The following is a 72089-nucleotide window of genomic DNA, read 5'->3' as shown; positions in this document are numbered from 1 at the left end:
GAGATTCTGAGATCCGCATGTAGGAGGTTTGTTAGGGGGCAGGAGGATACTCTTTGGAACAAGTTGTGTGAGAGGTAAGAGAAGTAGGATTGGATAGAGGGAGAAGTTGAACTGTGGTGTAGTCGGAACAGAGGCCTCAGTGACCCATGGGAGCTCTGAAGCCCCTTCAGAGAAGCTCTGAATTAAGGCAAGGGTGCCAAACCTTTGTATCCCAACATCGACACAAGGGGTGTAAATTTGAAGGTGGTAGCTTCTTTAAGTCAAGATAATTTCCAGAGAAGAATGTAGCTATGAGCAGTCAGCAGCCCACACTCTAGGCAGATGTGGGCACAAATGTCTCAGTCCTTAAGAGGCTGGAATCTGGGTGTCACTGCACAGCATCCCCTACAGATTCTCATTTATATCTTTATATGGGTGTGTGTGTGTGTGCGTGTGTGTGTGTGTGTGTGTGTGTATTTGGTGATTCTCTGGTTTGTCAGTAGCCTATTATAAAAAAATGATTACTGATGACAGAGGTATTCTGGTGATAGAACAAATATATTGGTAAACTTACTGACTGCACCTGCTGTTGTTGCTGAAGCTGCTAGTAAGAACAATTTTCCAACTCATATCCTAGAGGCAGAGAGCATAAACTTGGGTGGGAAAAACAAAGTTGCGGGAGCTCGTCTCTTCCCTGAGAGAAACAGTCAATAAAAATGTGTCTCATATGCTTCTGATCTTTACAGTTTCCTCATATTGCAGCACTAGAACAGGAACTACACCATATTATTTAGAGCTAAATAATGACAAATACAATTTTTGCCAGAAATTTTAAAAGCGTATCAAAGTTCTTGCTAAGAATAATTTTAACAGACATATAGATGTCTCTATAATGTGCTGTAAGTAATATTTTTTTTTTGTGAGGAAGATCAGCTCTGAGCTAACATCCATGCCAATCCTCCTCTTTTTTTTTGCTGAGGAAGACTGGCCTTGGGCTAACATCCGTGCCCATCTCCCTCCACCTTATATGGGACGCCACCACAGCATGGCCTGACAAGCTGTGCGTCGGTGCGCGCCCGGGATCCGAACCTGGGCCGCCAGCAGCAGAGCACACGCACTTAACTGCTATGCCACGGGGCCGGCCCCTGTAAGTAATTATTTTTATAGGTCATCCAAACTTAATACTATCGTACAAGGCAAACCTAAGAGTTTTATGCTTATATATTTCTGGGTTGTCTCAAATCCTCTTTGTAAAGAATTCAGATGTATATAAATATTAACATATTAATAGAAAAATAGTTAATTAAAACTAGGTAATGGAATCAGGAGAATGTATCAGATTTATTTGTGAATAAATGTAAATTAATGATTTTTGAATTGTTTTTGTATTAAGTAATTCTGAGGGGGTAAACCTGACCTTATTCAAGCCTAAATTTCTTCAGATCTCTTCTGAATCCACTACAAAGTTTATAACATGTCCATTTCACAGATATATTAAAGAAATGGTTGGTTGGGGTGGGGTGGCGGGGCTAAGGACAAAATTAAACAGACTCTGCCATCAAGTGGCTAGGTAATCTTGGATACATCATGTAAGCTCTTCAGGTTTTCATTTTCTTATCTGTAAAATGAGGAGGTTAGACAATTACTAAGGACCCCTCACGCTCTCAGGGACATATCAGAGGGATAAACAGTTCGTCAGCAATGAGTTCAAACAGCATGTAGCACATGTTACTGAAGGAAGTGTTTTTAAAGTAGAATTATAGGATTTTGCCTGTGAAATATATATAAGCTATAGAATTCCTGAAAGTAGTCTATGACTGCCCTCTCCTGTTAATTATATGGTGAGGAGAAGGAATAAACCAAATACAAAGGGTTTTTATTTTAAACTAACTTATAAGATTCCTACCACCCCGTCCAACAAATATCCATTTACTCAGAAAGGAGGAAATATGTTAAAATAACACATTCATGTGAGTTTGATCAAACATTGCACATTTTTACAGTTATGAGAAAGACCATGGCTATCACTGCATTAAGAAATTGACCCAAGGAAATATTATGCAACATATGAGGCATCATCAATTCATGTCATTAAACCTAAGTGTGATGCTTAAAAGAATAAAAACATTTTTAAATGCCATAAAGCAGCAGAGCTAATCTAGTTATTATTTTGCCTCCAAAAAAGCAGCAAGAAAATTTCTATTATCTGCTTGCCCAAATCTCAAAGTTCAATGACGTATCCCAAATATCTTTAATGTCTCTTGACAACTAATGGTGCTATTAGGTATTTGATTTAAATTGCCTTTGTTTTTATTCTATATGTTTGGTTGTTGTTGTTGTTTTATTCTGAGCATCAGAAATCAGCATTTTAAAATTGCAACATGAATTCCCATACTTCTACATTCAAAATACAACTATTTCATTCATTCAACAACTGTTTTTTAATTGACATATAACTCACTTACCATAAACTTCACTCTTTTAAAGTATATAATTCAGTGTTTTTCATCATAGTCACAAGGGACAACTATTTATTGAACGCCTACTGTGTGCCAGGTTTCTGTTCAACTTGATTTTCATGTAGTAGAAGTCAGAGTTTTCAAATTATAACGTGAACATTCCTTACCTTTGCCAGAAAAGCCAGGTACTGTTGGAATAATTCTTGGTTCCTGAGCAGAGACAAATTTAGACACTGAGGAAAATGGAATATGCTCCCAGAGCTAAAGACAACGCGGAGTCAAGAACTGTTTCCCTTTTGGCGCAGCCTGGCTCGCTTGTGAACTTAGATAAAATCTTGGGTATTGGCTGGACAGATGTGTGATGGCTTGTCACCAGGTGGAACTGGAGAGCACAGAATTTTAGAGCCGGGAGGTGCCTTAGAGGTCATCTATATCTTATCCCTCCACTGTACAGATCAGGAAACCCAAGAGAGAGAGTGACCAGCTCACAGTCACAAACTCAGAGCAAAGCTTTCACACTCTTACCCAGTGCTCGTTCCTCTCTGACAGTTTCCAAACGGTATTTCTCAGGGACCCAGGATTCTTTGCGGAGCCTACAGGACTGCTAGGATGATTAGGGGTGGCTGAGCGGAAGATCCTCTGTGTCCCTCCCTAACATCAATTCCAGCATCTCTACTTTTACTTCTTTGACTTCATAAGATTCTAAACAAGCTTTTGTTTAAAGATAGCTTCACTGCTAAAAAATAAATACATTAAAAAATTTTGGAACTTGCTAAACTACTCCATATTGTCCAGAGGAGGTATGTACCTATCATTGCACACACAGTTTAAATAGTCTGCCTAGAAAACTTCTCAACACTACCTAAACACTTAACAGGTTTCTTAGTAAATGGTATGTGTTTTAAGAATTGCTCCTTTTTCATGCTAGCAAAATTTTAAAAATATATTGTGCATGTTTGAAAGCCCCCAAAGAAAGCATTTTTCATTTAATAACCCCAAATTCAGGTACTGAAATTATAGAAAAAAATACATGTGGGTAGATGATTGTATTTATTAACTGACTGCAAATCTATCTACATTCAAAAACATACTTCTGACTACAGTTTCTGTGATATTAATCTGAATTGAAAATAGAGAGCATCTTTCCTAGAATACTTCATTTTTCAAAATAAAGTACTAATAAAGGGTTTAAAATCAAATTATGCCTACAGGAGTAATAAAGGTGCTTTGCCGAATAGTCTACTCAAATACATATTCTAGTACTAGTATAGTCCTACTGCTGGTATAGCGAGTATTTGTTTATTTCCTGGGGGACTGGTCTTGAAAGAGTGCAAAAGCCTGACTTGGCACCTGGAGTGCCCCACAGGTTCACTAAGCATCACTAAAAAGCAGTTGGGGTAAAAAAAGTGGGGTGCAGACACTCACTAGATCAAAGCTCTTTGAAAGTCATTCCAATAAATTTCCTTCTGTAGGAACTTGGACGCTTTCTTGGGTCACTTCCTATATTAGTTTTCTAGGGCTGCCATAATAAAGTACCACAGACTGGGTGGCTTAGACAACAGAAATTTATTTTTTCAGAGACCTGTATGCTAGAAGCCTGAGATCAAGGTGTCAACAGGGTTGATTCTTCTGAAGCCTCTCTCCTTGGCTTGTTGATGACCGTCTTCTCCCTGAGTCTCCACATGGTCTTCCATCTGTACTTGGCTGTTTCTGAATTTCTTTTTATAAGGATACCAGTCATATTGGATTACGGCCCAGCCTAATGACCTCATTTGAATTTAATTACCTCTTTAAAGACCCCATCTCCAAACGCAGTCACATTCTGAGGTACTAGGGGTCAGGACTTCAATATATGAATTTTGGGAAGACACATTCAGTCCACAACACTTACCATGCAGCAATACATGCTGCTGGTAAATGTTTAGCAAGCAGCTCTCCTAAAAGAAAAAGCCCTGAATCGTAGCATTTGTTTATTTCTGTGGTAAAAATTTCCCCACCACAGCCAATTTCAAGCTGCCAACGTGATTCCTCTGAATGCCGAGTTGGGAGGAGATATGCAGCAGCACACCATTTTACAGTATTTCTACCATAGAAATACACAGATGCAAATAACCTTAAGAGCATAGATCAAGAGTCAGCAAATTTTTCTGTATGGGGCCAGGTAGTAAATATTTTTGATGTGCTCAACTCTGTGTTGTAGCAGGAAAGCCGCCATAGACAGCATGTAAACGGATGGGCATGGCTGTGTTCCAATAAAACTGCAGTTTGCAGTTGGTCTTTGCCTAGTGATGAGGAGTTGGGGAGATCCAGTGTTCTATTTGCTTCTTCATCAGCTTTCAACCAGCCCTCCATGTTTCAGCCTTCCTCCCCATCCCCCGATTAACTTCTTCTGCTACTAGCTGCTGGCACCCCCCGGGGTTTCTCAGGCTAGATCAGTGGGGCAGCTATGGAAATGCACTACTTAGATCTCCCTTCAGGATATAACTTGCCATTCAGCTGCAATGAGTGCCATTAAGCTAACTGCCTCCATCTGCAGCATTTTCAAGATCTGCTACAGCATTCCAGTTGAGGTGACCTCTTCCCTGGCAGCCCTCAGCAGTGACTGAGCATGCCGATGGTTATAGGGCCTGGCCATTTCTGCCCAATGTAGGCCATTGCTCTGCCCAATGAACTCCACATTGTGTTGGCTGAGTTTTTGTCAGATCTATACCGTAATCGGAAGCTTTTCCTTCCCAATGCTGCTTTCTCCCCCTTCACCTTTTTTCCAATAGACCTTTTGTACTCCTAACTTCATGTCATCTTCTGTTTCTTGGAACACCCAAAGGGACACAGTCGGCAAAGGAGGGGTCTGAGAAAGCAGGAAGTGAGATAGGGTTTGGAGAACTAGATCAGAACTGTCCCACTGTCAGTGAACCTCATCACGTGTGGCATTTGGGGCACGGATAGTCCCTGGTAGAATGTGGGGGCCCGGTTACTAAAACTTTCACCAATCGTGACTTGGGAGATTATTCTGATGCAGAGGAATGCCCTGTGTGGGGCAAAATACAGGCAGTTCAAAAGCGTGTGTACGTGTCTGAACCATGGATGCAAGCTATGATTGGCTGGCCATTAGGTTAGACGGTTACACCCGAGAGCAGTTAACAAACAAGTGAAAACTCTCTACTTCACTAGCTGTGAAGCTGCTAAAGCAGGCCAGACGGCTTGCTGAGCAGCTGCCATAGACGCCCTTCACTCCTGCCCTGGGAAACAGAAAAAGCTTGACTACCAGACTCAGAACTTCATTATCAAGAAGCTTCAAAACAACTGCAGCCAGGCCGGCCTGGTGGCTTAGCGGTTAAGTGCGCGTGCTCCGCTACGGGCGGCCCGGGTTCGGATCCAGGGCGCGCACCCATGGACCGCTTCTCTGGCCATGCTGAGGCCGCGTCCCACATACAGCAACTAGAAGGATGTGCAGCTATGACATACAACTATCTACTGGGGCTTTGAGGAAGAAAAAAGAAAAGGAGGAGGATTGGCAATAGATGTTAGCTCAGAGCTGGTCTTCCCCAGCAAAAACGAGGAGGATTAGCACGGATGTTAGCTCAGGGCCGATCTCCCTCACAAAAAAAAAAAAAAAATTGAAGCCAAAGATAGGTAACTTGTTGGAAAACTTGGGACACCGACGCATGGGATGGGGACAGCTGGATGGATGCCCGCAAAGATTCTGGCTCCTGAGACCCCTCTGAACACTGAGAGCCTACAGAGGTTGCCCACCTTTCTTACTAAAAGCTAACACTCCTCCCACACAGAAAGCCACTGCAGCGAGTGCTTCTGAATAAAGCAACAGAGAGCCCTCTCAGAAACTTATCCCACCTCCTCTCATGGCAGTCACGCCAATAACTAGGGTTAAGTCACAGCATAATCTACATGGGAATGTGCTAGGCCTGATCTATACCCCAAAGAAGCTGCCAGAATGAGTCAGCATATATTGGCAGGAAAAAGGGAAGTTTTTAGGACTGGATTTTGAGGGTGCCTAGTCAAGAGACCTAGCATATAAGATTGGATAATGGTGAGCTTATTGACTTGGAGGCACTCTTGAGATATGGGGTGTAACACCATGGCAGGCCCCAGGCGCAAACTCCCCGTTAGCATGGTTCCTAGAAGTCTGGAGAAAGTAATAGCCTGTGCTGAGAGATCTTGAAATGCTTAAATTGCCATGGCAGTCAGTGGAGGGCGGGATTAAAAACCTCAAGGGGAGTGGGCAGGCTGGAGTGCATATATTATGTGAGGCCAGAAGCCCTTAGGGAAGATTATGGGAGGGGCCAGAGGATACATCATTCACCAAGGCCTTCAGTAAGAGAGACATCCTGGTAAAAGAGACACCACCCTCACCACGAAGTTCAGTGACAGTTCACCTCTGAGGGCCAGGGCTCACAGTAGGAGATGCTATCACAGAGCTTGGCTTATTAATAGCAATGGGAATGATGGGGCCCAGAAGCATAGTAGATCCAGGAGGCAGAACTTAATGCCAGAAGTCAGAGTAGTCACAATTATCAGAATGACTGGCAAAATCAGAGTGATAGCCAAGGGAGCTTGACCTAGAAAGAGTTGTGGAGATGTTTTATAGAACCCAGTGCTCCTAGGGGAAAAATAAATGGGCAGGGAATAAAGGTACTACCTAATATATATAATCAAAGAAAGCAAGAGTGGATGAGGGTGGTCACTACAATAAAAAGTGTCACGATCTCTTGTCCAGTTTCCAGATCTGAGTCAATATTCAGACCCAGAACCTACTGACTATAAAGGTGGCCAAGTCCTGGAGGAAAGGACCCCACAACTCTATGGCAAGTATATACTGTAATAATTCTTCTAGTCCTTCCTCAAAGGGACCTACACCATTTTCTCAGGTGACTGCACACTGAGAAAGGGGGAATATCTAGACATTTCAGGAAAAATTAGACACAGGATCTGAGTTGACATTGATACTTAGAGACCCAGATTATCATCTTGGTCTCCTCATTAAGAGTAGGAACATACAGAAGCCAGGCAATAAATGGCCAAATCCTGGCTCAGAGTAGGTACACTGGGTCCATGGAAACACCTAGTGGTCATTTCCTCAGTCCCTGAAGGTTACAACTGTGAGTAACATACTTGGCAGTTGGAGTAATCCCCACTTTGGGTTTTAGCTCCTGAAGTAAGAGCTGTTACAGTGGGGAAGGCCAAGTAGAAGTCTTGGAAATTGATACCCAGCCTGCTTCAGCCAAAATAAACCAAAAACAATGTATCATATTTTGGGTGTGCATGGCAGAGATTAGCGCCACTCTTAAGGATCACAAGAATGCCTGGGTGGAGGTCTGTGATGGTTAATTTTCTGTGTCAACTTGACTGGGCCACAGGGTGCCTGGACATTTGGTTAAACACTTTGGGTGTGTCTGTGAGAGAGTTTCTGGATGAGATTAATATTTGAATTGGTAGACTGAGCAGACTGTCCTCCCCAAGGTGGGTGGGCCTCATCCACTCTGTTGAAGGCCTGAATAGAACAAAAAGGCTGAGTAAGGGAGAATTTGCTTTCTCCTCTTGTCTTCAAGCAGGGACATCAGTTTTCTGCCTTTGGACTCAGACGTGGACCGGAACTTATACCATCAGCTCTCCTGGTTCTCAAGTCTTTAGACTGGGACTGAAACTATACCATAGGCTCTCCTGGGTCTCCAGCTTACTGACCATAGATCTTTGGACTTCTCAGTCTCTATAACTGCAGGAGCCAGTTCCTTGTAATAAATTTCTTTTTATATATACCCTATTGGTTCTGTTTCTCTGGAGAACCCTAATACATGGTCCCTATCATATCTCCATTTAATTCACCTCTCTGCCCCCTGCAAAAACTGGATGAATTCTGGAGAATGACCCTAGACTACTGCAAGCCCAACCAAGTAATAGCCCTGATTGCAGGTGTCAGACTCAACCTGTCTCTTTAGTAGAGCATATTACTATGGCTTCAGTCTCACAATTTGGGGTAAAGCAAACTGAGCACAGAACCTTCTGGATGTTTATGCTATTTTCTTTCTTTCTTTTCTTTCTTTTTTTTTTTTTTGCTGGGAAAGATTCATCCTGAGCTAACATCTGTCGCCAATCCTCTTTTTTTTTTCCCCTCTCCCAAAGCCCCAGTACATAGTTGTATATTGTAGTGGTAAGTCCTTCTAGTTTTTCTGTGTAAGCCACCACCACAGCGCGGCTACTGACAGACAAGTGGTCTGATTCCACGCCCGGGAACTGAACCCAGGCTGTCGAAGGGGAGCGCACTGAACTTTAACCACTAGACCATCAGGGCTGGCTCTCCTTCTTTCTTTCTTTGTTTTTTTCTTTCTTTTTTTTTTTTTTTTACAGTTGTCTCATCCACACCTCATTTATCTGAATATTTTTAGCTAGTTATCTTTCAGTTTTTCAAAAGCATTCCACAAAATTTTCACAGAAAAAACTGTTTACCTTCTTAGTTCATCAATTTACATAATTTTTTTCAATTACATAATTGAAATAACAAGTACAACTAGAATTAACAGGCTTAAGAACAAACACATCATCTCTTAAAATATACAATTCAACTCACAGGAGCAAAAATGTATGTTGCGCTAGAGTAGCTTGCCAGCTGTAAGCTGTTAGAGATTCCGCATACCAACGACAGCAGTGTGTTTTAGAGATGGAATGGGGAGGGTCGGTCCTTCATTCTAAGGAGTTATAGTGGATTTAAGATTAAATGGAGCTCAGTTGTAAGTGTTTACACTCAGAAAGGACAAGATTCTCCTCTCCTTCTCCCCAGCCCTGTGTGTTTGTATGTGTCTACTGGGGCGGGGGGGCAGCGACGGTAGACAAATGTACTTTTGCTCTTTTGTTCTTGTCAACGTTAAACAGATCTGATCTTATCATTTCCCTGCTCCCAAACCACCATCAGTCCCCACTGCCTTCAAGACAAATAAAAACTCCTTAAAAGTGGTGTATAAGGCCCTTCACCACCTCAGACTCCCTATCTTTTCAGTCATATATCTACCTCGTGCCATTTCCCCCACCAACCCTCCTGTCATGCCCAACCAGAGGAGATCATGCTCTTTCACTTACCCATGACCTTGCCACTCAGACTAGAATGAATTTTTCCTTCTTTTTAGGGTGACTACATAATTTGCTGTCCAAACTGGTACACATTTGAGAATGAAAGGGGACACTAACCAGATGGGACAATGGGAAAACACATACAAACTGGGGTAGTTCTGTGTAAACAGGCCTATGGTCACCGTGCTCATTGTAGGCCCATTGATTTCCTCATTTCTGTGATCTCAGTGCCTAACACTCAGTGGGTGCTCCAAAAATCTTAGTTGAAATTGATCACATATTCTACGACCTTCCCCTATTGTTGTTGTTATTTTCCTCTCCAACCTTGGTCACCACTAATACATATAGAAACTTTGTGTGAATTACAGCATGTGCCCTTTCTTCCTAGCAGACTACACAGCGAGTGGACACAAGCTGGGTTTCAGCCACCACTTTCCCTCACATGGGCATTTTTGTATAGTGAGAAAAGTACTCAATGTGTCTCCAACTATTTATCCTGTATAAAAATTAAGTGGTTGTGGAAGATACTGAAGCACTCTACTAAAATATATGTCAGATGACATTTGAAATCTGGATGAGAAAAGATGCCAAATGAAATTTGTAGTAAGAAGAGCAAAGTATCAAACATTTATCTGGAATTTTATGCAGAGTGAACATAAGAGGACTGTGAAAATCTATTCGGGAGTAATAAATTTGCTTCACATTGAAACAGGGAAATATTTTACAAGTGGAACACAGGGCCATAATATTATTCAGAGAAAGCGTACTATCAATATCAATCTAAGAAAAAGAAAAAAATGATATTCTTATCACTTGGAAATGGGCTATGATAACCTTATGTATAAAACGTCTATTTTATTTTAAGAAACCTATCTTAAAAAACAAGCATCCAGTACTTTTTTGGTTGTTCAATACTTTCATAGTACCTACATTTAAAGATACTAGCCATTAGGCACTTAAAACAACAAAAACAAGTTCAAACGTCTTGTCCTTTAAGAACCTGCCTTTCCTTTTAAATCTATCTATGTATCCCACTCCTCTATTACCATTCTTTACATCTAGAACACCACATATTTTAATTTTTAAGTTGCTTGTATTAAAACAGTAATTAAAGAAATAATTTTTTAAAATGGACTCAATTTAAAATTCTAATCTCCATTAGGTTCGTTTTGAAAAAGTCTAAATAATTAAAGTTCATTAAGAAATCAAATAGTTTTGAAAGGCTAACAGTTAAAAAGTCCTGTGCCTTGTCTCTCTTCTCGCCATCTCTCTTCTCTCCATCTCTGGTCCCTGTTTCCCAGAGGCAAACACTTTTCAGCTATGAAAGCTGTTTCTTCTGTCAGCAAGCTCCATCTTTATTTGAGGCTCTTTTGTTGCTGGTTACAAGCAAGGCTTAGTTTTAGGCTAAGTTGTTACATAGAATAGATCCTCCTCATTCATTAGCACCCTTACCAAACCACAACCCCCACCCACTGAGATTTCACTAAAAGATACTACCTAGTTTGCCATCCTTTATAGCCGGGTTTCTCAACAATGGCATTATTGTCATTTTGGGCCAGATAATTCTCTGTTGTGGGGGGCTGTCCAGTGCATTGTAGGATATTTAGCAGTATCCCTGGCCTCTGCCCAATATATATCAGTAGCAGCCCCCACCCAAGTAATTGTGACAACCACAAATGTTTCCAGATCCTTGCCAAATATCCCCTGAGGTGCAAAATCTCCACCCACCACTGCCCTGTTAATAACCACTATTTTCTAAATAAATATTCTGGCCTCTCCACACTTCATCTAAACCAAATGTCATGAGTCAATGCAGTGTTAATACAATGATGTCCATAGTTTTTCAATACTAATGGCACATTAGAATCATCTTTTTAAAAGGGGAGCTTTGAAAGAACGCATATGCCAAGGCCCCACCTTAGAACAATGGAATGAAATCTCTTAAGGTATGTCTTGAGCATTTTTCTTTTTCTTTTTTTTTGGTGAAGAAGATTAGCTCTGAGCTAACATCTGCTGCCAATCTTCCTCTTTTTGCTAAGGAAGATTAGCCCTGAGCTAACAGCTGCGCCCATCTTCCCCTATTTTTGTACATGGTTTGCCACCACAGCATGACTTGATGAGCAGTGCATAGGTCCGCAGCCAGGACCTGAACCTGCGAACCCCAGGCCACCAAGGCAGACTGCGCGAACTTAACCATTACACCACCAGGCCGGCCCCTTGAGCATTTTTATTTTAAATCTCCTTAGATAATTCTAAACTTCGGCACAGCTGAGAACTACCTTCTTAACATATTACTCTTCCCAGGAATATATGGGAATATATTCAAATAGATTTCTACCAAGACTTTTCAAACATTAGTAGAGCATGAGGCATGTATCTGGGGAGTAAAAGACTCACAGAAATTCTCAAGCTACACCAATTAAGTGTCTATAGCCCATAACAATAAACAGTGATATCTAGTGTTCAGTTCCCGATTGCGGAAAAAAAAGATATGTGTGTTAATTCTTACAGCTAACTCTAATATATTCAACCTCTCTTTCAAAGGGATATTTCCCATTGTCTTTGAAACACCTTAAATCTGTCACCTAAACAAACAAAAATCCACAAGCCCCCCAAAAAAAACAAACAGAACAATTCATATTCACTCTCAAGTCAAAGTCAAACTGTCTGAGAGAGAAATTTAGACTCACTGATTCCATTTCTTCATTTATCACATCCCACTCCAATCTGGCTTCTGGTCCTATTATTCCAACAAAATAGTTCTTGCTAAGGTAAATGACCCTTATGTTACTAAATCTAATGGATATTATTCAGGCCTTAGTTCACGTGACTTCTCAACAGCATTGGACACTACTCACCACTCCTTCCTTGAATCATTTATGCCTTTGTCTTCCATTGCACAACACCCATCTGATATCTGCAACTCCTTAGCCAGCTCATCTTCCTCTACCTAGCCAAAAATTAATTTAAATTCTTCATTGCACACTCCTAGGTTGTCTGCTAAGTCTATTTCATGTATCCTCAAGACTTTAATTTCTCCCTACATACTCAACAGTTAGTTTTCAGTCTAGATCTTACTTCTCAGCTCTAGACTTCAATCCAAAAGCCTCTTGGATGACTCAAAGGCATCAGAAACTCAGTAAGTCCTACACCAATGATCTCCACACCTACTCATCTCCAAACACATTACCTTTCAAACGGATGTCATCAATCAGCTCCATCCCATTCCATTGTATGTACAGCTTCCCTCCTCCTCCTGACCTTGAATCCAATTGCATCAACAAATCCCTCCTCGCGCCCAGTGGGGAAGGGGAGCCAGCAGGGAGCTTTCGTCGCGCGGGCGGCGGCGGCGGCGCTTGCTCTCTCGGCGTTCTGGCGGCTGCCGGGAGCGGATAAGCGGCGGGAGCGGGAGCGCGCACGTGGCTGCGGCGGCGACGACGACGGCTCGTTCCTTCTCGCTCTGGCTGCCCTGGCCGTTGGTGCTTCCATCATGAATGGATTGTTGGATCCGCTCCGCAGGGGGTCGCGCGTGGGAGCCGCGGGCCGGGGCTTCCCCTCCCCCTCCCCCTCACGGACTCCTGCTTACCCCCAGACGCCCGGAGCCCGAGGACTCACCCGGCGGCGGAGACCGCGGGCTGGGCGCGGGGCAGGCCGCCGACCTGAGTGGGCTCCTTCCGCCCCCACAAAGCCTGCACGGCCACCGGTAAGAAAGGGGGCGGCGGGCGGGTCAGGATGTGGCGGCGGCGGCCGGGCTGGGCGCGCGGGGGGCGCGTGAGTGGCGCGCGGGGGGCTCCGCGGAGCGCGTCCTAGCGCCGGCGGGCGGCGGAGCCCGGGCCTCCTCGGCGTGGGCGCGGCGGGGCCGCGAGGGCAGAGCCGCGGAGCACGAGCGGCGAGCGCTTGGCCGGCGCGTCGCCCCCGCCGCGACCCGGCCTCCCGGCATGTGGGGGGCGGCGGCGAGGGGGAGGGGCGGCGGCCCAGGCGAGCCCGGGAGGGCGCGGAGCGGGGCGGCGGGAAGTGTGAGGCGGGAAGAGAGACTCGGGGACCGGGAGGGGGGCCCTGGGAGGGACGGGGGTGGGAGTGTGCGTCCGGCCGGGAGACTGACTGGAGCGAAGCTGCGATGGACGGAGGAGGGAGGAGGAAGGCTTCCAGCCTCCTTTCGAGCCCCGCTTCGGAAACTCAGCAGGAGCAGAGCAGCTGTTCGAGGACCGGGCACAGGGGAGGAGGGTTGGGGAGGTTTGACTTCATTGTTGAGACGCGGGAAAGGCTGGAGAGAGCTGCGTGTGCCTGGAGCTTCAGCACTCAGGGCTGTGAGCAGGGCCTCAGAAAGAGGACTGACTCGGGGAAGGCAGATGAGGGGGAAAAAGGAAGTTAGAATGTCCAGAGAAAGCCGTTTTGAGGAGCGAAAGGAAGGTGGAAAGGAAAGAACGAACAGAGGAGTGAACTTTCTCAACGCAGAGAGACTTTCGGGAAAGAGGCGGTTTGTTAGAGTCCCTAGATTTTTAAGACTTGTTGAACAGTAAAGCTCTTTGACGGGTTGGAATTAATATTTAACATGAGGAATAAATGTTGTGTGGAACAGTTACTTTTTGGATAACCAGTTCTTGCAAAGAGTCTACTGGACCTTAGTCTCTGAAGAATTAAAATCTCGATCTAGATGTAGAGTTTGCTGTGATGAAGTTGGCAACAGCCTGTTTTCCTCCTCTTTTTTTGTGGAATGGAAATCATCGTAGGACTGAATTCTCTTTGCTGAGGTCGGAGGACAGCTCTGCTCTCAGTCGGCTGTCTCGGTCCTTTCTGGCTGGGGAAGGATCTGACGTCTCCTTCCCCCGCTTCTTCCTCTCCCTCCGCTGCCAGAGATCTCCTTGGTTTATTCGTGGATGGCTTGTAGGTGACTCTCCAGTGTTGTGCTGAAATCTTAAAAGGTGGGAATGCTGTGTCTTGGTCAGTGATTTCTGCCCCAAACCTGTTACTTAAAAAATCATAGTGTGTATTCCATTACCTTTTTTTTTTTTTAATGGAATCTCCGCAAGTCCAACCTGGATAAATATGATTTAAATTTTATCATTCCACTCTCGGCTTACCTGTGAAAGTACACGTTTATTTTGACCTGTACAGTTTTTGCGAAGATTGTATGATACCCTTTTATTCTTCTGTTCTTATGTGAGCATTTTCAAAACTTTGTCTCATTCAAGTGTATGAAGTTCTTGGTGATATGAATTAGTGTTTGATTAAAGGTAACCTTTTCCCCCCTTACTTGGTTTGACAAAGTATCTAATAAGACTCCGTTTTCTATTCTTGGAGTGTATGTATATGTTATATATTACCATTATTCTTTAGTTAGCTAGTTATCCATAATGTGTGTATATGTATCGCTACACAGCTGCAGTTAGTCTAAAAGTTTTATCACTCAGCAGATATTCTGATTTCTTCTGTCAAAAATAAGCACTGGTGTGCTATAAATTCTAGTAAGTAGTCAGGAATGTAGTTAATGGAAGCCTAGGTATTTCTGATTGGCCTAGGTAGATTTGTATAAGTTTTAAATAGACTTATCTTTTTCTCTACAGGAAGTTTTCTTATTTTCTTAATATGTTTTCTTTAGGTGAATCAAAAAGGGTCCCAGGAAACCTGTGAATGTTGAAGAAAATTCGTCTGTGAATTTTTGGTATTCAAGGAGGAGTCGTATTTATATTCATCTTTTAAACTGGGAAGATATATATTTTATTTTAAAACTTCTTGATATTTACAATGAATGGACACAGTGATGAAGAAAGTGTTAGAAACAGTAGTGGAGAATCAAGGTAAGCACTTTATTATCAAGTATTTATTATGAAGAGAATGGAAAACTTGTGTGACTCTTTTTAGTTTTCTTAGTAGATGGCAGTTTTCAGGTTCAAATTCTTCCTCTTAGGTATCCAAACAGTAAAAAGTTTCTAATATAAGGAGCTTTGTTGATAATACAGGTTTTAATTATTTTTTTCCTTTGAGATACACAAAGAAGAATTTAAGTATAGAAGTTTGGGTTACTTAAATCTCCTTGGAGGTATATATTGTTTGGGTTAATAACTGAAGCTAGAACAAGTAGGAAAAGAGATTTAAATTGATTTGACTGTTAGTGCACTCTCTAAATAAGGGCAATAAGAATTTCTTTCCTCATCTTTTTCTGGCATTTTATCTTCTACCTGTGCTGTCCAATATAGTAGCCACTAGCCACATGTGGCTGTTTAAATGTAAATTAATTAAAATTGCACAATATTCAAAATTCAGTTAGTCACACTAGACACATTTCAAATGCTGAATAGTCCCATGTGGCTAGTGGCTACCATGATGGACGGTGCAGATAGAAAACATTACTATCACTACAAAAAGTTCTTTTGGACAATGCTGATCTGGATATTTGTTAAAGTATTGTTGCAACTCTTTTTTCCTCCTATTTTCTTTAATTTGAGTTTTAATTATATATGAGTGAGTTAAGAGTTCTTACTTGGGCCATGTCTTTTTAAGGAAGATATAGTTTATGGGATTAAGCCATATTAAGCTATTTTAATGTGAAAGAAGCCTCTTCAAATACAAAGACTCTTTAAATTCTTCTGTAGCCCCCAAATTTTAAGTTATCTGCATATTAATAATAAAGTCCGTGTAGTTATATATACTCATTGTATGTAGAGATCAGGAATATGGACATTGGAGTGAGACTGCCTGATTACTTATCCTGGTTCTACTTCTGGTTAGCTCTGTGAATTAGGACAAATTATTTAACCTCTGGGGCCAGCCCCATGGCCTAGTGCTTAAGTTTGGTGTGCTCTGCTTCAGTGGCCCGGGTTCAGTTCCTGGGCACCGACCTACATCACTCATTGGTGGCCATGCTGTGGCGGCGACCCACATACAAAATAGAGGAAGACTGGCACAGATGTTAGCTCAGGGTGAATCTTCTTCAAGCCAAAAGAGGAAGATTGGCAACACATCTTAGCTCAGGGCCAATCTTCCTCAGCAAAAAAAAAAAAGAGAGAGAGAGAGAGAAAAAGAAAAAATTAACTTCTGAGGCTGGTTTTTTGCAGTTTTGAAATGGGGATTACGGTATTATTTATCTTATTTGAAGTTGAAGATTAAGTGAGATGCTACATCTAAAGGTGTTAATATAGTTGCTGATATAATGAGCACTCAATATTTGCTTATTATGATTAGCATTATGTTTTATGTAACATAGGGTACTAGATAACTAAAACATTAATTATAGTGATAGAGAAATGTGATGGACAAGAAACAGGAAAGTTTTGGCAGTTAGGAGGGTTTCAGAAAAAATGTTGGGGTAGAAAATGAAGCAGTGGTATATGTATTTGACCTGAGACTTGGGATTTTCTGGTCATTCTAGGAATACTTGAGTTTATCAGCTTTCACAGGTGCACTGTTTGGATAACAAGAACATCATAGAGAAGAAGGAGTAGTTACACGGAAAGCAGCATGATTTAGCAGAACAAGTGTTGGTCTGGAGTTACAAAACCTGAGTTGACACCATCTAACTAGTTCTCTGAATGATTTCTCAACTGTAAAGTAATTGAGTTGAACTAAATGATTTTGAAGTTTCATCCTATCACTTTTACAACGTGTAATAAAATTTTAGATAACAGAGTTTCTGGTGATTCTAGTCAAACTCTGTTATCTAAAACTTTATGAATCTCCAGAGTTGAGAGGTAAATTAGAAGACTTTTGAATCTCAGTTTTGATTCAGATCTCTACAGGTATATTGACTATAGTAAGTGAATAGGAGAGTCACATTGTCCCGCATTGTCTTATTCATTAGTGAGCAATGAAATGGTTGATAGGTAGAAATACCTAGAGGAGACACAGGAACAAAACTACCTGGAAAATAGGAAGTAAGCCTCTTGAGAGTAAATCCTCTTGTTGAGTATGCGGAGAGATCGCGTGCTGTTATATTCTGACCGCTTACCTGTTCCAGTAATCTTTTATATATTTTACTGCCATATCTAAAGCAAAGGTGAGTAGTAAGTCAAATTAGATGGTATAGTTGAAAAAAGTTAAACCCTGTGAAAGCAGATTTACTTACAGGAGTCTTATTATGCATACTCATTTAAAATAATTGCAAAGCATATTCTGTGATTATTCTGAGTCATCATTTCTACCATACAAGGTATGTGCTTCTGAGAAGTGTGATTGTCGAGTTATCTAATTCTTTCAACTGCCTTGGTGTTTGTTTATCAGGAGGAGGAAGACCTGCTTCTATTTTGCTTTCATTTTCTTCCTTACGGCTGTTATGCTATCCTTTTCCTTTGCTCTACTGTCATTGTTACTAACCCTGAGAGCCCCTCCCCAAAGCTTTTATAACAAGGCAGTACAGAGAAGGGAGATTGTGCCTAGTTAGTTAAAAGAGTGAGGAGGTGAACTTTATAGACATAGGGATTTTCTTGCAAACAGCAAAAGTTTCAGTAACTACGAATGTTAATATAGAGTGATGAGAGGAGAAATATGCTCTCCTTTTGAAATTAATATACATTGTAAATAGTTTTTAAAGTAAAATTTGATTTTTATTGGCTAGAATTTTTAAATGTATTTTTGCTTTAGCGTTTCTTTTTTCCTTTATGAAAATAAAGTTTATGAAATGAAATAGACTTAAGAAGTCATTTAGCATTTTTGGTTGGTATAATTAGCTTTCTACTAAAAAAAATGGTTTTTTGATTCTTTCCATGTGGAAAGCTCTCTATAACCATTGACTGAAGGGAAGAAGAATACATAGGAAAATGTCTCTTGGCCTATGCTATAAGGGACAGTTTTGAAACTTATTTACTAAGAAATCTGGGTCAGGATGCACCTGTACATCAGTTTCAGCTCAGCACAAAGTTTATTATGTAACTGAAGTTAAGCTTTCTGAAGATACTATGGGAAGATTTCAGAGCATCAGTTCCTCACTGTGTGGATGTGTTGTTATTTGCAACCAAATTTTTCAAATCCTGGGTAGATATTTTTTATTTTAAAATTATCTTGAGTGATGATTTACTCCAGGACTAGATTTATGGGTAAAGACCAGAAATATATTATCATATTTTGCTCATTTTTGGATGATTGATACATGCTTAATACTCAGAAGAATTTCGCTGCTTGCCTGTAGATTAAATTTTTAATAATATGTTTGTCCATGTAAATTTGAGAATTTATTTGAATCCCTTTAATTAGTCTCTGTCTATTATGCTCTTGAAAAATTCTTACAGGGTGAGGCAGGTTGTTAGTGATGTGCTGTAATGGTCTCAACCATTTAGAATTAGTCTCTAGCTGGCAATGGAGCTTTGTTGACTGTAACACTGCAATTTCCTTGGCTTATAGAAAATATTTTAATTATCGTTTTATGGTTCAAGAATCTTTGGATCTCAGCTTGTAAAGTGTTGTGGGTAGGCAGTGAATAGGGACTATGATCACTGGAAATGTTCTCAATGGAAACCTCCTTTTTAGAAATTCAGAGTTTAAAGGCTTTTTAGAGGCTTTGAGAAGCCCTGGAGCCTCAATGACCTGTGACATTTAAGGAAAACCAGTTCAGAGTGAATTTGAACACAGGGCACAGTTTGCACCATGGATCTGTTAGTGTCCTGTTGAATTCTACTATGGTATACTGTGTTTGGAAACATTGTATTTATGTATACACATACCAGAAAGATTTCTTGCCATCAAAATCAGTTAGTTTCTTTCACTAAATAAATTTGAACAATTTTTAAAGTCAATACCAGTTAAAATGGTGTTTGCTGAGCTTATTTTGCAGTTATCTCAGAGTTTTAAAAAAAATGTCGTTTTTTAAATTTCCAAAGTTTGTGTTAAGAAACATTTTAAGGAGGATGGGAAAGTGAAATCACAAAGCCAGAATGGCTCGAAATCATTGAGTTAAGGAAACTGGTTTTTAAAATTTTCTGTGATGTCATTAATTGCAGGAAAGTATGACTCTCTTACATCTCATTTTTTGTTATTCCCTATTTCTCAGTTCAGCATGTGCTTTCTTCATCTTTTCCTCTTTTTTCTCTCAAATATCCTGTATATGCTACTAAATCTAAGATCATCTAAGATCGCTTCTTATCCTTTGAAAACTCAATAAATCGTTAAGCAGGAGCCTTAGTAATAGGATACTCTGTTTCCAAATAGAATTTACCAAATTAAAATTTTCACACAATTTCCTAGGATTGTGGTTAATCTAGGTTACTGTAAAGTATTTAGGCTTTTTTAACTGATAAGGCTAAGAGAATTGTATATGACTTGACTTTGCAAGACATTACTTTTATCTACATAGGTATGAGATCACATGGGGGCAAACATTAATGTGTAGTTACCCCTTTTTTGTACAGTAGCCTCCCCTTATCCACGGGGGATGTGTTACAAGACCCCAAGCGGATGCCTGAAACTGCGGATAATACAGAACCCTGTATATACTATATTCTTTCCTATGCATTCATACCTGTGATACAGTCTAATTTATAAATTAGGCACAGTAAGAGATTAACAACAATAATAAAATAGAACCGTTATAACCATATACTGTAAAAATAGTTCTGTGAATGTGGTCTCTCTCTCTCAAGATACCTTATTGTACTGTACTCACCCTTCCTCTTGTGAGGATGTGAGATGATACAATGCCTACATGTTGAGATGAAGTGAGGTGAATGATCTAGGCATTGTGATGTAGCGCTAGGTTAATATTGACCTTCTGACAATACATGAGGAGGATCATTCAGCCATGATGATGTTGATGGTTGGATGTCATAAGCAGGTGATGTCCATGGTTGTTAGAACACAAGCACTGTGATACTGCGATAGTCAATCTGATAACTGAGATAGCTACTAAGTGACAATGGGCAGGTAGCTTATGCAGCGTGGATACGCTGGACAAAGGGATGATTCACGTCCCAGGTGGGATGGAGCAAGATTTCATCATGCTACTCAGAACAGCACGAAATTTAAAACTTACGAAGTTGGGAATTTTCTATTTAATATTTTCAGACCACAGTTGACTGCAGGTAACTGAAACTGTGGAAGGCAAAACTGCGTATAAGCGGGGAAGACTGTACTGTTGAAATAGTTGCTTATTTAAGATCTTGACGACTGGTGGGTTACATATGATATAGTTGGGTTTAAAAATAAGAGTATTTTTTGTGGTGAAGAGATAAAGAATAGATGGAGAAAACTTTTTTGTATTTTTTTAAGGAAAATTTAAAAACATGCAGAAATAGAAAAGTTGCAGCCCAAATTTCGGTCCTTGGACCAGCAGCATTGGCGTCACTTGGGAGCTTGTTCAAAATGTAAAACCTTGGCCCCTACCCCAGACCTTCTGAATCAGAATCTTCATTTTAACAAGATTCTCCAGTAATTCGTATTCATATGAAATTCATACGCATATATATGAAGCGGTTCATTCAGCACCTTGCCGCTTTTTTTGTTACTGATGTTGTTATACATCGTTTTTATTTTCTGGGAACTCCCAAAGAACGGTGTCATAGGCCCTGCCATCAAGAGGCTGGGTACATTTCATTGCTCTAGAAACAATAATGCAACCAATAATCATTGAGCTCTTAACTCTGACTGAGCCAGGCACGGTGCACAGTACATGGTGCATTATGTGAATTTTTCACAGTTCATCCTCACAAAACTCCTGTGATGTTCACAGTATTATGAGTCCCATTCTCTAGAAGGAGAAACCAGATTTATGACCATTAAAAAAAATAAAAAAAAAGAAGCTATTGGGGCCAGCCTGGTGGTGTAGTGGTTAAGTTCACATGCTCTCCTTCCGTGGCCCAGGGTTCGCAGGTTCGGATCCTGGGCGCAGACGTATGCACCACTTATCAAGCCGTGCTGTGGCAAGTGTCCCACAGAAAATGGAGGAAGATGGGCACAGATGTTAACCCAGGGCCAGTCTTCCTCAGCAAAAAGAGGAAGATTGGCAGCAGATGTTAGCTCAGGGCTAATCTTTCTCACCAAAAAAAAAATAAATTTCAAACTTCACTTGGATTTCATTGACTTTTCCGTTAATGCTCTCTTTCTATTCCAGGATTTAACCCAGGGTACCATGTTATGTCTAATTGTCAGCTCTCTCCAGTGTCCTCTGTTCTGTGAGAGTTTCTTAGCCTTTGTTTGATTTCCTTAACAGTCATCAGAAGTACTGGCTAGGTGTCCTGTAGAATGTCCCCCAGTTTGGATTAGTCTGATATTTTTGTTAGGATAAACTAGGGTTATCAGTTTTTAGCACGAATATCACAGAGATGAAGTGTTCTTCCAGTCACATCGTATGGGGAGCATAATATCCACGTGACATTACTGTTGATGATAACGTCCATCACTTGGCCAAGGTAGTATTTGCCAGGTTTCTCCACTGTAAAGTTACTGTTTGTTTTTCCCTTTCCGTGCTGTATTCTTTGGAAGCAAGTGACTGTGTCTGGCTCACTCTCAAGGGGGTGGAGGGAGTGGGAATTAAGTTCCATCTCCTGCTGAGAGGGAGTGTCTACATATATTATAATGGAATTCTTCTGTAGAGAAGTCATTGCTCCCCCGTTTAGTCACTCATTCATTTATATAAGCATGGACTTATGTACATGTATTTTATACTTTGGGCTATAATCCAATAAATTTATTTTGTTGCTCAAATTGTTCTAGCCTTGCCCGTTGTGAGCTTTCTTTCGAGTTGGCTTCTGTGTCCTTTTTACACATTCCCATTCTTTTGCCCTCGAGTCACTCATTTCTCCAAAGAGCTCTGGTCCCTTTTATTGGAGAAAAGGGTATTAGAAAGCAGATTTGGGTGCTGGGTGTGCTCATTGCTACTCAGGTGTCACTACTTCTAGGCCCTCTCAGCAGACAAAGCAGACAGAGCTAGTAACATATGTATATATAGTAAACCACGTATATCGGCATATCTATAGTTCTTTCTGTGTCTGTCCATCTGTATACATATTAAGGTAAACTTGAGTTTGTACTGATGTCTCCAGCTATAATCCTGAACTACAGGATTCATCCTAACCTTCCTTTCTTGCTCCTTTATAATTTCTATCTCCAACAGAGAAACCTGGTTCCCACCATCCTCTACCTGCCATCCATACTCTTCACCCTCAGCATATGGGTAAAGCAGGTGCAGAATTTCTAGGCTCTTCTCACAGAAGAAACAAATTTACCAACTAGAATACAGTGTTTACGTACAGTGTACAGTTCCTATTATATTTAGCCTTACGGTTTCTAGTCAAAACACCCGTTTTCCAAAGTTACTCAAGTTAGCTTCTGCCCCCCAACCCCCTTCAGTATGATGATATCATAAATTTATAATAATGTTAGATTCATTTGTCACAGTTTGCATTCCATCCTGGGATACTCAGTCACATGGGTTGATTTTTTTTAAACTTGCACGTATTACATACACTCTGTGCTACACGGTTTTGTGGGCTTTGACAAATGCATAGAATCATTTATTCTCCGCCACAGTACTGTCAGAATGATTCCTGGCTACCACTGATTTGTTGTCCTTGCCTACAGTTTTGCCTTTTCCAGAATGTCATACGATGGAAGCATGCAACATATGGCTTTCTGTCTCTTTCGCTTAGCAAAATGAGTTTGATGCAAATTAAGGTATAATTTACATGCAGTTTAACGTACAGATCTTAAGTGTACAGTTTAATGCATTTTGACAAATGCATACACCTGTGTAACCTATTCCTCTATCAAGATATAGAACATTTTTCTCACCTCATAAAGTTCCTTCTTGTCCCTTCCCAGTCAATCCCAGCTACTGCTTCACTTCCCTCACCTCACACTTTGATGCAACCACTGTTCTGATTTTTTACCCCAACAGAGATTATTTTCTGCCTGTTCTAGAAACCTATATAAATAGAATCATATAGTATTTATTCCTTTCTGTCTGGCTTCTTTTGCTTGGCATATTCCTACAAAAAATTTTAATTAATTCACAGTAGAAGATGAAATACATATACAGTCTTTCCTATATACCAGGAAGTTTCATAAGTGCTTTACATATATCAACCAATTGACTCCTTAATACAAGTCTACGAAGTAGGCACTCTCATGTTCCCATTTTACAGATGAAGAAACTGGAGCACAAAACATGTTACTTGCCTGAGGTGAGCAGGTTATTAAGTGGTAGAGTCTAGACTTGAACGCAAATGGTCTCTCTCCAGAGTCCATACTCTTAAACTCTATGCTACAGAGCACTGCCTGAGTACCAGGTATGATTTGTGGCATAAGATCTACAGTAATGGATCACACACACAGTCGTTGCCATCATGGTGCTTACAACCTAGTGGGGGTTGGGGTGGAATAAATATTAGTCAAATAAATAAGTATATATAGAGTTAATTGGATGGTGATATGTGCTATTGAGACGAATATCTCCCAATAATGATAAGAAATGTGGGAATTGGAGACTTGCTCATTTATCTGGAGTGAGAATGAATGCCTCTCTGTTCAGGGGACACTTGAGCAGAGACCTAAGTGAACTGAGAGTGAGCCATGTGGCTACATTGGGGGATATCAGTCTAGGCAGTACAGAGACCCTGACATTGAATTGTGCTGGGGTGAGGGAGCTACAGCAAGACCAGTATGGCTACAGTGGATGGAGCAAATAGGGGAGTGGTGGAAGGTGAGGTCAGTGATGTGATGAATCCTGATTATTTGGGGGCCCTGTAGGAAATGGTACAGACTTTCCATTATGCTCTCCATACACTGATGTGTCACTAGGCCAGAATGATTCATGTTAACAGGACTAGGGTGTAGGGAAACCAAAGAGGGATACTGCATATTCAGTCACTGGAAGAGCAAGGAAGAAAAGGTGAGGGGAGGGGGGTGAGTCTGGGGTCATAGTGGGCAGAGGGGAGACAGCTGCACCACAGGGGCTGAGAAGAGCTCAAGGGTAACATCTGGACCCCAGTTCTCCTGCAGGGATATAGTCACGGCATGGAGTCACTCTCCTCCATCCCTCTGATCTCCTATCTGGGCTCCCCACTGACCAACCCAAACAGAAGCCTAAGGCAAATGAGCTCTTTGATATAGTCCATCAACCTCCCCAAGCACAGAGCAGCGTAGACTAGAGGGGAGAGTGCCAGTGTTTGCCATTCCTTATATACAGAGTGTTCCTCTGCAGTGTATTTCTCATGTGTGTCTTTAGGGATGAGGGTCCTCTGAAGGGTTTTCCATTTTGATGATATTCATAGAGTTTTCCCTTAGTGTAAATTGTGACGTGACTCCCGAAGGCTAGCTATCACTGAAGGCTTTCCTATAGCTATTGCATTCTTTAGGTTTCTCCCCAGTAGGTCATCTTCTGGCACACAGTAGAGTCAGAGTTTGTGTTGAAGGTTTTACCACATAGAGTGCACTTAGAAGGCTTCTCTCCAGAGTGAGTTAACATGTGGGTTATTGAATGCTACTCCATATTGTCAGATTAGAAGGATGAGGGTGTGCTGAAGGCTTTTCTTCACTGAAGGCCAGACTCCAAGAGGATTCCCAGTGATCTCTGTCTCCTGGTATTCATAGCCTGTGTAGTTCCCTCCCACTCTGTGGCAGGATCAGTCTGGGTGACCAACACAATCCAGATGAAGAGAGAATATGGCCTTCTGAGGCTAGGTCATAAAAGACTTATGGCTTCTGCATGGGCTCTTTTGGATCACTTCCTTTGGAGGGAACCTGCTTCCATATTGTGATGATACTCAGCACCATGGAGAGACCTACATAAGGAGAAACTGAAGGACTCCTGCCAACAACTGGCACTAATTTGCCAGGGATGTGAGTAAGCTACCTTGGAAGTGGACCCTTCAATCCCAAAGACTTTAGATGACTGCAGTTCTGGTTGACATCTTGTTTCTCATGAGAGATCCTGAGCTAGAACTACATAGTTAATCCATTCCTGAACTCCTGACCTGCAGAAATTGAGAGATAATAAATGCTTGTTGTTTTGAACCACTAAATTTTAGGGATAATTTATTACACGACAAATAATTTATACCTGCAATGTGAGTCCCGAAGATGCCCGAGGGATGGAAAATCAATGAATGCTTTCCCACAGTTATTATATTCATATCTACCTATTATGAATTCTCTTATGCACAGAAAGGTAAGAGTTAGTGGTGAAATATTTCCCACAGTGATTGCATTCCTATGGTTTTTCTCCAGTGTGAGTTCTCACAAGTTTCTTAACAGATGAGAGATTATTAAAAGCTTTCCCACAGTCACTGCCCTCATAGGCTTTCTCTCCGTTATGTATTCTCTTGTGCACAGTAAGAGAAAAGCTACTGCTGCAGGATTTCCCACACTCATTACACTCATTACACTCATAGGGTTTTTCTCCAGTATGAGTTCTCACATGCTGTGTCAGATGTGAGCTCTTCCTAAAGGCTCTACAACAATCATGACATTCATAAGGTTTCTCCCTGTATGCATTCTATTGTGGACAGTAAGGGAGGAGCTCGTGCTGAAGCCTTTCCACAGTGATTACATTTGTAACGATTCTCCCCAGTATGAACTCTCCTGTGCCTTTTGAGGATACATCTAGTGTGGAAGATGTGAAAACACTGGTTACATTCATAGGGCTTTTCTCCAATGTGAATTCTCACATGAAGTCTAAGGGATGAGGGATTACTGAAGGCTTTCGCACAGTCACTGCATTCATAGGGTTTCTCCCCATTATGTATTATCTTATGAACAGTGAGGTAAGAACTGCTGCTGAAGGATTTGCCACATTGATTGCAATCATAGGGTTTTTCTCCAGTATGAATTCTCTTGTGCTGAGTAAGATTAGATTTTGTGCTGAAGACTTTAAAACACTGATTACACTTGTTGAGTTTCACTCCAAGATGACTTCTCTCCTGTTGATTAAGAAATGAATGCTAACTATAATTTATAATATTTTTAATATTCAATGCTATCATAGGAATTTTTCTTCCAGGAATTCTGCTATGTATAACATCACTATAATTGGTGTTTTTGCCACTTTGAGTGCCTGTATATGATTTCTGCTGGTTTGAGTTCTCAGAAGTTAAAAAAGATGGATGCTTTGCCATAAGTCCTTATCAGATTCACAGAGCATCTTCTGATAAGTTTAAGACAAATTTATGTTTGAAACACTCAATATCTGAGTCACATTTATGGAAACATTTACTTGTGTGAACACTCAGGGAAGAAAAAATTTTGGAGATAACTTATGCTTCTCTCCAAATTCACAAGAGTTTCAGGGTATCTCTCCAGAGGGACAACTTTTTCTTGGGAAAATGAATCCCTTGGTAACTTTGTGGCTTTTCTAATTTATGGTATTTTCCTACTGTGGAAAATCAGAAATCTTACCATTTTTAAACCTTTAGATTGTTCTTCTCTAAAAACATGCTGCTTAGAAGTTAACCCTTGGACTTTAAGTAGAGTCTCCAAATGCGAAACAAATTGAAAAGAAATTTAAGTTGATGAAGTAAAGAAAAGGTAAAATGCACACATTAGTGAAGGTAGACCCGAAGGGGTTAGAGATTTTCAGGAGGTTTACAATGAAAGGGACACGAGTGTGAAAATTTTAGGTTTGTATTAAAGAAGACTCTAGAAAGATTGAGATTGATGCTGATGGAAAGAAGGAATTGTCAGGAATGTAAAGTGAGAAGGAACTAGACAAAGAGCTCATATGAGACTTAAATTTAAGAAGGAAGAGAGAGATCTTTTTCCCCCCTCTGAGGCCAAAGTAAAGTATGAGATAATGAACAGAAAGTTAAAGAAAAAGAAAAGGAGGTCCACGAGGAGGCTCATACTAAACGTTTTTGGCCTTCTTGTCGGAAAAAAGGGCATTTTACAAATGTCTCTGATGGACATTTCCTAATGTAATACTCCAAACTGTCAAGCCACAGGCCAGAGAGGTTCCTGACAAAGACTCATATATACCTAGTGCTCACCTGGACAGGTGCCTGGGAGAATTCCTCTTTCCTCTGTCCTCGCTTTATCTTCTTGCTCCAATTCGGAAAGCAGACTAGGTTTATCAACTTGATTTCCTATACATGGAGAAAAGACATATGATGTAGGGGACTCTGCATGGGACAAGAAGCCTCACCATGGAACTGAGGCCTACACTTCTATAGATGAGCAGGTGTGACTTTAGGAGCAGCAGTACAATTATCCTTAAATTCTAACAAATATAGTAAAACTATCTTTCACCAAGAAAAAAAAATGCAAGCATCCTCAGTCAATATCCAGGGTGACGGGGGATAACTGGTCCCAGAAGTTCATGCCCAGTTTCAAATACAGACTTAAAAGCCCCAAAGCTTTTATCCATGGAGAACATGAAGTCAGGGCAAGGAGTAGATCTTCAGTTGATAGGGAAGGCATTAGACCACAAGCTCCAGGATGGTAGGGACCTAATTCCCTAATTCCTAATTCCTAGCACAGACCTCATTCACCACCATATTCCTAATTCCTAGCACAGACCCAGGAACATAAACGTGCTTAAGAAAGACTTGTGAGAAGTGATGTCAGTTATTTCCCTTCTTCTACTGATTTGGGGCTTTGTTCTTCTTTTTCCAGTTCCTTTAGGTGCACTCTTAGATTGTTTGTTTGAGATTTTTCTTGTTTGTTGAGATAGGCCTGTATTGCTATAAACTTCCCTCTTAGAACCGCTTTTTCTGTATCCCATAAATTCTGGCATGTCGTATTTTCATTTTCATTTGTCTCCAGGTATTTTTTGATTTCCCCTTTGATTTCTTCGTTGACCCAATCGTTGTTCAGTAGCATTTTGTTTAATCTCCACCTATTTGTGGCTTTTCTGAATTTCTTCCTGCAGCTGATTTCTAGTTTCATACCATTGTGGTCAAAAGATGCTTGGTATTATTTCAATCTTCTTAAATTTATGGAGACTTGTTTTGTGGTCTAATATGTGATCAATCCTGGAGAATGTTCCATGTGCATTTGAAAAGAATGTGTATTCTTTGGTTTTTGGATGGAATGTTCTGTATATATCTACTAGGTCCATCTGTTCTAGTGTGTCCTAAGGCCAATATTTCCTTATTGATCTTCTATTTGGATGATCTGTCCATTGGTGTAAGTGGAGTGTTAAAGTCCCCTATTATTATTGTGTTACTGTCTATTTCTGTTTTTATGTCTGTTAATAATTGCTTTATATATTTAGGTGCTCCTACGTTGGGTGCATAGATATTTACAAGTGCTACATCCTCTTGTTTGATTGTTCCCTTGATCATTATGTAACGCCCTTCTTTGTCTCTTTTTACAGTTTTTGTTTTAAAGTCTATTTTGTCTGATATGATTATTGCTACCCCAGCTTTGTTTTCATTGCCATTTGCGTGGAGTATCTTTTTCCATCCCTTCACTTTCAGTTTGTGAGTGTCTTTAGGTCTGAAGTGTGTCTCTTGTATGCAGCATATATATGGGTCTTGTTGTTTTATCCAATCAGCCACCCTATGCCTTTTAATTGGAGCATTTAGTCCATTGATGTTTAAAGTAGCTATTGATAAGTATGTACTTACCGCCATTTTTTAACTTTTTTCTTTGTTTTAGTAGTCCTTCTCTGTTCCTTTCTTCTTCTCTTGCTCTCTTCCTTTGTGGTTTGATGGCTTTCTTTAGTGTTATGTTTGGGTTCCTTTCTCATAGTTTTTTGTGTATTTATTATATGTTTCTGGTTTGTGATTACCATGGGGTCCATATACGGTAACTTTTGGGCTGCTCCCCGGCGGCCATGAAGTGCTGCAGCTTGTGAAGGTGGCGTTTTTTCTCTCCAGAATGGAATTTCTACCTCTTCCACCTCAGTCAGGATTGTGGTTCGTTGCAGGAGTTCCTCTTATCTAATTTTCAGTTCTCTCTCAGGGGTAATTTTTCCGCAAGTAGTTGTAAATTGGCTGTGTCCATGGGAGGAGGTGGTTTCAGAGTCTGCCCATGCCACCATCTTGACTTCTCTCTCTCTATGTGGGTTTACTCTTAGTGTTGTACATTCTATGGGTTTTGACAAATGTATAATAACATGTGTCCATCATTATAGTATCACAGAGAATAGTTTCACTGCCCTAAAAATCCTCTGCTCCGCCTACTCATCCCTCTTTCCCCTCTAACCCTTGGCAACTGATCTTTTTACTGTCTCCATAGTTTTGTCTTTTCCAGAATGTCATATAGTTGTGATCATACAGTATGTAGCCTTTCTAGACTAGCTTATTTCACTTAATGATATGAACATTCACATTTTTTACCACAGCTCTGTGCTTGATATACTACTATTTACTTAATGATTTTCTTTCACAGTCAAGTCTGAGGACACCTGTGTACCTGAGTGTGGACACTTTGAAGAGGGGAAGAGGGATGTGCTCCTTAATGTAGCATCTCAAGAGGGCCCTATGTGGGGGGAGGTGCCCAGCCCATCAGCTGTCACTGTTCAAAACTTTCTGGCCTTGCCCAGGGAGTTACAAGGTGGCCAGGAGTGCAAATCCACAGAACCTTATCCAGTCCCCCCCACCACCACCAGTGCTGTACCATTGTGTCTAAAAGCAGCTATAGCTGGGATATACTAAGTAATAAAAAGGAACAACCTACTGATACACGCAACACTTTGGATGGATCTTAAGGACATTACATTGAGTGAAAAAAAGCCAGTTTCAAAATGAAATTACACTGTATGATTTCCCTTACATAACATTCTCAAAATAACAAAAGTATAGAGATTGAGAATAGATAAGTGGTTGCCAGGCTTGGGGAAGGGGAGGGAGCGATGACAATAACGGGGCAACAGGCAGGTGATGGAACAGTGTCTTGATTGTTGCGGTGCTTGTGCACATCTACAACTGGAATAAGTTGCCTGCGGCTGCACATGCGCACACAACACAAATGACTGCATGTAGAAACTGGTGAGAGAATCAGGCCTGTAATCTAGGAACAGTGTTGTCCCAGTGTCAGTCTCTGGCTTTGACATTGTACTGTAGTTGTGATGTCACCACTGGACAAGCTGCTTGAAGGGCACTCAAGAGTCTGTACTATTTTTGCAACTTCCTATGAGTCAACACTTATTTCAAAATAAAAAATACCTTTTAAAAAAGCAGCTTAAGTTTACAATTATTTCAAAATAAAAAGTTTAATTTAAAAAAGCAATGATCAGCTGAGTTGCAGTTCATCGTATATGACAACTAAAATAAGGAAATGTTAAACAGTTTCAGAGATTCAACTAGTGTTAGCCCACATCAAATAATAATTTAAAAAATCCCTTTAGCTTCAAACATCAGAACAAATAACTTCAGCTTATCTAAACTGCAGGATGCCATCCTGTGCCATTCAAAGTAAATGAGGATTAAAGTCGTGAGCAAGAAACTGTCAAAGATAAACAAAGCTGGACACTAGTTAAGATGGTAAAGACAGATTTTATTTATGTCTTTTAAATGGTAAATATAGATTTTATTCAGGAACTATTGCAATACAGGAAAAGAGACCTCAGTTTAGCACTGGGCTCCATTCCAAATAAAAGATAGGCAAATGGGGATTTATAGCCAAGGAGCAGGGTCGGGACACTGGAAGGAAATTACTAAGAGGAAACATCAGGGATAAGGGGTTCTGGTTAAAGAGACCCAACAGGATTCCTGCTGGAGGCAGACCAGGGTGATCAGATACCAAGGGTTGGGATGAGGAGTTTGATCAGATATCAAGGGTGTGGGGTTCTCTCTAAACTGATTTGGCAAGATTCTTGCTACAACTGGACAATTCAGGCCAGACACTGACAGATGCCAAGGTTGAGGCCTCGAGGGCTTAGAGGAGCCTGACTAGAGTTTAGTCAAGGAGAGAGTCTCTGTCAGTGGTATTGTGAGGCCAGTAAAATTGTGGTATCATTTTGACACTGCTCAGAGTTTAAAGAAAAAGGAATTGAATTATTTTAAGTGCATGCATTAGGAGCTCTTTTAAAGCCAGAAATTACTGTAGATTTTCAAACTTGAAATGAAAAGGCTAATGAAGCATCCCACAGGTTATAATTTCTAATAAGGTAAATATTAATCTCTACAACCCACATAAACAACAAGCTCTTTAGGGGTCCCTTTATGTTTTTAAAAAAGAGATCTTGAGACACAAAGTGAGAAAACCACTGCTAATAATGCCTAGGCGTGATAGGTCCATTTCTTGTTCTGAGCTCATAAAGACCCATTGTGAGGGAATCCCAAGCCCGTATGTAAGTCCCTGGCTAGGCCTACGTTTTTGGTTCTTTTAGCCCAGGACAGTGGTTTTTGGTGACCTCAGGGACTTTGATCATAGTTGGCTTATTTCCTCTGTTCTTTTTTTTTCATTTGTTTATTTTTCTTTATTCTTTTTCTCTTTTTTTATATAGTTTGTTAGTATTGTTAGTTAATATTGTGAGTAGTGCTAGCAGTAGGTCACCATGCTGCAAGGCCTCAAGGCCATCTCTGCTGATAAGGAGACCCATATGGACAGTTACTGGTGCCTCAAGACATTGGCCAGTGCAACTTTGCTAAAGTGAAGTTGGCCCAGCACATACATCCTGACTGAGACAGAGGTGGCCATGAAGGTTATCAACTAGAGTTAGTAGAGCTCTTTCAGCCTCCAGAGACTGTTCTGTGAATCACCTCAACATGGCAAAACTATGTGAAGTGATTGATTCAGTGGAATTGCTATACCTGGTCATGGAGTACATTAGCAAAGGAGAGGTGTTCCATCATCTATTGGACCACGATGACATGAAAGAGAAAGAGGCCTGAGGCAAAGTCTGGCAGATAATGTCTTCTGTGCAGTACTACCACCAGAAGGGCATTGCCCACAGGGACCTAATGGCAGAGAACCTGCTTTTCGATGCTGACCTGATCATAAAAATGCCAGACCTTGGCTTAAGCAATGAGTTTACCTTTGGAACAAACTGGATTCTTTCTGTGGCAGTCCCCCTCGTGCTGCCCTAGAATGATGGATGTGTGAAGTCCGCAGTCATCTTCTTTACACGTTCACTGGGTCCCTGCCTTTCAATGGACAGAACTTCAGGGAGCTGCACTAGTGGGTACTGAACAGAATATACCATATTTCTTTCTTCATATTCATGGAGTGTGAAAATCTGCTCAAGAAATTCCTGATCCTCAACCCTAGTGAGAGAGGCACTTTAGCAGAAATTGCGAAGGACCCGCAGATGAATAGGGACCATGAAGAGGAACTGAAGCCTCATATCAAGCCACCTCCTGACTATAGGGACCCCTGGCTGAGTTGATGGCATTGACCTTATCCAAAGAGGCAGCCAGTTATGTCTCCAGCAAAAATGAGTTTATTCGCAATCAGCAAAGAATTACAATTTGAGGTCTGCAACCATGGCAAGCCATGTTCAAGACTCCAGCAGCAAAGGGAGGAGAAACTTGTATAGAGGGGAAGAAGAAGTTGGGAGGTCTATTGTAAACAAAGAGTCCATTGGAGGAGACTGGGAGTGTGAAGTGTAGTGGCTGAGTTGTGACAGTCTCACTGGCTGAGCTTCTTGCCAGTCAAGAAAGGAAGTTTCTTTTCTTCCTATTGGGCTCTGCTATCAACATAGGGTGTGAGAGCTCCCCCTTTGACCTCCTGACTCCATTGTAATGAGGTTTCCATTAATTAATTTCCACAATGGTGTCTATGGGCTACACATGAGATGAGATCCAGGACTCATTGATGGGCCAGAAGTATGATGAAGTGATGGCCACTTATCTGCTCCTGGGCTACAAAAGACTAGAGCTGGAGGGCTACACCATCACCATAAAACCCCTGCCATCAGCTGGGCCAGCCAACAGCTGCAGTCCTTCCCATCCTGCAAGCCACAGCATAGGGTGTCTGCAAATCCAAAGCAGAGAGTTTAAGCCATTTCCACCTTTAATTCCTACTATAAGAGTTTGTTAGTGATGTTGAATGGATTCCGACTCCTAGTAACCCTGTGTACAGCAGAGCAGAACCCTGCCTGGTCTTTTTACACCCTACTCTTGCCTTCTGGAGCTCTATCAGTCAATGCTCCACTGCTGTTCATAGGGTTTTCATGGCCAATTTTTTCAGAAGTGGGTGGCCAGGCCCTTCTTCCTAGTTTCTCTTCATCTAGAAGCTTTGCTGAAGCCTGTCCATCATGCGTGACCCTGTTGATATTTGAAATACTGGTGGCATAGCTTTCAGGATTGCAGCAACACCCAGCCACCACAGTATGACAATTGACAGATGGGTGCTGGGTTCCCTGACTGGGAAACAAACATGAGCCATGGTGGTGCACCAAATCTTAACCACTAGCCCACCAGGGCTGGCTACTATAAGAGAAGCAACACAGAAAATCAACAGCCTGGGGAGCGCCAGGAGTCAGGGCTGAAGTTCATCAGCATCACTTTTCAGAAAATCAGTGGCCTTCATAGGAAGACATCTGTGTTTCAAGTCAGCCGGAAAGACCAGGCAGGAAGCTCAAAGAGAGTGAAGCTATCAAACATCCAGTGGTGGTCAGCTAAGACAAGAAACAGTGTGGGGAATTCAAGCCATGCTTCCTGTACTTTGTGGAGCATGAATATCATAAGCTCCATGGAGCCCAACAACATGGTGCAGGAAGTCGACCAGGTGTGGGACACAAATAGTGTGGGTAGAAGCAGTGCAAGAAATATATGCTGCTGTTTGTGCATGGCAAGCCCAGCTGAGAGGACTTTGTACAGTGGAGGATGGAGGTGTACAAATACTGTGACATTCTCTCCATGGTTTTCAGACTAAGATGCTATCTGGCACCTCTATGGCCTTCAAAAGCATTGTGTCCAAAATAACTGCTGAGCTTAAAGGATGGCCAGGATCCACCTGGAAGATAAGAGGAGAGGTCCATTGGACCTAGGTGCAGGCCAGCCCCTCCACCCTCACCTGGGCAAAACTTCAGAGACTAAGTTGTTTTTCCTTCTCCCTTCTACTCTTGTCCCTCTTTTCTTCCGTGTTTATGGGTGAGAGGAGATGGTTCAGGGTTTCCTGCTAGGCAACTGAGAGGACACAGTGTAATGACCCCATAGGGGAAGGACTCATTACTCCTCGGCCTTAGGGAAGAGCTGGAAGGGAGTTAGCTTCACCAAGGACTTTCAACAGCTGACTCTGGTTCTGCATTCACAGCAGCTCCATGTGCAGGAGCAGGTTTCTGCTGTGTTCAGCCTCCAAGCTTCAAGAGTCCAAAAGAGCATTTGGTTGCTGAAGAGTAGGAGTCACAAGCATTTCTGGTAGTCTATCATAGGGTACAGTAATCTTCCTACAGCTCAAAAAAGAGGTTTCAGGAGAATTCAAGGGCATGGGTGGATCATCTATTCTTCTTGAGAGCTATTTTTCCCATTTCAGCTGCTGGTGCCAGTTTCCACTCTGCTATCTGAGGACAGTTTTGATCTTGTAGCCGACACTGATGGATTTGTGTGAGCTGCCTAGAACTCTAAATAGCTTTGTTTCTTCCAAATCTTATAGTAAAATTGATGCTCCAGAAAGATGTACTACAGATATTATGCTCTTTTGAATCCTCTGTGCACAGAATTGGGGATGTGCCTGTGTGGCTGAGTTTCCTGTCTGTATAATGTAGGAGTTGGGCCTTCCACTGTGATGTTTTCTCCTTTTGATAACAGTGGCATGGAGCAGTGGCTCTAAGAGGCCTGCAAAGGTATGGGTTATTCAGCTAGTCTGAGGGTCCAAGGAGCACTCTGAGGTAAGCCAGATGTCCTGGGGGTCCAGAGGGAGGATTTATGGTAAGAGACGACAGCGTGGCTAGACTGAGGGGATAGAGGGAAAGGCGGCTTTGAAAGGGCAAGTTCTAGGTCCTCAGGTAGTGGGTATTTTCATTTTAGGCCATGAATTGATGGTTTCAGATGCCCATCAGGGAGCTTCTGCATGGGTTCATAAGAAGCCCAAGCAACCAAGACAGATTTTATTCAGTAATAACTATTGCAGTATGGAAGTGTGGAAATTAATAGTAGAAATCTTAACACAATTGGTGTTAAGGCCTGTAGGGGGAGCTCTCATACCCTATCACACATCCTCAATTAAACCAAACAGGAAGAGATGTTTGCATATTGGACAGCAAGTAAAACTACTTTACTATTGAAGGAACATTTCTCTCCCCACCTGGCAACAGCCCAGCCAATGAGAAATGCCACAGCTCAGCCAATGAGAAGCCATTGCTGCCTTGAACTGTTACTCTCCCCTAATGGACTTTCCTTTACAATAGCCCCTCCCTGCTGCCCCCATTTTCTCTATAAAAGGAGCTCGCCTTTTGTGTTTTCTGGATTTGCCTACAGTTTGCCATAGCATGCAGATTCCAAATTGCAATTCTTTTGGCTATTCCCAAATAAATTCATTTTGAGATAAAATAACAGGCAAATTTCCTTTTTCAGTTGACAGAAGAGAGTCTAGTGTAAGTTCAGCCCAAATTCAACTAGTGCAGAGGTAACTACATGTTTTAAAGGGAGGATGAGGGAATGGGGAGAGAAAGCAGGGAAGTGGAAATTTACAAAAAGCAAGAAGGAGGATTGGTCCATATGACTAGGCTATCTGGGTTTGCTAACTGCTTGTGGACACTGGCTCCCACTCTCCTAGAGAGACTGGGAGACAGGGACCCTATCTTCAAGTGTTGGCTGACACAGATGGTAAATTCCTTTGTGAGCTCTGAGTTTTCCCAGGTAGGAACTTCAAAGGAGAATGGGTCATCCCAGGGACACAGCCTTGAGTTGTTAGAAATGATGCCAGAGTTTGTTCAAGTCTCTTAGGTAGGGTGGTAAAATAAATCATTTGTGCTGGGAAACTGCAGTCTTTATAGGCCAAGGTTGATGGTAGTGAAGAATAGGGCTCAAAGGCACCTGATTTTTGTCAAGGAATCTTTGTCAAAACTTCATATGAATAGGTGAAAAAGTTAACATCAATGCAACATGGTAGTCAGATTAGAAAAATGGGTGCTAATGTGCACCTCCCTCCAAAAATCCCAACCACCACATGCTTTTCATAATAAAAATGAATAAAACAAAACCAGCAGCCCTGGCAAGGACGGTAGGCCCCAGGGGCTATTACTGGAGCCCAGGATGGTGTCGGTGTCCAGCCACCGCAGACCTCGGCTGCTGGAGGCTCAGGAGACCTCGCCTTCTGCGGCAGTCTTCTGAGCTTTCCCGCCTCAGGACAGTGGTGGGGAGCAGCGCTGGAGGTCCTGAGTCAGCAGCGAGGCCCACCGACTGTGCCTGGGGAGGAGGCATGTCTCCTGAGGAGCCTTAAGGAGAGGACACAGACTGGGTTGCAGAAGATAGACGGAGTCCAGGGGGCCGGAGGGAGCAGGGGGTCTCAGAGCACTGGGTGAGTGGCACATGTGAGGGCTGGTTCCCTGTGTGTCCTGAAGGGAGTAAGAAATATGAAGCCAAGAACTGGCAGAGGACCGTCATGAGGGATACGTGGTGGGCTGGGTCAAGGGGTTGTTATCTAGAAACAAAGTGGTCAGCCCAGAGGACACTGTGGAAGGAGATATCAGAAATTTACCTCCTGGTACGAAAGGAGAGAGAGAGCCGGCGAGGGGCTGGGACAACCAGGGAGGGCCTGGCTACACACATGCACATAGCCACTCACCCACACATAGAGGGGTGTGTGTGTGTGTGTGTGTGTGTGTGTGTGTGTGACATAGCAGGAGAAAGAGAGATTCATTTTGTGAGCTCCTATGTGGTTTAATCTCTCTTTATGTGGCCAGAAAAATAGCTGAATTACTCACATAAAACCTGACTTTACATCTCAGATCTGGTCAGAACTAAAAAGCTCCTTATATTTAAAATGCATATATTCTCATCAAAGTAAAGCAGGTTCATGTTTAAAGAGTAAAACTGAACAAAAAGCATTGTAATAAAAAGCAACAGCCCCCTAATCTCCCTCCCTTCTTCATCTCTTCCCTCCCCACCCCAGTCTTGTTGCCCGAGGGAGAACTTTGTGACTTTGGGTTTGGTTTTTCTGTAGTTACTTCCTGATGTCTGAATCCTGTTTATATCACCATCACCCTCTGTTGACTCCCTGCGCTGAGGGATCAGGATTAACTCATTTACACCACCCTCTACGTCCTTACCCGCTCTTCCCATGTGACTCTGTTACAATCCCATTGCCTCCCATGGTCATATTTACATTTTTGAACAATTATCTTTCAACTGAGAAAGTACAAGAAAATCTTCAGAAATGAAGGGAGTCAGAGAAATTAGACTACCGAAGGACATTTAATGAGATGAAATACTGGAGGATATTTCAAGCAAAATGACCCCAAGAAAAGAGAAAGCGATGAGACATGTCACACAAGAGACAGTGAGGAGCCACAAAGTTGCCAAAAGTGGTGACTGCTGTGATGACCGCTGCTAATGCACCTGTGACTTCTAATCCCATTCCAGAGAATACTTCCTAGAATAGAAGAGGGAAAACTCGTGTGTAAAAGCATCTGAAACAAAACGTCCAGGTGATTTCCGCCAAGCCTGGGAGTCTGGAGGGAGGAGTAGAAAGGAAGGAAGAGATGTGAAAGCAAACTCAACCTTGTGTCTCGTTCAGAAGTGACCAGCACGTCTAGCCACTGAGAGAAAATGCAGGTTCATGGATTTCTAAGGGGAATGGGTTAGGTTATAGAATTTTCAAACCACTAGAGGGCACACAAAGAAAGAAAACTGTACAATCCACCCAGTCAGAAAAGAAAACATACAACAAAAAGAAATCACTTTTCATAGGAACATAAAGTTAGGAGAAGAAGAAGTCAAAGCAAATCAGTAACCACAAAAAATGTGGCAAATTACATTCTCCTATTAAAATATGGAAACTTTATCTTGTGGCAGAAAAAAAGTCTTATGCTTCTTATAATAGATTACAATAAGGATGAAAGGAGCAAACACTAACTATATGCCAGACACCGTTCTAAATGCTTTATATATAGACACTTATTTATCTAGAGATATATCTAAAACAAGATCACAGAGAAGGCTTGTAACAAAGGGATGTGATCAAGCACACAAAAAGTATTCTTCTAAGTCATTCTTTCATTAAGAGGAAAATGAAACTAAAATGACAGACTACTTGGAAATAAACAATAATAAATAAACCTTACATGGGATGGGCTCTAGGGGATACACAGTGAATAAGGATGAACCTTAAAGACTCTGTTAGAGAGAATTTGTTAGAGTGACACAAAGGAAATGAGGCCATAGGCATGTCAATCAGATGCCAAAACAGAATAATAAAATGACCTCTAAAAGAGTAGAAGGAAAAATCTAAAAGACAAAAGCAGATATCAAAGAACTAGGAAAATACATAGATTTGTTAAATAAAAACAATAGCTTTTTCTTTCAAATGGTAAAAAAATAAACTATTTTTAGCAAGACTTCAAAAGAAAGAAGGAAAGAAGGGAGGAAGAAAAGGAGGAACACATAAGTAATATCATAAACAATAAAAGGAATATACCACCAGATATAGAGGCTAAAAATTATGAGATTATCATGCATAGTTTAAACCAATAAATATGAACTATATATGAAAACATAAATGAATAATTTCCAGAAAAACTAAATGACCAAAATTGGCAAGTTTGTCTAGGCAGAGAACCTGAATAGAATAAACTTCTACAGTGGTTACACATCTGCTTCTCCCAAAGGGCTTGTCCAGATGGTTCTCTAAGTTACTCGATCAAACAAACAGTTCTGTGATATTTAAAAAACTTCGCAGAGAAGATGGAAAGCTTTCTTACTTTTTCTAAGATGACTGCACAATCTTTATTCCAAATTGGATAAAGAAAACACTGAGGGAGAAAAAAAGAAAGATAAATGAAATAAAATTATATACCTATCTCATTCATGAATATGGAAGACAAACCCTAAATTAAATATTAGTATACAAACAGAACAGAATATTAAAAGAGTAATACCCATGACTGAGTAGAATTTATTGTAGGACTACAAGAATGGTTCAGCATTGGGAATTCTATTAATGAAACTCATTTCACTAAGGACAAAAATTATTAACTATCAAGTTAATAGATGTTTAACAAGCAATTGATAAATTAGACAACCATTCCATATTTTTAAATTCCTTTCAGTGACCTAGGAATAGAAGGAAAAGACTGGATAGTGTATCTTTTAGAAAACATGTAGCAAACACCGCAGTTAATATTAAAAACACCAGCAGCATTAGCTTTAAAATCCAGAATAACACAAGAATGTCTGCTATCAATGCTATTACTTACAAGTGTTCTTGAGAACCCCAACAATGCAATTTTTAAAAGCATAAATATTGAAATACAAAAGAAAGAATGTATTTCTTGCAGATGATAAAATTGTTTGCCTAGAAAACCCAAGAGAATAAACCGAAAAACTATTCGAACTGATAAGAGAGCTTTAAGGGGTGATCAGGTACAAGATATAAACAACAGGGCAATGATTTTCCCCAGACACTAGCAATAACAAAGTAGAACACTCTTTAAAATCCCTTTCATAATAGCACACAATCTGTGAAATAAAACCCAGGAAAAAAGTCTCAACAACTAATGTGGCTGAAGAAGAAAACTAAAAGACTGTGTTGAATGACAAAAAGTGGACTATATTCTTGGGTGGGAGACTAACATGTTATAAGGTGTCAGTTACTCCAATCCAAACCCCAAGATATTGATTTTGAAAAATACAGGAGATGATTCTGAAGTTCATATGGAGGAGCAAATACGTAAATATAGCTCAAACACTTTAGAAAAGGAAGTAGAATCAGAAGTGAGATGCCCTTCAGATATCAAATTGTCACTAAAACAGTGTGTTACTGATATGGGAAGAGATAAGTAGGTCAATGGAACAGAACAGAGCCCTGTAGAAACAGACCTAACAATGTACGGAAATGCAGTAAGTATGAAGAGGCCGCTTCAGTCGGGGAAACGGGTTTTCTCTAACAGGCGATATGATATTTGCTTCGCATGGGAGACTTTATATTCCCCCACCACACACACACTCCTAATGAATATAAACGAAACAACACCTATAGAATTATTAGAAGAAGATCCTAGAAATATTTGTACCATATGTTAATCATTTAAAACTAAATTTATGTTCAATCATGACACAGACCCCAGAAGCTATAAAATAAATTATTGGCATATTTATCTACATTAAATTTTTCATCTCTCTAAGATGAAAGATACCATAAATAAAGTAAAAACACAAGCAATGGGTAAAATATCTGCCTCAATGATTACAGACAATAATTCTGGTCAATATCCAAAATATCTAAAGAATGCCTACAAATGGATAAGAAAAGGCAAACAGTCGAGTATAAATATAAGCATGAGATAGAACAGACAACTCACAGACCTGAAATACAAGCAGACCATAAACATGAAAAGATGCACAACTTCACCAGGATAGGAAAGGGTGCAGTAAAATAAATTTAGCCAAATGCAAAAGATTTGTAACATCAATGTTTATTAAAAAGCGTGTACAGAGATGGGCACCATTGTACCCTGCTTCTAGAAGTACTGATAGGCACAGCATTTTTGCAGGGTAGCCATCAAAACCTTAAATGCATGTTCCCTGTTATCCGGCAATCTTCTTCTGTTCTAAGGACATAATTACACAAATGCACAGAACACATTCACCGAAGCATTTTTTGTAACAATGAATTTCTGCATATCAGATGCCAAGATGGACAAGATGGAAACAGTGCACAGAGCAATGGGAGTGGGGCCCTGTGGAGCGTCCCTTGCAGACTTCAGAACCAAGTCTCAACAGGGACACTGTGTCCATGACTAGCTCTTGGCCCATCTGGGGCAGGTTCTCAGAGCTGCACTCGGCCGTAGGATGTGTTGTGTCCTAGAAGCTCTGCCTCCCTGTTAGGTCACTGGAGTCCCTCACACTCCAGGGCTTCTGGTTCTGGATTGCGCAGTGAGAGCCTTGGGCGAGATGATCCCTAAGGTCTCACCGTGTTCTTCCATCTGTGGAGTAGCTCACCTCTATTTCTGGTCTCTTTGTTGCTGCCTCCGTTTTCCTCCTGGGAGTTGGTGTGTTGTCCCAACTGTGGTTGTTGAGGACAGTGACCCATGTGCAGTGGAAGGGCCCTGGCTGGCCACCAAATCCACTGCAGGCTTCTCTACCTCCCAGCAGCCCCTCCCCTCCCCCAGCCCAATATTGGACAAACATTTTAGTAGTCACCAGAGGTCAACTCTGAACCATGTTACCCCCCTATTTCTCCCTCAGGCAATTACTGAAAACAGCTTGATTCTTAGTTTCAAACTTCAGAAGGGGCCACCATTTGCCCTCTTGGGCCCTGTGACGGGAACATAGCTGCTCAATTTTAGCTGGGGATTTGCGTCCTTACTAGTTCCTAGGCCCAATGATGTAAGTACAGCAGTGAGTGGATGTTCTCACAACTAAGGCTGTGAATGTTCCTTTTTAAAAGTCTTTGTAATGACATTGTCATTTTTACTTAGACATTTAGAAACCTAATCGTGAAAGGACAAAGAGGAAGGCAGAAGGGTCTCCTACAAGGACCTCTAGTATTTGGGAGAAGACACTGTTGAAGCTGATTTTTCTGGCAATGTTTTCCAGATGATCCCATTTTATCTGGGCTCCATCAGGGATGGACTGGGGCTCATCACGACAGTGAGGAGTGCACGGTGCTGAGGAGGCCGGGTGGATGGTCCTGCCAGTTACTGCTCATTTAGGGCCAGGGTCAGGGCACTTTCCAGAAAAGCTGTTTCTAGGCTAATGACTTGTCAAGGTATAATTTTTAAAACAATAATAAATGTGTTTTTATTTTCTCATAATTTTTAAAACGTGAACAAAGTATAATTAAAAGAAAATTTAAACATGAATCATTCAAATATAAATGAACTTGTGTCAAAGATTTTATTCAACCCATTAGTTCTTGAGGGAATCAATAATATGGTAAAGAGTGGTTCAAAGAGCATTTGAAAAGTTAGGTCCATCGAGGCAGCTTAATATAGCAATGTTGGGATAAGATTACCAGCTTATATATGAAGTGGTTAATGTCCCACCTTTTGGGACACCATACCTTTGAGACTATTTTCTCCATTAGACAGAAATTATTCGCAACTCTGTTGGACAAAATCTACAAGTTAAATATGCAAGTGCACTAAGTCTGGGACCTTCAAGTAATAGTAAACAATAGTCAAACCAAGTGCCCTAATAAATAATTAATCCTTATTGTGCCAGTGCCCCCATATGACATTGGAAGAACATGTTGGCCACTTTTTGGCCTTATTTAGAAATTGTAAATAATTTTCCTTAAAATGGGTTCCCCCGAACAGAACAAACAGGTGCTGTTTGTTCGCCAGAGGAGCCAGGAGAGGTTGTGGACGACACTGTGCAGCCCGCCTGTGCCGGGGAAGGAAGCACAGGTTTGATGCCCATGGGCGTGGAGCACCATCTTTAAGAAACAGCCTTATCACTTTTTCTTCCATTACAATCTTTTCGTAACTCAATCTCTGTCAAACTCTAAGTTTGGGCTGGCTCTCTGAAAAAGCATAATGAAGTCCATCCACCAGAGCCCATCCACTGTCTCTCCAAATGGATGGCACTCGTGTGAGCACTGTTCTCACAGGGCCTGCATTGAACTGGTGGCTCCTTCACAACCAACTCTCATTCTATACGGCTCTGCATGCTAGGAGAGGATGCTGGCTAATTCTTTACTGCACAGGAATTCCTCTGAGGTGGGAGTGCCCAATGCTGATGCCTTTGGGTAGCACTTTACAAGTTACCCCAGAAATGCCTGTTGACCTTGGAGACTTCAGGCTGGTTGGGCAGTGGAAGAGTATGTGCAGCCCCTGCAGCCCCTGACATTCCCCGGGAACCAGCTAAAGATGAGTGCCTGCAGCTCAGAGAGCAATGTGCTTCTCCCTCTCTCTCAGTGTGTGTGCTTCACCGCCTGTGTGACAAAAGCACAATGGTGGCACAGGAATTTTCAGTATGAGTTCCTTGGAGAAAAACGAAGGAAAGTATGTAATGAGGAAGGTTCGGGAGCAATGCTTTGGGCTGCGAGGGAGGTTGATGGGAAATTATCCAATCCATTCTTTCTGCCCCTGTTACGAGAGGTTCGGGGATTCGATCGGAGACGTAAAAGACACTTTCCACTCCAAACAAATGGACTGAAGGTATACTTTATTATATAGAGGATAGTAAAGGCGATAGTCTGCAAACAGATCCGAATAGGTCAAATATTAAGAGGGAAAAAACATCAGCTCGACTGGAAAGGGAAAACATCCATATCAGCGGAAGAGAAATGACACAAATCAACCGGAAAGAGAAACACCAGGTTGACTGAAAAAGAACACATCAGATCAGTTACTTCACATCAAATCAATTACTTCACATCAAATCAATTACTCACAATATTCACACCCCACTGCCGGGAGAGTCCTGTCAATCAACGCGGCTGGGCAAGGATCACACGTCCTGGGCAAGACGTCCCTTCCATAGGTGGAACTCTCACTAGGTCTCAGTTTCCAGCAGTTTTTATACCATCAATAATTTTTTGAGTAAGCAATTACAGAGTTCGCAGAGCAAGCATTTAGTGTTTCCATGCACAAATGGTTATCAGTGGCGTGCGTGCATTGAGCCCCCTGGCTAATGTCCCAGCCCAGTAATTGTGTACGTGCATTGTTCTCTTTGGTTATCGTCCTAGCCCGGCACAGATGGCCAGTCCATCCCGTGCTACGACGCTCCAAGAGCCTTGAAATGTTACAATTTGCAACTCTCTCCATGGGAGAAAGGCCAGTTCCCGGGAAAAGGCCAGTCCCCACCACACAGAAAGCAGCTTTATATTTCTTTGTGTGCTGGTGGCTGTAGGTCAATGGAGCGGCCAAACATGGCTGTACTCATGTCAAGACAGCCCCTGAGCAGTGTAGACCAAAAACCATCTGCCTTAATGACTGTCTCTTTCTTTGTGAGTCAACCCATGCGACTCACCTATGCCAGGTGGAATCTGCTGGTGCCTGAGAATATGCCAAGGGCCAAGGAGACTTGATCCCTGAACTCCAGGGGTCCAAACTGTAGGTGAAAAGAAAATACAGTCACATAAAGACATTTGCAAATGTGCCTCATGAGATATTTTCACAAGTCCAAACTATAGGTAGCAACTTGAAGAGTGACAAGGAAGAGGTTGTGCACAGAGTTCACCCATGACGACATTGGAAGAAGAAGTGTTGTGAGGACCTTGGCGAAAGAGAACATGGATTGGCAGAGAGAAGAAGTGAGCAGGACACCACATGCAAAAGCATGGGCGTGAATGTGAAGGCTGCACGTGCTGGGCTGGTGAAGATTAGGGGCCAAGAATAAAAAGAGAGAAGCCTGGAAAGCTAGGATGGTCACTGAGTGGGGAGATAGAGGTGACACAAATTCCTGCATGGACTCTGAGGATGAGGAAAACATTTTAGTTTCAAACTCAGGAGGGGAGATGACTCCCCTCCCTCTCAAGCCTGCCTCTGTGCTCACAAGTTTATCTTAAGCCACCCTTACTGCTGTCTTTTGCCATCCTTCCTTGGCAGAAGAGAAGGATTAATCCACCTACCTGTGAGTTGGATATGACTTTCATTCCATCTCCTCTGGTGTCCCAGCTGTGTGTGAGAATGGCCTTTGTGTTGAGGAAGGGACTCTCCCGCTCCTCTGCCCGGGAATTCCCTCAGACCGTGTCATGGTGAGGGCTGGTGTCCACCAAGCAGGATTGTCCTAACGGACCTGATGGAGAGGCTGAAGCGTGGTGGGTTCTCCACCGTCCAAGGACAGGTGAGGGTCCTTCCTGTCTCACTTATAACCCACCAGGAGTCCAGCGCTTACTCTTTTTTTGAGTACAGGACTTTGTACCTTTCCTGAGGCCTTGGACTGGAGGTGCCCATATACAGCTGGTGAGACGGCCATGGGGTCCTGTTCCTGCTGGCTGAGCACCCTGGTGTGCAGGCAGTGCTAGGTGGGGTCTCCCTCCCACATCCCAGCAGGGCTGTGCCTGGGATCACAGAAGTGGACTCTGCCTGCTGCCTTTGCATTCCTGCTGTGACAGTCTCACCTCTCCCCAGGCAGTGTGGAGGACCTCAGGTAAAGGGCAATGAAAAGCAAGGATTAACGTTTCCAAATAGCCCCTTGGTACAGCCGCCATTTTCCTTCTCTAGCCTGAATCACTTCAGATCCTTTGAACTCCCAGATGGCTCTGGGCTGCCCAGGATGTCGCTCCACTTCCCTGTGTGGCATGAAAGGTCCTTTGGAATTGGGTCCTATCTATTTTTGTCTAGCCTTCCCTTCCACTGGTGCGTTTCATAAACTCTCTCAGCAAGCCCGTAGACTTTTCATCTCCACACAGCAACCCCCACCCCCTCAGAATGTCTGTCCCCCTCCCCTCACCCTCCTGTTTCCCTGATCCTGTTCAGTGTCCATTTTAAGTTCAATCTGTCCCTGAGCACTCCTGTGTCTCCCCAGCCCCAAGGACCTGCACCCACCATTTGAGCTCACCACTTAGCCCCCTTTACTGTGTAGGACATCTTTATGCATGCATAAGCCCAGGATATATGCACCAGCCTGCCTGAACATGGAGGGTCACCTTCAAGTCAGTGCCCCATAGCTCACTGTTCTCACCTCCACCTGCTCACCCAGAGCCTGAGCACCTGCCAGGCCCCACCCCAAACATCAGGCATTTCTGAGAGTCTCTGGGGGTGTCCTGCATGTGCTTTAGCTACCCTGTGCCACAGCTCTGATCTGTCCCCTAGGGAGGGTGTCAGTGTGGGGTGCAGCCAGGTGGCTGGCACCTTGGTCCACTGTACTTCTCTCCCACTAATATCAAAGTTGCACCGAGGCCTATGTCAAAATGGGGTGGGTTAGGGTAGTGGTTGCTTCTTCTTTTTTGAGTTCCACTCCATTAGAGTAATCCCAATACAGTGCCCCACTGTATTTCCAAGTTGTGTGTGAACAGCTCTTGTGGGTTTTACTTATGGCAACGCTCCCAGGCTGTCTTCCTTCCTGCTCTTGCCTTGCAGGGGAGAGTATGGCAAGTTAAGAGCTGGGCATCAGCCCTTTCCCAACCCTTAGTTAGCGGATATTCCAGTCCAGTCTCTGTGTCTTTCCCTGTGATGGTTAAGAGAGAAGGGCTAGTCAGGGATGGCCATCCTGCCTCCCTGGATCCCAGAGATCCTGGGCAGCCAGCTGGAGCATTTTCTTCCTGCTCTGAGCCTCTGCAGTTTGCAGTTTCTACAAAGCCCCCAGATACCTTTGCTCTCCTAAAACTTTGGCAGGACACTTTCCATGGAAATTCAATTCATGATTTGCCTCACAGAGACAGGATGTGACAGGGACTTCCTCACTTTGTTCTCTCCATCTCGATTTCTATAGCAAAGGACAGAGCAAGCAGTGCGTGTCTTAAGGTGGAAGGTGGGCGGATAATTCTGTCACAGATGAGCTGGCCCCTCTGTGACAGAGCTGACTCGACTGTCAGCCTGTGTCGAGGGGATCTTAGCATCTGAGACCAAGACCCTTACAACAGTTGTCTCCTTTGCAGGGGAGTTGAGATCACCAGGACTCATCTGCCATTTCAGACCCTTCGCTGCTACCTCTCAGGTATGTGGCTCATTCTCACTGCCTATCTAAATGTCCACCTTGCAGAAATGGAAAGCAGAAAATGACAGTAGGAGGTTTTGGAGAGAGCACAGGATGGGTTGGCACCCTCTTGTCAGCTGAGCCTGGCTGCGGGACAGGGTGTTTCAAGTGTGGCCAAGGGGAGATGCCCATTCAGGCAGTTCCACTGAGGAGGCAGGATTCAGACACATCCCATTTCCACCTCAAGCCATTTCAAGCCTCACTGAGGGTTCCTTCTTTTTTTTTCTTTTTTGTGAGGAAGATCAGCCCTGAGCTAACATCTGATGCCATTCCTCCTCCTTTTGCCGAGGAATATTGGCCCTGAGCTAACATTCGTGCCCGTCTTCCTCCACTTTATATGGGGCGCCACTGCAACATGGCTTGACAGGCCCTGCTTCGGTATGCACGCCCGGGATCCGAATCTGCGAACCCTAGGCCACCGCAGCAGAGTGCACGCACTTAACCGCTAGGCCACCGGGCCGGCCCTGAAGGTTCCTTCTTGGAGTGGTTCATCTTTCTTAGAGGAGACTAGGGGTGGAAATCCTCTTGTGGGCCTATTGAAATCAAACAAAAACAAGCCAGTGGGCATTAACTGACAGTTTTACGGGGGCAAAGCATCGCAGCTGGCGCTGGATGGGGAGAAGGTGCAAGAGTGCAGAAGCCCTGCCCGTTGGAGCTTACAGCTTCGGACGTGGGGAATGGGAGGAGGGCAATGCACACCACTGTTATGCAGCCCAACCTCACCAAGTAGCAAAAGCAAAAAAATAATAATCTTTAAAGAGACACCCAGGGGCCAGCCCCGTGGCGTAACAGTTAAGCACACGTGCTCCACTGTTAGCGGCCCGGGTTTGGATTCCCGGCGCGCCGAGGCACTGCTTGTCAGGCCATGCTGTGGTGGTGTCCCATATAAAGTAGAGGAAGATGGGCACAGATGTTAGCCCAGGGCCAGTCTTCCTCAGCAAAAAAAGAGGAGGATTGGCAGATGTTAGCTCAGGGCTGATCTTCCTCATAAAAAATTAAATAAATAAGTAAAGAGACGTCCAGGAGCCGAAGGGCTGGAAATCAAGAGAACGTCAAGCGTTGTTTAGGAATTGCAGCTGCAGGAGGAGAAAACCGAATGGGGTTGGAGTGGGGCCAGGGAGAAAATGAGGAGGAAGAGGAGAAATGGGCTTCCCCTGGATCTCTTCAGCATTAGTGTGCACAACCCTTATTCCTCCCTCTGTGTCTTCAGGGGGAAACAACCTAGAGGCCCCTAGAAAGCAGGGAGAACATACCCCACCAGCAAAGCTTAGCTCCAGTCTGAGACCCCCTTTCTGGCTGTCCCTCTCCTCACTGGGCCCTCCTTCTTCCCCAAATATCCAGCATGTCCAGTCTCTCACCTTTCCCCACCAGAAATAGACTCTGAAATCCATTTACAGTGTTTCAACTCACAAGGGTACTTGTTTGATAAGGATCAGAGCCTTTAAACCTCAGAGTGAGGTTGGAAGAGGGGTAACTTCAGGCAGCATGTTGGAAGGAGGGCAAGAAGGGCATTCAGCCCCTCTGAAGTCACTTCAGGAAATTGCCAGACTGTCTCCTTCTGATTAAAGGCTTTCAAGGCTGTGTCCTTGTGTGTTGGGAGAAAGGGACCATGGGGCATTTGTCTCCTATCCAAGAAGATGCTGTTGACAGGTCTGAGAGAGATTCCAGTTTTAAGTTGTATTATCAGCAGTGGGGTTTTTAGATTTTTATTCATTTGATGGTTGGTTGGTTGGTTGGTCTTGTGGCTGACACCTGTGGACTCAAGCCACTTCTTCAGAGCATGTGAGATGCCATCAGGATGAGTGTTGCGTCAGGGTCTGTGACCAGGAAGTCCCTAACAGGGTCATGGTTTGGGGGCTGGAGGACTGAGAATGCACCCAGCCCTGACACACGGCACAGCTGCTGAGGACTCTGTGTCCAGCGAAGCGCTGAGCTTGAGAGGAACCCCCACTCCTCCACCTCCTAGCTGTGTGTTCAGGGCAAGTCACTTAGTCTCCCTGGCCTCAGTTTCCTTGTCTGTAATTTGGATCTATTAGTAATAATAATATTAATACTTCTGGTATAGGTAAGCACCTGGTAGATAGTAAGCGCTCAGTTCATGTTAGTTTTTATTGCTGTGGGCATGTGCACACGTATGTGTGTGCCTGAGTTTACAACCTCCTCGCCCTGCACCTTAGTGATGGAAATCACACAAGTGTATCACAACAGAGCACTGCAGTCCCATTAGTAATTCCACGGTCTGGAACACACTGACTGCCCCCCAGGAGGGGGCACCATCCCCCGGCCCAGGGAAGTTGGAGCATGTGCTCCTCCTGTGAGGCACCCCCAACCCCAGCCATGAGGCCTAACGCCCCCTCGCTGCCTTGTGGGAGGACCTGAGTACCACCTAACACAAGTCTTGACTGATTCCTGAGAATCTAGGCGATCCAAATGGATCCATGTGAGCCCTGTTTGTTTTGGAAGGCGTTAGCTGGTGCTGATATAGCCCTGATGGCTGTGCCCTCCTGGGCTCCATGTGAGAGTCCAGAAAAAAGACTGGGACGCAAAAGAGAAGGGGACAGGGAGACGGAGAGAAAATGCAAAGCCGCGTGCACCCCTGCTCTGGAGTCCTTTGTTGCCGGTTTCCAGGCCTGTCACAGACACATTCCTACCATCAACCAAAAGAGCAAGAGGCTGGACTGTTGGGCCAGTGCCTGGACTCCGACCCAAGGCTTCTGTTATGCTGGCTATTGGGTAAACAGTGGTTCCAATAGCTTCCAGCCATCAAAATGGCCAAGCCTCCCCAGAGGAGACTCCTGCCTCCTCCCCTAAAGGGGCTCTTCCTGAAAAACGAATGGAGCCACCCAACTTGTCCCTTTGCCTACAAGAGGGCAGGGCCCCCAGACACTGGCCACTTGCCTCGCAGGCCCTTGCCCCTCCCTCCGGCTGTATTTCCACCAGCCCAGGGCCTTCCAGCTCACAGTCACTCAGGGACCCCACCCCCGCCACTTAACTAACTCTCACACCTCCTCTGACCACTCTTCTCCTGCATGACCCAGCAGCTTTTAAAGTCCTTTGTCCACTCCCTGCTGGTGGTATTGCTGATGGCATCTTGGGGGCTCTGCAGCCACAGGACCTCAGGAACATGCGGCATGTGGCAGGTCTGCAGGAGAAGGAAAATCAAGCAAAGGGGTGGGGGGCAGAAGGAGGGAGAAGGGAGACTGAGGTACTGGAGAGTAGAATGGGGGGGTCTCCGACGGAGTGAAAGGAGAGGGGTGCAGTCTCTGAAAGAAGACAGAGAGCAGATGTCTGGAAGGTGGAGGACGAGGGAGGAGGTGCTGGCTTTTATTATAAAGAGCACCCAGCCAGCCCGAGGGAGGCTTAACAGCCTTCTGAGTGGGCAGTGTTTTCTTCCACTGTTCCAGCAAAGAGACTGAGGTTTAGCCAGTTAAAAAATCTGCCTAATGTGGCACATCTAAACAGAGGAGAAATGTGGAGAGGATTCTGTACCTCCCACAATATGTCAGCCACCCCCAGGCTCTGGCTGTCAGCCTGCCGGACATGACCACAGGGCCCAGGGGGCATCAGGGGTGCGAGTGGACGCCCCGCCTGTGCTGGGGCTGGGTCTCCTGGACCACAGATCGGGGGGAATGGCTAGAGGGACCACCCCATCCCTGTGGCCTCTAAGATGCTGTAGATGGAGTGGCAGTTACCAGCTGACCTTCTAGAGACTCCACCTGAGGTCCCAGGACTGGAGGAAGGTGTCCCAGATGTGGCTGGAGTTGACAGGCAGCTTCCAGGCACGCATACCACTTCCGAAAGATCAGAGCTCTGTGTTGGTTCTTCTGTTTTGTGGACCTGATGTTCCAGGCCAAGGGGACATGGGAGCAAGGTGGGGCAGGGAGAATGAAAATGCATCTGAGAGTCCTTGTAGATTTCCCTTTGTTTGGGGAAAGCCACTGAATCTTAGCTGAGCCCACACACAATGTGTGGCTTTATTCTTGGCTCTAAACAATACAAAGCTCAGAGCTGCCTCCTTTGGGACCCTTTAGCCTTGTCCCTTCACAGCTACGTGAGTCCTGCAAGGCCAGCGACGCCGGTAGCAGTGCTGCCTGGTAAAATCAGAAGGAGTTCCCACATCTGACTGTGGCTTAAAAGAAGCCAGTCACTGGGCCTGGTAAGAATTAAATAAAAAATAATTGAGACATCAACAGACCTCAGGCCTGACGGGCTGAGTGCCAGCTCTCCAGCGTCACTCCACCGTCTCTTTGTCCTTCTCGAGGTGGCCCCACTGCTGAGGAGATGGTGGATTTCCCAGTCTCCCTGGACTCGTCCCAGCGAGCACCTCTGCCCAGCAGCCTCTTCTTCCTCACCAACCTCCTCCTTCTCCTCCAGCCTGGGGAGCTGAACTCAGGTAGGTGTCTGATCTGCAGCCCAGCCAGCCAGGACGAGAGCACATCTGCTTCTGCCCAGCCCTCCTGCCAGCTGCTCCCAGGCTAAGATCTTGTAGCCTTGTACCACACCACACCAGTGGCTAAAATACAAGATCTCCATTCCAGTTGTTAAAGAGCCACTGGCCCTGAGCACCATCCAGCCCCAGAGTATTCCTCTACCATCTCTCCAGCCACCTGGCACCCCTTACACACTGTCCACGACCCTACAGCTCACAGGCATGGCAGGGGTGTAGCAAGAGGGTACAAAGAAACTCTTGCTGGTCTGTGCTTGGGCTGAACCAGTTGGTAAATATTTTTAACTCCACTCCTGCATATAAGCCATAGCTTTCAAAGGGCAGGAAGGACGTCGGGACTACCATCTCTCATGAAAGAAGCAGCCAACACAGAGTATCAACTAATTATGCAAATGCAATTCCCTAATTCCCTGAGCTGGGAACCAGGGATACCAAGGTGACTGGGCACAGCCCAGCTCCTCAAGCAGCTTGTGGTCAAGAGAGGGAGACGGACGTGATATCAACAGCTGGCTGTCCAGCTGTGTGACCAGGGCTGCAAGAGAAACTTATCCAAGGATCTGGGAGCACAGCTAAGAGAGCAATTTGTTTTTTCCAGAAAGCCAAGAAGAGTCATGGAGAGGAGGCAGTGTTTGAGCAGAGCCTTCCAGGAAGCACATTTCCAGCAAGATGACAGATGGGGGGGAAACTGAGGCAGGGTGTGCCCAAGGAGAGGGCCGGGCATCAGGTGTGGGGGACAGACAGCTGGAGAGAAGCCAGAGAGGGAAGCTGGTAGGAAGGGTGATGGGCTATGCCCAGTGGGCAGCAAGGGGTCCCAAATGGCGTGAACACAGAAATGCACCTCCACGATCTGTGGGATCCATGAAGGGAGAACTTGGGGATGGGGTTTTAGCTGAACTTCAAAGGAAGGAGATGAAGTGCACAGAAGCCAGAGAAAAGAGCGAGGGCATGCCGGGTGGCAGGGAACAGCACGTGCAAAGGAGCTGCTGCGGGAATGGCAACACTCATGGAAACTGCAGAAAACAGACTAGCCTGGGGGAGTAGAGGGGCCACATGGAGACACCATCGAAGACGACGACCAAATGAAAGATCCTCATAAACAGAACTCCCCAAGGCAGGATTTAGCCTTTAGATAGGAAAACCCGTGAGGCAGGGAGCCCACAGATTATTTCTGATACCCTTTGTTATCACAGAAGCTGTACTTATGCATTATACAAAAATTAGGAAATCAGACAAAGGAAAAATAAGAAAACATCTATTCCCATCATGCAGAAGTTACCACCATCAACAATTTGGTATATCTCCTTTCAGATCTTTTTCTCTGCACATTTATGCAAATATGTATTTTTTTAATCAAATAAGAGAATAGTAACATTTTTTTGACATTTGGTTTTTTTGGGTCAAAGATTCCATTTCATCGAATGCCCTGGCCACTTTTATATAATTGTCCCCAAAGTAGCATTTGCAGCTGGTTGGGTCAAACCAATAACCAGTCCAATACCACACATTGTATCTGTTTGTAAAGTGCCTTGTGTATTTCTTAATCTGGCACATTCACATTTTCCATGACAATTACTTGTTCAAGAAACCGAACCAGTCGTCCTGTAGTGTGTCTCATCTTCCTCATTTGAAGGGTTTGCTGTCAATTCCTGAGCTGCAAAGGGGCGTGATAAAAACATGTTTGAGGAGGGCTGATTTTGTCCGTTGTTCTGGCTTCTCGTCCTAGAGGCCCTCGACGAGGAGGTCAAGGTGGTAGGCCCCGAGGAATCCATCCTGGCGCTTGTCGGGGAGGAGGTGGAGTTCTCGTGCCACCTGTCGCCGTACCTGGACGCCCAGCACATGGAGATCCGCTGGTTCCGGAGCGGCCCCTCCGACGTGGTGCACCTGTACCAGGACGGGCAGGAGCACCACGGTCGGCAGATGGCGCAGTTCCAGAACAGGACCCAACTCGTCACGGACGAGATCGCCGAGGGCAGCGTGATCCTGCAGTTCCGCGGCGTCGTCCCCGCAGACCAGGGCCCATATGGGTGCCGGTTCTTCTCCAGCGACTTCTCTGGGGTAGCGGTCTGGGAGCGGAGGTAGCAGGTGCGTGACCCGGGCAAGCCCCAGCAGGGAAGAGGGAGGAGGGGTCCATTTGGATAGAACTGCTTTGCTCAGGAGTAGAGAGTCACAGTGAAAAGGAAAAATATCTCTAATTAAAAAAAAAAAAAAGATTAAAAAGAAAGATTCATTAGAAAACGAACAAAAGAATTGTTCATAAAAAGATACACAAATGGCCCTTAAACACATGAAAAGATGATCACTTTTACTCATAATGAAGGAAAGGCAAATCAAAGGTGAGATGCAGTTATTTTACTTATCAGATTGGCAAAAATTCAACAGCTGGACCACACATTTTGGTGGAGCTGTTGGGAAGCAGGCCCTCTGCTCTGAAGACATGGACAGAGTTCAAAGTTCAGACGCTCTGGTGCCGGGGAGTTTGGCAATAGCTAACAGGACTGTCTGTGCATCCACCCTCTGGACAGCAGTCCCACCTCTAGGAGTTTCCGCTGAACATACACCTCCCACACCTCCAATGTGAAAGAGGAGGATGTATAAGTTTCACTTTGTAGCCTTATTTGTAATTATTAAACAGTGGAAATGACTGAAATGTCCAGGCACAGGCGCTGAGTATGGTCCATCACACAACGGAGTGAGTCATGCTGTGCAGCTGGAAAAATGAGGAGGGGCTCCATGAACCAGTGTGGAGTGATTTCTAAGATGTTAAGACAAAAAAGCAAATTGCAAAAGAGGTTCTCTAGCATGTACACTTTTGTGTAAGGATGATGGAGAAACATTGCACAAAAGAAACACAGGAAGGATAAACTAAAAACGAACGAAACTGCTGCCTTAAGAAGGGGGGTGCATTGGGATGAAAAGATGGAAAACGGTCTGGGGCTGTCTTGATATACATTTTTTACAGTGGTGATGTTTAAACCATATTAATGGTTTAAACCATATTAATGTTTTGCAAATTCAAAATAGAAGGCTAACTCCACAAGGATGGGGAGATAAAGGAATGCATATGACACAAGCCCTTGAGCTCTGGTGGGATCCAAGAGACAGAAAACAAGCTATTGAAATTTGGGGTGAGGCTATTCTTCATTCTAAGGGACTGTCCCATGCATAATATGACTAAATGCCAGTAGTCCTTCCCTGCCAAATGGCCCCCCTCATATTTCCAAATGCCCCTCAAGGGTAGTACTGTCCCCATATCCCACACAGCACAACTGATTTAGACTGTTATTATAGTCCACGGGTGGGGGCTGTGAGCCCACATGTGTGTTAAGAGCAGTCACAGTTTGTCATGCCTTACGGTGACTGCAAATGCTGAGTAGTGGCATGAACTTCACATACAAGTTCTGGGAAGGAGCCTGATCTTTCCCACTCCTCCTGCCTTTCCCAGGGCTGGGCTCAGACCCTCATATCTCCCTTGAGGGCTTCAAGGAGGGAGGCATTCAGCTGAGGTGCAGCTCCAGTGGCTGGTACCCCAAGCCCAAGGCTCAATGGAGAGACCATCAGGGACAGTGCCTGCCTCCAGAGACGGAAGCCATCATCCAGGACGCCCAGGGCATGTTCAGTCTGGAAACATATGTGGTCGTCCGAGAGGGGGCCCATAGCAACGTGTCCTGCTCCATCCAGAACCCCCTCCTGATCCAGAAGAAAGAGTTCGTGGTCCAGATAGCAGGTCAGTGGATGCTGGCTCACCCTATCCTCGCAGTTGTGTCCTCCATGTCCATTGTCCCAAAGGCCATCTTTAAGGACACAGTGGTACTAGGTCCTGGCCGTGTTGGGGGTGGGCTGACCTTGACACCTAAAAAGTCAGCAATTTGGATATCAGGAACCTACTAAGAGTGCAATTGATAACCCAAAGAGTTAATGGGCGAGGCCCCAGAAAGCCAACATTTATGTACCAAAGGCCGTGCCATAAGACCCTGAAATAACTCTCCTCATGAGGGGTCATCATGAGAGCCCGTGTGTTCCTAATGTCATCCCTCAAACAATATTTATTGAGTACCCAAAACCACAGTGTACGCAGAACCCTTGCCCTCAAGCTGACCTATTCCAGTGGCGGAAACAAGCAAAAGAGTGGATTACATCATAGCTTAGAGGGTGTTTGGTGTATAGAGAACAATGGAGCAGGGAGCGCTGGAAGGCGTGGTGGGGTGTGTATGTGGATTGACGGGTCAGGAAAGAAATTGCTTGGGCAGTAAGTTCAAGGTGAGGCCATTATCTAGGATCAAAGTGTTATTATGAGACACGCACTGAAGGGTCTAATGTTCATGGCTCCAATTATTTTAAATCTTGAGGATAAACCTAACCTATGAGCCATTTTTCACATTGGTCCAAATCAATAGTTACATTATCATAAGAAAGAAACCTCACCCTTATAAGCGATAACTTGACCTCAGGGAAGAGGACTTGACAACACCATGTGTTACACATAGTTCATCTGAAATTCACCTAGTAATTGGAGTGGCCATCTGTGTTAGCTAATTGTTTTTATCCAAAGGAAAGATAAAACACCTTACATCTCTATGACAAGCACAGTAGTTACAACTTGGAACCTGGCTAGGAAGTAAAACTTATGGCATGGAGCTAGGGACACTTTCTCCTGGGATGTTTACATTTCAAACAAATGGCTCTGAGCTCCTTAAAAAAAAAAAAAAAAAAAAAAAAATTCTAGCTTGTGCTGGCCAGAGGCTAATTCAGCTTTCAAAAGGATTTACGTACAATCTCAAAGGGGTAGAGAAAGGATTTACAAGTTTTTTTAAAGGAAATACTCTAAGAAAAGGGAAAGGGGGAGTATCTTTCCCTTTTTGCACCAGAGAAAATTCGTTTTTTTCCTTCTTAGATTTGTTTATCCTTTAGAAAGGGTGTGAGTCACACAGATATCTGCAAGGAGGTCATTCAGCTAGAGGGAATAGCAAGTGCAAAGGTCCTGGGATGGGAATGTGGGTGGCTATTGGAGGAGCAGGGAGGAGGCAGGAGAGGCTGGACAGAGGGACAATGTTGAGATTTCAGGTCAGGGTGGCATCTGACTCTGAGCCCTAGCTCTTAACTCTTAGATCAGTGCTTTGCAAACCATTTGTGGTGAAAGACCAATCCATTGTGGCCCAATACTTCTGTACAAGACAATAAAAATGCATTGCTAGAAAAATAAAATTAAAAACAAAAGAATATGTTGTGCTAAGTGAAATAAGACACAAAAGGACAAATACTGTATAATTCCACTTATATGTGGCACCTAGAACAGTCAATTCATAGAGACAGAAAGAAGAGAAGTTACCAGGGGCTGGGGGAGGAAGGAATGGGGAGTTACAGTCTAATGGGGACAGAGTTTCAGTTTCGGAAAATGAAAAAAGTTCTGATGGTGATGGATGCATAATGTGAATGTACTTAATGCCACTGAACTGTAAGCTTAAAAATGGTTAAGATGGTAGTTTTTATGTTATGTATATTTTACCACAATAAAAAAGGAAAATATATTTTTTAAAAAGACCACTGAGATAAAAGCACCAATTTTTTATAATTGTCTTCAATAGACACAAAATTATTATCTTAAAATGCCACAAGAATTTCTAAAGGGTTACTCTCCATTTTTGCACCTATCTCTTTACTGTGTAGCCACTGTGGATCTGCCCTGAGCCACATCCTGCCTCTGGGCAGATCCTCCCCAGGGAGCCTGGAGAGGACAGAGGGGCTTTGCTATCAGTTCTTCCAACGGTGTGAAGAAAAGTAGAAGCCAAGTATTTGCAAGGAGCAGGCGGATGACTTGTGGATTCCATGGTGAGGGTAGAGAGCAATAATTCACTGGGCTCCAGATATCAACAACACGCCTCGGATTCTCCTGATCTTCAGATGCAGGGCGAGAGTAGAAGAAGCGGAGGAGGCCAGGGCGCTGGTCACAGGGGCGTCAAGCCGGGGGAGTGGGCGGCCGCTCAGCCCCTGTCCTTGCACGTCCTGCAGTTGGCAGCACTTCCCCCTTTTCGCCGAGCAGCTTCAAGTTCCCGCTCTTCCTCGGGATCCACCCCTGGAGAGCAGGTCCCAGTCCCACTTAACAGATGGCTTCGGTGGGGCCAAGGGGGTTGAATGCGCCAACAGGCCCCTCGGAAGGTTTTCCGGCACGCAGGGGCCGGAACAGTGTCGTCATTTAGTGTCTTCGTGGCGCCTAAATCGGGACAACTCCCTGTGGGGTGTTTTCCAGACGTATTTTCACCCGGAACCTCCCCCTGGAAGAGAGCTTTCCTGGGGACTCTGGCGGCGCTGCCGCTCCTCCCGGCTCTGCCCAGGGCGCTGGCGCTGCACCTCTCTCGCAAGCAGCGGAGGGCCCGAGCTACCAGGCGGCCCTGCCGGGAGGGGCGGTGGGGGCGCCGTCCCCCCGCGGGCGGGGCTGAGGCGGGAGGGGACAGGCGGGAGCGCGCACTCACGTCCTCTCCCCTTTCTTCCTCCTGGCAGAAAAGCTGAAGGAGCAGGCGGAGAAGGACAAAAGTAACCAAGGGAGAGGCGCGCTCTTCGCTCCCAGCCCTGACAGCAGAAGGGAGGGCGGTGGGTCCAGAAGGCCGGTACTGCAGACCCTCGGGCAGGGCAGATAGGGGGCGGCCGAGGGGTGCTCTTCCGCTTCCTCAGCCTCTGGGCCCGCCCCTCCCTCGCGTCCACCCCAGCCTGCTCCCCAGAACGCCGGGGCCCGAGGCTGTGCACTTTGGGGAAACGAGGCTTCGGTGTTCATCGTCGAGATTTCCCTCTTTTCTTCATTTCTTCTCCAGGGAAACTCACAGCGGAACTGGGTAAGCTCTGGGTGCCGCGCACACGGTGCTGGCCTGCGGGCTAGTGGGGTAACCCTGCTTGCGCACAGTGGAAGAAAGAGTTCAATGAGTTTAGGCTCCCTTTGAAGAGCGATGGATGGCAACGACCCATCCCTCTGTGCCTCCCACCTCTCCACTCCCAGCCTGGAGCGCAGCTGCCAAGGATGTCTGGCCTGAGACCCTGTGGACAGACCCTGCCAGCCCCTCCCCTGCAAATTATACGCTTCAGTTACAATTGCACGTCTACTCCCTCCTGTTCATCATCCTGGAATGTCCTTCTCTCTTGAATACAAGTGCCACTGGCAAGGAACGCCTTTAATTTGCACCAAAGTGGAGTGAATTATCAGATTCATTTTTCTACCTACAGGGACTTAGCACCTTGAAACCATGGTGCGTGTGTGTGTGTGTGTGTGTGTGTGTACAGAGGAGGGGAGAGTGAATCCAAAGGAAGGGGAATGGAGAAGGCCGCTATGGGTAGGGGGAAGACCTAAAGAACCACCTTGCCGGCTCCAGTAAAACTCCAGACAAAATTGTGAGGTTGGAGAAGTTTGTCTTGCAGCCTACCCAGTCCTGAAGGGGAAAAAGGAAACCCAAAAAAACCAACTATAATAAGTCATTAACACTGTAGTTGGAATTAGTATATAGTGTTGCCTTTCCCAGGAGCATTTAGTTTTAAAAGAGGACCTGGGGGGCCGGCCGGTGGTGTAGTGGTTAAGTTTGGCCTGCTTTGCTTTGGTGGCCTAGGTTGGCAGGGTTCGAGGGTTCAGTTCCCAGTGTGGACCTACACCACTGGTCAGCCATGCTGTGGCAGCAACCCACATACAAAAAAGAGGAAGACTGGCACAGATGTTAGCTCAGGGCCAACCTTCCTCAGGGAAAAAAAAAAAAAAAAAAGAGGACCTAGCATGAAAAAATCAAAGGAATGCGTTTCTAATGGCAAAATATCAGTCTTGGTATCTGGCCAGGGGAAATAATTGTGTGTGATGTCCTCCCAGTCCTTTAAATAATGTACCGAGGAAGCCACGCTGAGGCTCATGCAGGACCTCCTCCCCAGGAAAGCATGTGATTTCAGGGCAAAAGAGCAGTAGCCCCTTCAGCCATGAGCCCTGGGAAGAGGCTCCTGAGTACCAAGAGTGTTTTCCCTTCTGGGCCCTGTGCAGATTTCTGCTTTAGAGCAAAGAATAGGATGAGGCGTAAGAATCCTGCAGATGGGCTTCTTTTTTTAGGGTGATGCAGAGACAAGGATGGGGTTGGGGTGAGTAGTGGTTCCCAGTGGCCTTACTGCCTTGGGAAGGTGTCTCCATTCATCCCCAGGCTGATGTTTTCCCTGCGTTTTGCTTACAGGGAAGCTTCTGACAGAACTTGGTAAGCGACCGTTCTTAGAACTATTTCTTCTTCAGCATCTGGGTATCCATGTGTGTTCTTCTCATCTCCCAACTAGGTATGATGCCCAGGCTGGAAACCTGTTGGCTGTATGGGTGGCAGGAGAAAGGGGAGAGGGGCAGGGGTGGGTGCAAAATGCATCATGTGAGCAGGGAAGCTGCAGGGACCTGGTGTTCTAATTCCATTTTCCCTTGGCTGCTTCAGACTGGAGAAGAGCTGAAGGCCAGGCCGGTGAGTGAAGCTCATGTCCCTCCCACTGTCCACTTTACATCTCAGCATCCCAGTCATTGCTATGATTAACCAAACATGCTTCATTCTGGTTTATTCCACAGCCACATGGCATATATTAATCTATGTCACTTGGTAGAGGTTATATCTGAGTTTTACTTCTGCATTTACTCTTATATTGTCCTGAGGTGTAAGCATACTGTAAATCGTTGGTGCCAATCCTGGTTGCACATCAGAGTCATCTAGATTCCTGGTGCCCACTCTCAAAGACTCTGACTCATGGGTCTGGAGTGGGCATGTTACCCTGTATGTAACTATTTCTCCCTGTACCTTCCTCCTTTCCCCCCATACAGCATACAGACTAATGTGTATCTTTATTTTGTATATACAGTCATGCACCACATAATGACGTTTCGGTCAACGATGGACCGCCTATAGGATGGTGGTCCCTTAAGATTAGTACCAGACAGCCTAGGTGTGTAGTAGGCTGTACCATCTAGGTTTGTGTACACGCTATGATGTTCACACAATGATGAAATCGTCTAATGACACATTTCTCAGAACGTATCCCCATGGTTAAGTGATGCATGACTGTATTCTTGCAAAACGTGAATTGCTGTTTTGTGCACATACATTTTAGTTTCAGTAAATAACATTTATAGTCTCATGCTGTTCCTTGCTTTTCTCACTCATCACTGTGTTTTACCTTCCTCCACATGTACATCTGATCTGTTTCTCCTTCCTGCTGCAGAGCACCCGTTTTAGCCAGCCACTCTCCTGGAGACTCAAGCCTGCCTCTCACTCCACACCACCACAAACAACGCTGAATGAGTAGCCTCAACTGTGTAGTCTTCTGGCTGCGTGTGGAGATTTCTCTGGGATGTATGCCCAGGAGGGGAGTTGGTGGCCCATGGGGGATGTGTCACAAGTGGGGTAGAGGGACCCTCTGAAGGCAGCACCATTATCCTGCCATTGGCAGTGCCTTGAGGCTCCACATGCCCACATGCCACATGAGCCTGCTTTCTAAGTTAGCCAGTCAGTGAGGATGAGTGATTTCTCGTTGTGCTTTTAGTCTACACTCCTCTGAACGCTAAGAAGTCTGGACCTCTCTTTATATGCTAGTTTTGGGGCTTCGTCTTCTAAAAATTGCCAGTTTGTGGCCTTTGCCCTTTTTTCCTATGGGATGCTGTCTCTTTCTTATTGATTCACATGAGTTCTTATATATATATATATATATATATATATATATATATATATATATATATATATGATATTAATCCCTCATTGATATTAAACATTGTGAATTCCTTCTTCTATTCTGTCATCTGCTATTTGCTTTGTCCGTGTTGCCCCTTATTGAAAAGAAATCATTAATTTCGATAAAATCTAATTCATCAAATTTGTACCCTGTGTTTTTGATGTTTTGTTGAAGAGGACCTTCCTCACTCTTAGGTCACAAAGATATTCTCTTACACTTTCTTTTATTCACTTTATGTGTGTTATGTGTAGGTCTTTAATCCATCTGAAATTCACCATTTTATTTGGTGTTAGGTGAGACTCCAGTGATTTTTCTCCATATGGTGAGTCAGTTTTCCCAAAGTCAGCTGCTCTGCCATCTGTGATCCCCCCACTGATGTGGGGTCACCTTCAGTGCATACTCGGTTCCCATGTCGAGAAGAGTCTGTCCATTGGCCACCTAGCACTGCACTGTTTGTACTGCTGTGGCTTTTATAGTACCTGCAAGTACAAGTTCTCCTCCATTTCCGCTTTCTTTTTAAGGTTAATGGACCTCCTTAAAATAGAACTTTTAGGATAAATTTATGAAGTTCCAAAAAAAAATCTAAATGTAGTTTTACATGGAATTGCTTTGAATTTATAGATAAAGTTAGGGAGAATCAGCATCTTTATAGAATTGAGTTATTCTATGCAAGGGCTATATGTTTTTAAAGTCTACTGGTTATTCTGATGCAAAAGCAGGGTCGGAAGGCCTTGCTGTAAATTTATGGAGCTCTGAAAACATCTTCTATTGCTTTTGCTACATGTTGCTTAACAACAGGGATACATTCTGAGAAATGCCTCATTAGGTGATTTTGTCATTGTGTGAACATTGTAGAGTATATTTACACAAACCTAGATGGTATAGCCTACTACACACCTAAGCCATATGGTACTAATCTTTTGGGACCACCGTCATATATGCGGTTTCTCATTGACCAAAACATTGTGTGGTGCATGACTATATTTTACAACTTGGTGATCTCTCTATTGTAACACAGAACAAGATTTATTTATTTTTCCCCCAAAGCCCCAGTAGATAGTTGTATGTCATAGCTGCACATCCTTCTAGTTGCTGTATGTGGGACGCGGTCTCAGCATGACCGGAGAAGCGGTGCATCGGTGCGCGCCCGGGATCCAAACCCCGGCCGCCAGCAGTGGAGCGCGCACACTTAACTGCTAAGCCCTGGGGCCGGCCCCAACACAGAACAAGATAAAATGAAACAGAAATCCACTTAGAAAGGCTCACGTTAGGAAGGAGGCAAGACAAGATATCTAAAGGACATCTTAAGACTGGAGCCATGCTCAGCTGAGTCTCCTGGGGACTGAACTGGTCAGAGCTGAGGCTTCATTTCTGTCCTTCAGGGCATCCCAGCGCATGTATTGGTTCTCTTTGCCCACATGCTGTGTTCTCCTGCTTTGCCCAGCACAACTTCAGCCTGTGTGCAGCCTTGGTATAACCCAGCACTGAAATGCGCCGCCTACCCAATCCCAAATACCCGGGAAAATTCCATGGTGGGCCCAGACCCGCCTGGATCCAAAGCAACTGTCATGGTGAGAATGGGGTTATTCAGTTTGCAGGCACCCCTCATGCATTTTTAGCCTCCTCGAGGTTCCAGAGTTCCTGACTCAGATCTCTGACCTGCTTTTTCTTCTCTGTTTGGTTTCAGAGTGGAGAGCAGCCCAACAATCTGCAGGTAACTGAAGCCAAGGAACTGTGACTTAGACAGAAGGGAGGTGGAAAGATCTGAGATTAGAGGGCTTGTCCAGAGCCGAGTATGGGGCCTGCACACACAGACACACAACATGGCACATATTTCTGCGTGTGCACACATTTACACATACACGCATTGCACGCGTGCATGTGATTGCACTCACAGGCTCCCACAGGCACGCATATTGCTTTCTGGGATTTAGTACACTAGGTTTGTTTCCATCTGGTCGGAAGGCTGCTACCAGGGCCTGTTTGCAGGAAAGAATACAGAGTTTGTGAAGAACCTCTCATCTGACTGAAGGATCCCTGGGGTTCCCATCCATCAGATGGGTGTGTTTTGGGGGATGGGGTGTTGGACTACCTGGCACTGGACTAGATAACCTCAGCAGTCTCTTTCAGTTTTAAAATCCTAATATTTCCATAAAACCGAGGCCCAGAGCTCACGTGGTGATCTCCAGGTCACACAGGGTGGTGGCACCAGCCAGGACTAGAACCAGCCCTGAGCTCCTCCTTGACCAGAACTTGGGAAAGTGAGCCCGCCTCTATCCCCACGAATCTACCTTGTTTGCTATCTCTGCTCTCCATGGCACCTAGTATGGAATTGAAGAACGTTCCTGTCTGGGCAGGAAATAGGATTCCTCTTAACACTTTTAAATGCTGGGCAGTGACTTGCAGGCCAGTTCAGCCCCAGGGGGTGTTTGGGGTAGGGGTGCATGTGAGGATTCCACGGATTGCTCTACCAGGAGAATCAGAGGTTTGCTTGTCAGGGGAGGGGACAGGTGGGGCCCAGAACCGTCCTCTGTGGGCACTAACCCCACGCCTCTGCGCAGTGGACGTGACCCTGGATCCGGCCTCGGCGCATCCCAGCCTGGAGGTCTCTGAGGATGGCAAGAGCGTGTCCTCCCAGGCGGCGGCCCCCGGCCTGGCCGCTGAGCCGGGCGGTCTGCAGCGGTTCTCGGAGCAGACGTGCGTGCTAAGCCGTGAGCGCTTCTCTGCCGGCCGCCGCTACTGGGAGGTGCACGTGGGCCGGCGCAGCCGCTGGTTCCTGGGCGCGTGTCTGGCCGCGGGGCCGCGCGGGGCCGGCGCGCCTGAGTCCGGCCGGCGGCTACTGGTGATGGGGCTGTGGAACCGCTGCGATTACTTTGTCCTGGACCCGCACCACGTGGCGCTCAGCCTGCGCGTGCCGCCCCGGCGCGCGGGTGTCTTCCTGGACTGCGAGGCGGGGCGGCTCTCCTTCTTCAATGTGTCCGACAGCTCCCACATCTCACCTTCACAGACAGCTTCTCGGGCTCGCTCTGCGCGTATTTCAGGCCCAGAGGCCACGATGGCGGTGAACACGCGGATCCCCTCACCATCTGCCCGTTGCCGGTTAGAGGGATACGCGTCCCCGAAGAGGACGACAGTGGCACGTGGTTACAGCCCTATGAGCCCTCAGACCCCGCCCTGGGGCTGTGGTGAAGCGCTCTCGCGGCCGCAGGGCTGGGTCCTGGGCAGCTTCCTGGACGCCCGGCCAGCGCTTGGCTCTCCCGCTTTGTCTAGAGTGACCTAGTGCACCACCCGAGTGTCCCGCCAAAATGACAGCAAAAGCTAAAGACTTCAGCGCAGCAGGGGGCCAGAGGCGCCTGTGCGCATGTCGACGTGTGTGTGTGTGTGTGTGTGTGTGAGACCTTCTTTAAGAAAAAGAGGCAGTTCCAAGGCTTGTTTGTGTGTATGGCAGGAATGAACAATAGAGTAAAAATAGATTGATGTTGCCAGGAGCCGGGGTGTTCCTGTGGAAGATGGAGAAGGAAACTGGAATGGGGGGAAAAGGGAGAAACCTGATTGGATTGGATTAGAGGTGTCAGTTAATTTGTATATTTTTTGTATATATTTTCTAGCTCTACAAACATCTAGAAGCAATGTCACTTCTTAAGCAGTGAGTTCATCTAGGGCTCAGATCCTAGTCTTAAATGTCAGTCCCCACTAAAATGAACTTGGAGAAAGCTGATCCCGGGGCTGGGGCAGAGAAAGCACGGTGTGCATCTGGAGCATCTTGTGCCAGAAAGCACAGATGTGCTCATAACTGACGGGGTCTAGCAAGAGGACAGAGAGGCTGGGCTGAAGAGGCTCCAACTCATCAATTGTGGGGCAATCTGAACATTAAAGTAAAGAATGACAAGAATTGCTCAACAAGCAAATAAGAAAATTCACCAAGTGTGCTGAGAGTCAAGTTTCTCTGTCAGAGAAAGGAAATTACAAAAAATACAGACGGGAAAGGAGAGAATGAAAGAATAACTCTGTGACCTTGTGGTTTTTACTTTATATAGATAGATGGAACACACACGTGATAGATAGCTAGATGATTGATAGGTAGGTAGATAGATGGTGCATGATAGATAAATAAATAGATAGGGAGTTGGATATGTGTGCATACAGATGATTCCTAGCTCTAGCTGCTTTGAGAGCTTAGAAACAATACCCCTGTACCAGTGAGCACTCCTAGCACCCAGAACTTGGTTTTTAGTATTATTTTCCACTGAAAGGAACCAAGCCTCCTTACAGAAATGAAGAACTCCAGGGCTGGGTCAGAGAAAAGATGGGTGTGATATTCTCATTTATAATAAGAAATATATATTTAATCTTCAACCTAAGTTCTGGAACAGAGCCCCCAAAACCCTTGGAATTTCCTATGTGATAAGGGTGTCTTTTCATATTCATAACAAGCCCCTTTCAACCACACCCGAGTTTAAATTATGCCATAACTTCTGAAAAGTCCCTAAGGATGGGGCTGGTTGCCAGGGGAAGCAACTATGTGATTAGAGGGTTGTAATTTAGCCCCACTCCCCTCCCCTGGAGGGGTGAGGGGCTGGAGATGGAGTTCAATCTCTGATAGCCAATGATTTAATCAATCATGCCTATATAATAAGGCCTCCGTAAAACCCAAAAGGAGTGGGTTAGAGGAGCTTCCAGGTTGGTGACCACTTGGAGATGCAGGGAGAGTGGCATTTGGAGAGAGTAGGGAAGCTCTGCACCCCATTCCACATGCCTAGCCCTATGCATCTCTTCCATCTGGCTGTTCCTGAGTTATATCCTTTTATAATAAACCAGTACTCTAGTAAGTAAACTGTTTTTATGAGTTCTGTGAGCTGCTCTAGCAAATTAATTGAACCCAAGGAGTGGATTGTGGAAACCTCTGATTTATCGTGCATTGGTCAAAAGCACAGGTAACAACCTGGACTTGCAGTTGGTGTGTGAAGTGGGGGCAATCTTGTAGGACTGAGCCCTTCACCTGTCGGATCTGACACTATCTCTAGGTAGATGGTGTCAGAATTGAGTTAATAGCTTGGTGGTGTTGAAAAGAACATACCGGAATGAGTCTCCAACATCCTCTACCAGAAAGTAAGGAAATGTTCAAGGAATGATGGGGAGATGCCAATTGTACAGAAAAGTCAGCTTTAAAGGACTCCCACTGGCCAAATTTGAACATCAAATAATTAATGGTGGTTACAGATTAAGGAAAATAGGAATCCAAGAGTATCTATATCTACACTGATATACATACATAAATGAATGAATAAATGAAGGAGAAGAGAAAGCTCTACCCTACAATAGAGGTCTGAAATATTTCCCCACAAAATACTAATTACTTACTTATTAATTTAGAAGTACAAAACACTTATCAATCAACTTTATAGTGGAGGAGTCTGGCAGACACCATATTAACCAAGTGACGAAAGTTAACGTTACCAGATATGACATAAATTTATACTATGTGCCTCCTGATACAATGCGGTGAAAAAAACACAGCAGCATCACTTTTGAGGTATTCCTGCCCCCAACATTCATAAATCATGAGGAAACATCAGACAAACTGACTGATACTCTTCAAAAATGTCAAGGTCATAGAAAATAAAGGCAAGGTTAAGGAATTATTTCAGATTGAAGGAGATGAAAGAGTAAACACAACAGGTGATGGTAAACACAACAGGTGACCCTGGGTGGGACCCTAGACCTATAGAAGACATTACTTGGAGAAAAAGAGACATTTTAAAAAATGGCTGTGGATCAGATAGTAATATTGGACAAATGTTAACTTCCTGATTTTGATGTAGGAGAATGCCCTTGTTTTAAGAAAATACACTCTTCAGGAGTAATGGGCTGGCCCGGTGGTGCAATGGTTAAGTGCGCACGCTCCGCTTCGGTGGCCCGAGGTTTGCAGGTTAGGATCCTGGGCGCGCACTGCTTGTCAAGCCATGCTGTGTTGGCGTCCCATATAAAGTGGAGGAGGATGGGCACAGATGTTAGCCCGGGGCAATCTTCCTCAGCAAAAACAGGAGGATTGGCAACAGATGTTATCTCAGGACTGATCTTCCTCACACACACACAAAAAAAGTATTAAGGAGTAATGGGACCTGATGTTTGTAACTTATTCTCAAATGGTTCATTCCAAACTATAGTAATATATAAAGAGAATGATAAAGGAATGCAGTGGTGTCTGGAAAATGTTTAATAACTGGCTGTCTGGGGAAAAAAGTCTGTAGCATTTGCTGATTTCCATGGTGTAAGTAGTCCCACCGTGGCTGACCTCTGGCTGCCAATGTGACATTGCTAGTGGAGTTGGAAGGAGATGCACATGGTTGGCTCTCGGAAGACACCAGCTCCCGCACAGGACTCGTTTTATACAATTCCAAACAGGGCATTGGGCCATCTATTGTGATTTGTTTCTCTAACAAATCAAATAAATGCATTTTTGAACTTAGGAAAGTATGCTTGGCCACCTGTTATGATAAAATTATAGCCTTATTAACATATTGTGTATGATATTCAGAAAAATGAAGTTTCATTTTCTGTAATGATTTGCATTAGTTTGCAAATATTTTGGGATCCTACTCACAAATGTTTTTGTGATAACATTAAAGATATGTTCCTTGACTGTATGCGACCATTATCTATTCCTTTGAGTTCATTTTTGTGCAGTAAATAAGAAAAGCAGGGGCTGGCCCCGGGGCTTAGCAGTTAAGTGCGCGTGCTCCGCTACTGGCGGCCCGGGTTCGGATCCCGGGCGCACACCGATGCACCGCTTGTCCTGCCATGCTGAGGTGGCGTCCCACATACAACAACTAGCAGGATGTACAACTACGACATACAACTATCTACTGGAGCTTTGCGGTGGGGGGAAGGAGGAGGATTGGCAATAGATGTTAGCTCAGAACCGGTCTTCCTCAGCAAAAAGAGGAGGATTGGCATGGATGTTAGCTCAGGGCTGATCTTCCTCACAAAAAAAAAAAAAAGAAGAAGAAAGAAAGGAAAAGAAAAAGAGAAAAGAAAACATATAGCTGATACAAAAGGCAACATTAAATCATTTTTAAATGACCAGTAGCTCCATCAGCACATTTTAAATGATGGGAAGCCAGGCCTTAAATTGGAAGGGATCTTAGACATTCAGCTACATGTTTTGTGAGCCACAAAGACTGTGCTGGAGGCCGTTCAGGTGGCCAGAACATTCAGAGTAGACACCCATCTCCTTCCAGCCCATGTCCCATGACCCTTTTGCAAGTTTCTAAAAACAGGGCATGATATATTTAGTCCTCCCTACTGTTCACATTTTCCATGCCGTTATCCCTCAAGACTGGGAACCGGTGAACCCAGCACTTATGGGTGGATCCCAGTCCAGTGAACAAACACACCTGTGAGGAGTCTGCTTGTGAGGCTTCTCCTGCTTGAGGCAGCCTGGGGACACTAACTCACAAAGGCTGAGAGAGGACCTCAACCTCCACTGCAGGTGCAAGTCAAGTCATCATTGGCCACACAGGAATCTTACATGAGAAGACAAACATTCCCATGAATTAGGCACTCCCACACATTTTTGCCAGGCTTCTAAATTGGTGCAGCCATATTGAGGTCAATTTTGGTAATGTCAACCAATTTATAAATGTGAACATTCCTGACCCAACAGTTCCACATCCCGGAATCTGTTCTACAGAAATATTCACACCAGTACCTAAAGTTACTGAGGCTGCTCACTGCAGCAGTGTGAGGTTGGAAACCACCTACATGCTACTAGGAAACCAGATAAATAAAGTATGGGGTACTGTGGCACTGTAAATTTTTGTGGTGTACATAAATTTTTACAGGGATCATGTATTGCTTTTGTAATTAAAAAAGTAAGTCAATGCTTCTTTTCTTTCTGCCTCATGTCGATGGGAAACAATCACAAAAAAATCTTTTTAAAATGTACAGTTGAAACCTTCTGATTTAACAGTCTTCCTACGAAGTAGTGACATGACATGTTTTTATGTCTTTTAGCGTTTTCACATCACTACCTTTGCTTGCCTCTGTGGCATCCTTCTTTCTTGTCCCTCAGTAGCATCTTGGGCAGGGCCCACAGTGTTCATATAAATTTAATTGTTAAATGATCTGTCCAGTTTGCAAACACTGAACTCACATCCAGTTCTGACCCCTGACAGGTTGGGGGCCTGCAATGGGGAGGGATTGTTCTGCCTCCAGAAACCTCTCCTTCCTCCCTCTGACAGGCTCTTGCTGTTCCCTCAGCACCAGAGGCAAGAGAGAGAGATGAGGGAAACATCGTGCAGCCACAGCCTCCTCTGGGTCCTCCCCATTCCTCAGTTCCTGCAGGTTTGGCTGAACCCCTAACCTCTGCTCTGCCTTTTCATTCCAGGACACCCCAATGCTCCTGTGATGCTGGACCTGTCACCGAGCAGACAGCGTGCTTAGAAAGGATGCAGCAAAATGGCTCAATATGGCCAGCTTTCCAGATGTTCTTTGACCCACAGGAAACTCACACCTTGTTGTGTGTGCCTTGTTGGGGGGCTGGGCAGATTCTCTCCAAGGGCTAAACCCCCAGTTTTCCTTTGGGAAGATCAACAGTCTTATCAAATAAGATGCCAAGCTCTTCTTGCAGGTATCCCCCAAAGTTACCTACTGTTCTTTTAGGGTTGGCTTAGGGGAGTGGCAGTACCCCCCTCCTCTCCGTGTAGGGCAGGAACTTGCCTCTCATGAGCATTACATTCCCAAGGCCTGGGAGACCCCCACATCCACCCCATCTACAGTTTTCTTCCCACCCCGCCCCCATTCGTCAAAGAAAATGCGCTCCTCTTTTAGCCACTTATTTCACACATTTATTTCTTTTATTTATAGCTTATGGTCAATGCAAATTAATTCTATAAAATGAGAAAGCATGAAGAATCAAAACATAATTATGCAAATTAAAAATAGATATTCAACACAAAAAACACAAGTATAAAAGCAGGTTCTTTCATGCACACACAGCAGCGCGAGATTCACCAGCTGTTTCAAAGGACAGCAATGCTTGCTTTTTGTCTTGAAGACCATGGCCTACCAGTTTCTAACGTCAAAAAACTGACTGATACATAGTGTTCCAAATGTAACCATTTTGATTCTTAAAGGTTAAAGTATTTTCAAAAATTATTTAAAAGAATTATTGCAACTTAATGATGCTGGTGTTCTCCCAGCATTCCTCCAGCATGGGCATCTCTGGTTTGGCATCTGTGGCCCTGGGCCCAGCCTTCGCCCTACTCCCAACACTCCACTTGCTTCCTTCCTGGGCTCTTCCACTAGCAGCTCCGGACTGACTTCAGGCCATGTTGTGTCTGGTGGTGATGCCTACTTCCAAAGTCCTGGCCTGGAACTCAGTCCTGGAACCCCCCCCCGACGCTGATAAGACTTGGGGGACTCTTCTTCCAGCCACCGGACCCCTGTGTACTGGCTGCCACAGTCCACATGAGGCCAAGGAACTCTTAAAGTCTTCCTCTTTCCCAGCAACAATTTGGAGAAGACTTTGTAGACCAAGGTCCAAAACCATGTCATTTCTGGGGCTCTGTGTATCTCTCACTGCTGCTGCCTCCCTGGGATGCTCTCCAAACCTCCCTTGGAGGGTGGATTTATAGAAGAACAGTCAGCGAGAGCCCTAGGACTGGGAAACAGAGAAGCAGCAGGTGACCTGGGCAGGATGGGGGCGCTGGGCGGAGTCTTTGCTCAGCCTGGAGCTGGTTTTGGCAAGATAAGCCCCACACAAGCTGGGGCCCAGCTGTCATCTGCCTTCTAGTAACCTGGAAGCTTACAACCTCATTGTGGGGCCAGGTACTGACCACGATTTCAACTGTCACCTTCTTGCTGGACAAGTTGCTTTCAGTAGGTCAAAGAAGCAAGAGAAGAAACCAATAGCATGAAAAAAATCAAGTCAATGTAAGGAAACGGGTCATTTAAGTGGAATTAGGTCTCTTTGTTGGCAGCATGAGAGAGAACCTCAGGCACAGGAGAAAGGTAACCTAGACTTCAGGTTTCTGCTCTGCAACATGAAAAGCTTAGAAGCATCACTCCCATCCTTACAACAGAAAACAACCGAATAAACTAAAAAACAATATCTCCTCTTAGATCTGTCAGAGAATTGAGGTCACAGGGCAGACTACTACCCTGAACACTGGAGAGAGGTGGATACAGAGAATCACAGGTTACCAGGAGCAGAGCCCAAGTGGAGAAGTCCGCTGGTGGACCCAGTACCAGCAGGAACACAAACTGTAGTTTTTCAACTGCTGGAGGCAGATTGTGGACTAGCTGGAGAGTTCCAAACTCCAGGGGACCCCTACACTTTCTTGAGTTTTACCTTCAGGAGCCTCACTGAGTTCTCACTGTGAAGACTGGAGAAAAATCCCCTCCTGCTATGAGCAGGGACAGAGGAAATGCCACCATTTTGAAATATGCTGGAGCACCCTGTTCTTCCCCCAGTTCTCTGTAACAAAGGCCAGCACTCAAGGGAAACTATTTGCTCTGACCTGGGGAAGAGTGATTAGCTAACTCCAGCCGCCTCTAGACTTCCTGTCATATGTAAGGCAGGAAAAAAGCTGAGAATCATTTGTGAAGGTCATATCTCAGGGGCACTGGCCCATAAGAAGACTGAGACCTAATCATAGAACCATAGGCCACTCCCCCTCCCAACACCTCACCACACAGCAACAGGACCCCTCCACAATAAGAGCAGATTGCAGTTGAAAAGACTGCAAGGCTCAAACTCTATTTATGAAGGACTTTCTGGGGTAGATAAAAACAAGGACACGAGAGGAACCTGACCTCTCAGAGAGCTACAGCCACAGCAAACACAGTGTAACTCCT

At 44.3% G+C, this 72089-nt stretch overlaps 1 pseudogene; it reads left to right on the top strand.

The window, feature by feature from the left end:
- The first annotated feature begins 15203 nt into the window (after positions 1-15203).
- Positions 15204-65206, top strand: LOC131401790 (butyrophilin-like protein 9; annotated as a pseudogene).
- Positions 65207-72089: the final 6883 nt, after the last annotated feature.

The sequence above is a fragment of the Diceros bicornis genome (assembly GCF_020826845.1).
Source record: "Diceros bicornis minor isolate mBicDic1 chromosome 16 unlocalized genomic scaffold, mDicBic1.mat.cur SUPER_16_unloc_1, whole genome shotgun sequence".
Lineage (NCBI taxonomy): Eukaryota > Metazoa > Chordata > Mammalia > Perissodactyla > Rhinocerotidae > Diceros > Diceros bicornis.
The sequence above is the reverse complement of the archived record's forward strand: the minus strand, read 5'-3'. Positions and strand labels throughout refer to the sequence as shown.